The sequence below is a fragment of the Chionomys nivalis genome, chromosome 2 (genome assembly GCF_950005125.1).
Source record: "Chionomys nivalis chromosome 2, mChiNiv1.1, whole genome shotgun sequence".
Classification (NCBI taxonomy): Eukaryota; Metazoa; Chordata; class Mammalia; order Rodentia; family Cricetidae; genus Chionomys; species Chionomys nivalis.
In genome coordinates, this window is record NC_080087.1 from 68,078,703 (window position 1) to 68,150,110 (window position 71,408).

Genomic DNA, 71,408 nt, shown 5'->3' on the forward strand with positions numbered 1-71,408 from the left:
TTAGTACTGGAGGCTGGAGAGATGGCTCAGTAGTTAACAGTACTGGTTGCCCTCCAGACAACCTGTGTTCAATTCCCAGCACCTGCACGGCAGCTCATCACTGCCTGTAATTGCAGCTCCAGGAATTCCAACACCTTCACATAGGCACACATGAAGAAAAAAATACCAATGCACACAAAATAAAAATTAAAATGTATATGTCATTAGTACTTTAGAAAAACTAACTGGGGGCTGGAGAGATGGCTCAGAGTTTAAGAGCACTGTCTGCTCTTTCAGAGGTCCTGAGTTCAAGTCCCAGCAACCACATGGTGGCTCACAACCATCTATGAGATCTGGTGCCCTCTTCTGGCAGGCAGGCATACATGCAGGCAGAACATTTTATACATAATAAATAAATAAATTTTTAAAATTCTGCTTTAAAAATAATTAACTGAGGGGCTGGAGAGATGGCTCAGTGGTTAAGAGCACTGACTGCTCTTCCAGAGGTCCTGAGTTCAATTCCCAGCAACCACATGGTGGCTCACAGCCATCTATAATGAGACCTGGCGCCCCCTTCTGACTTGCGGGCATACATGGAAGGAATGCTGTACACATAATAAATAAATAAATATTAAAAAAATAATAATAATTAACTGAGCTAGGAATATAGGTCAGACATTTGTCTCAAACTCAGAAAGTTCTAGTATCAGTGTCCAGTATTGAGAAGGAAAAGTTGGCAAATGTGTTCTATTGCTGAGGAAAGACACCATGACCAAGGTAACACATAGAAGAAAACATTTAATTAGGGGCTTGCTTACAGTTTCAGAGGGTTGGTGCATCATCATTATGGCAGGGAACGTGATGACAGGCAAGCAGGCATGGTGCTGGAGTAGCAGCTGAGCTGTGTTATATCCTGTTCCACAGACAGCAGGCAGAGGCTGAGGCTGAGACCGGCATGGACTTTTGAACCCTCAAGGCCAATCCATGAAGACACACTTCCTCCAAGGGCACACTGTCTAATACTTCCCTAACTATGGCATTCCCTGGCATCTAAGCATGCAAATGTTCCAAGTCAGTGTTGTCGCTGTCATCCAATCACCACCCTGGTGATTCCAGAGCCCCAGAAGTAGAGGGGGAAAGAGCAAGAGTTCAAGTTAGCCAAGCAGTGGTTGCAAGTGAGTTCCAGGGCTACACAGAGCTACACAGAGAAAACCTGTCTGGTGGGTGGGACGGTTCAACATCACTCAGGAGGCAGAAGCAGGTAGATCTCTGACGGATCTACACAGTGAGTTCCAGGACACTGAGGGCTAGGCAGAGAGACTGTAATCTAGGCTACGTAAAAACCTTGTACCAAAAAAAGAAGACAAAAAATCCTGTGGTGGTGGCGCACGCCTTTAATCCCAGAACTGGGGAGGCAGAAGCAAGTGGGATCTCTGTGAGTTAGCGGCCAGCCTAGTCTACAGAGCAAGTTCCAGGACAGCCAAGACTATTATATAGAGAAACCCTGTCTCAGAATTAAAAAAAAAAAAAAAAAAGGCAAAAATGTATGTAGTATTGTTCTGGAGAGATGACTCAGCAGTTCAGAGCACTGACTGCTCTTCCAACAAAGACCTGAGTTCAATTCCCAGCAGCAGCATGGTGGCTCACAACCATCTGTAATAAGATCTGGTTCCCAGATCTGGTTCTGGCCTGCAGGCAGAACACTATATAATAAATAAATATATCTTTAAAAAATTATGTAGTATTAAACAGTGTTTTGAAATTTGTATAGATTCTGGAGTGACTAAATCAAGTTGACCTACAATCCATCCCTCCCCTTACTCATGATCATATTTGTGAGGACAATAAACTCTTCACTCAGCAGTTTTCAAGTAGGCTAGATTCGGCTTTTCATGAGCATCTCCACTTTCCGTAATAGATTTCCGAATGAACTCCTCCTCTCTAATGGAGCTGCGCAGGTCCTCCCCACTCTCCCAGGCCTCAGTGACCACAGTTCTACTGTCCGTTGTCAGAACTTCATTACAGTCCACCTGCTATTGCTAGAAGGTAATATTTGCATTTCTGGGACTTGTTTGCCTATTTTAATCTTCTTGTTATTTTAGGTTTTTTTTTAATGTGTATGGATGTTTGCCTCCTGTATGTCTGTGCATCTTGTTTGTCCTTGATGCCCATGGAGAAGAACAGAAGAGGGTCTTGGATCTCCTGGAACTAGAGGTACAAACAGGTTTGTTTGGTGGTTGTTGTTTGTTTGTTTTGTTTCTTTTTCTTCTTTTTCTTTTATTTATTTATTTATTTATTTATTTATTTATTTATTTATTTATTATGTATACAGGCCAGAAGAGGGCACCAGATCTCATTACAGATGGTTGTGAGCCACCATGTGGTTGTTGGGAATTGAACTCAGGACCTTTGGAAGAGCAGATGCTCTTAACCACTGAGCCATCTCTCCAGCCCTGTTTCTTTTTCTTTAATCGTGGGGGCAGGATAATATGTTTGCATGAGTACAGGGTCCTGCAAAATCCAGAAGAGAGCATCAGCTTTACTTCCCACCCCGAACCTCTCCACTGCATTTCCAGGAGGTGGTAAGCAGAATGGGTGCTGGCAATGCACCTCTGGCTGCTCTACAAGAGCCAGGGGCACTTTTTGATTTTTATGAGTGTGAGTGTTTGGTCAGAATGTATGTATTTGCACCGATTGCATGTCTGGTGCCTGAGGAGGTCAGAAGTCATTGCTGGATCCCCTTGAACTAGAGTTGTGGATGGTTGTGAGCTGCGTGTGGGTGCTAGGAATTGAACCCAGGTCCCCTATAATAGCAGCAAGTGCTCTTAACCACTGAGCTCCGATAGATTATATTTAACCTTTAGTCCTAGTACTTGGAGGGCAGAGATAGATGGATCCCTGTCAGGCCAGCATGGTCTACATACCGAATTCCAGACCAGTCAGCACAACATAGTCAGACTTTGTCTTTAAGAAAAGAAAAAAAAAAGAAAGATCTGTGCTTGTTAAAATATACATAAAGAATAAGGCCTCAAAATTGTTTCTTTTTCTCAGTAAATACTAATTATACATAATAATGTTTTTTTGCTGATGTTTTCCTACCTATATATAATGTATTTTGGTCATTTTCACTGTGCTGAATAGTTAGTTGTATGTTAACTTGACACAGGCTAATGTCATCTGAGAGGAGAGAGCCTTGATTAAGAAAATGCCTCTAAGCCGGGCTGTGGTGGTGCATTCCTTTAATCCCAGCACTCTGGGAAGCTGAAGGTATATGGAACTCTGTGAATTTGAATCTGTTCTTGGGAGAACCAAGGCTACAAAGATAAACCCTGTCTCAAAAAAAAAAAAAAAAAAAAAAAGATCAGATCAGATGATGATGCCTCTCTAACCTTGCAGTGGTGGCACACGCCTTTAATCCCAGTACTCTGGAGATAGAAGCAAGCAAATCTCTGTGCAAGTTCCTGAACAGTCAAGGTTAGTTTCACAAAGAAACCCTGTCTCCAAGAAAAAAAGAAAAACAAAAACTTCCTCTCCCTAGATTAAGACTATAGGCAAGAGTCCCTGGCTCATTGGGGCATCCAGGAGTTCCTGTGTAGGTGCCGAGAAGTTTCATCGGGACGGGTGAGTGTGTGCTATCCTGGGGCGGACTGTCCAGGTAGAGAGCACAAACACCCCTCCCCCAGCTCCTGCTGCAGGGCTTGCTCTCCTACACACCCGCCCCCACCCCCACCCCCAAACCTGCCTTGTCTGCAAGGTCCTTAGCTGTGGAACAGTTTCCTGCCATTTCACTAAGGCTACCAACCCAGAGCAGTGAGTCCCTGACCAGAGGGCAGGCCTCAAGGTCCCCGCCAGGGAAAGCGGGCCCCTGCTGCTGGGGCTGCAGTCTCTGCTGTGATCTGCTGGACCTGCTCTGCCTGCGCCCTACTTCCCTTAGTCCCTGGCTCATTGGGGCATCCAGGAGTTCCTGTGTAGGTGCCGAGAAGTTTCATCAGGACGGGTGAGTGTGTGCTATCCTGGGGCGGACTGTCCAGGTAGAGAGCACAAACACCCCTCCCCCAGCTCCTGCGGCAGGGCTTGCTCTCCTACACACCCGCCCCCACCCCCACCCCCAAACCTGCCTTGTCTGCAAGGTCCTTAGCTGTGGAACAGTTTCCTGCCATTTCACTAAGGCTACCAACCCAGAGCAGTGAGTCCCTGACCAGAGGGCAGGCCTCAAGGTCCCCGCCAGGGAAAGCTGGCCCTTGCTGCTGGGGCTGCAGTCTCTGCTGTGATCTGCTGGACCTGCTCTGCCTGCGCCCTACTTCCATTAGTCCCTGGCTCATTGGGGCATCCAGGAGTTCCTGTGTAGGTGCCAAGAAGTTTCATCGGGACGGGTGAGTGTGTACTATCCTGGGGCGGACGGTCCCGGTAGAGAGCACAAACGCCCCTACACTAAGGCTACCCAACCAGAGCAGCGGGCAGGCCTCAGCAACCCCCGAAAGGGAGCGCAGGCACCTCCAGCTTGTACTGCAGTGTCGCCTGTATTCCACTGGACCCCGCCCGACCCCTTGCATTCGGCCTTCTTTACGCGGGTCATTGGAATACCACGCATCCATGTTTTGGTGTTGAGGAGTTCACCTGGAAGGGAACGGTTCCTGCCCCTACACTGAGGAGATACACCTAGAGAGTTAGTCACAGCAAAGACTGGTCCAAGACATCAGGCCTCTCCTGGCTCCATTTGAAGGAAAAGATGGGCAGGCGCCAATGCAAGAATTCCCCCAACAACTTGAAAGGCAACGTGACATCACCAGGATCCAGGAATCCCGAAATGAGAAGTCTAAACCCTAATACAGAAGAATTAGAAGAATTCGACTCAAAAGTGAATTTTATGAAAATAATAGAGGACCTTAAACAGGAGGTGAAAAACTGCCACAACCAATTAGAGATTACAAACAAAAAGGTAGAGGAAATGAATAAATCTCTCAAAGATACCCAAGAAAACCAAGAGAAACAAGAAAAAGTAATCAAACAGGTAAGGGAAACAGTTCAAGACTTGAAGAACGAAGTGGAAGTAATAAAGAAAACACAAACCGAGGGAAGGATGGAGATGGAAAATTTGAATAAACGAACAGGAACTACAGAGACAAGTACCACCAACAGATTACAAGAGATAGAAGAAAGAATCTCAGACACTGAAGATACCATAGAGAAAATAAACACCCTCATCAAAGAAAACACCATAACCAACAAATTCTCATCACAAAACATTCAGGAAATCTGGGACACAATTAAAAAGACCAAACCTAAGAATAATAGGGATAGAAGAAGGAGAAGAAGTACAGCTCAATGGTCCAGAAAATATATTTAATAAAATTATAGAAGAAAACTTTCCCAACCTTAAGAAAGATATTCCTTTGAAGGTCCAAGAAGCATACAGAACACCAAATCGACTGGATCAAAAAAAAACATCTCCTCGTCATATAATAATCAAAACACAAAACATACAGAATAAAGAAAGAATATTAAGAGCTGCAAAGGAAAAAGGTCAAGTTACCTATAAAGGTAAACCTATCAGACTTACACCTGATTTCTCTATGGAAACCATGAAAGCCAGAAGGTCCTGGATAGATATACTGCAGAAACTACGAGACCATGGATGCAAGCCCAGACTACTATACCCAGCCAAGCTTTCGTTCACTATAAATGGAGAAAACAAGTTTTCCAGGATAAAAACAAATTTAAACAATACGTAGCCACAAATCCAGCCCTTCAGAAAGTAATTGAAGGAAAATCACAAACCAAGGAGTCCAACAATGCCCACAATAACTCAGACATCTAAAGACCCTTCACCAGCACAACTTGAAGAAGGGAAACACACAAACTCTACTACCAAAGAAAAGAAAGAAAGAAAGAAAGAAAGAAAGAAAGAAAGAAAGAAAGAAAGAAAGAAAGGAAAAATGACCGGAGTTAACAACCACTGGTCATTAATATCACTTAATATCAATGGACTCAACTCACCTATAAAGAGGCACAGGCTAAGAGATTGGATACGAAAACAGGATCCAACATTCTGCTGCTTACAAGAAACACACCTCAACCACAAAGACAGACATCTACTCAGAGTAAAGGGCTGGGAAAAGGTTTATCAAGCAAACGGACCTAAGAAACAAGCAGGTGTGGCCATACTAATTTCTAAGAAAGTTGACTTCAAACTAAAATCAATCAAAAGAGATGGAGATGGACATTTTTTACTCATAACAGGAACAATTCACCAGGATGAAATCTCAATCCTGAATATATATGCCCCTAATATAAAAGCACCCACTTATGTAAAAGAAACGTTACTAAAACTCAAGGCAGTCATCAAACCACACACACTAATAGTAGGAGATTTCAACACTCCTCTCTCACCAATGGACAGGTCAATCAAACAGAAACCTAACAGAGAAATAAGAGGATTAAGGGAGGTAATGAACCAAATGGACTTAACAGACATCTATAGAACATTCCACCCAAATAGGAAAGAATATACCTTCTTCTCTGCAGCTCATGGAACCTTCTCGAAAATAGACCACATACTCGGTAACAAAGCAAACTTACACAGTTACAAAAAAATATTGGTAACCACCTGTGTCTTATCAGATCACCATGGATTAAAGTTAGAATTCAACAACAATGCTATCCCCGGAAAGCCTATGAACTCATGGAAACTGGACAGTCAACTACTGAACCTCACCTGGATCAAGGAAGAAATAAAGAAAGAAATTAAAGTCTTTCTTGAATTCAATGAAAACGAAGACTCAACATTCTCAAACCTATGGGACACTATGAAAGCAGTGCTAAGAGGAAAATTCATAGCATTAAGTGCCCACTTAAAGAAAACGGAGAAAGCACACATTGGAGACTTAATAGCCCACCTGAAAGCTTTAGAAAAAAAAGAAGCAGACTCACCTAGGAGAAGTAGAAGACTGGAAATAATCAAATTGAGGGCTGAAATCAACAAAATAGAAACACAGAAAACAATCCAAAGAATCAATGAAACAAAAAGCTGGTTCATGGAGAAAATCAATAAGATTGATAAACCCCTATCCAAACTAATCAAACGGCGGAGAGAGAATACGCAAATTAACAAAATCAGAAATGAAAAGGGAGACATAACCACAGACTCAGAGGAAATTCAGAGAATCATTAGATCTTACTACAAAAATCTGTATGCCACAAAATTGGAAAATGTTATAGAAATGGACACTTTTTTAGATAAGTACCATATACCAAAGTTAAACCAGGACCAGGTGAACAATCTAAATAGACCTGTTAGTCGGGAAGAATTAGAAGTTGTTATAAAAAACCTCCCCACCAAAAAAAGCCCAGGTCCAGATGGCTTCAATGCAGAATTCTACCAGAACTTCAAAGAAGACCTAATACCTATACTCCTTAATGTATTTCACAATATTGAAACAGAGAAGTCATTGCCAAATTCCTTTTATGAAGCTGAAGTTACTCTGATACCAAAACCACACAAAGACACAACCAAGAAAGAGAACTACAGGCCAATCTCACTCATGAACATCGACGCAAAAATACTCAATAAAATACTGGCAAACCGAATCCAAGAACACATCAGAAAAATTATCCATTATGATCAAGTAGGCTTCATCCCAGAGATGCAGGGCTGGTTCAACATACGAAAATCTATCAATGTAATCCATCATATAAATAAACTGAAAGAAAAAAACCATATGATCATTTCATTAGATGCTGAAAAAGCATTTGACAAAATTCAACATCCCTTTATGATAAAGGTCTTAGAGAGATTAGGAATACAAGGGTCGTTCCTAACTATAATAAAAGCTATTTATAGCAAGCCGTCAGCTAACATCAAATTAAATGGAGAGAAACTCAAAGCTATTCCACTAAAATCAGGAACACGACAAGGTTGTCCACTCTCTCCATACCTCTTTAATATAGTGCTTGAAATTCTAGCAATAGCAATAAGACAACATAAGGGGATCAAAGGGATTCAAATCGGAAAGGAAGAAGTTAAACTTTCATTATTTGCAGACGATATGATAGTGTACATAAGCGACCCCAAAAACTCCAGCAAAGAACTCCTTCAGCTGATAAACACCTTTAGTAGCGTTGCAGGATACAAGATCAATTCCAAAAAATCAGTTGCCCTCCTATACACAAAGGATAAGGAAGCAGAGATGGAAATCAGAGAAGCATCACCCTTCACGATAGCCACAAATAGCATAAAATATCTTGGGGTAACCCTAACCAAGGAAGTAAAAGATCTATTTGACAAGAACTTTAAGTCAATGAAGAAAGAAATTGAGGAGGATACCAGAAAATGGAAGGATCTCCCTTGCTCTTGGATAGGGAGGATCAACATAGTAAAAATGGCAATTCTACCAAGGGCAATTTATAGATTCAATGCAATCCCCATCAAAATCCCATCAAAATTCTTCACAGATCTTGAGAGGACAATAATCAACTTTATATGGAGAAACAAAAAACCCAGGATAGCCAAAACAATCTTATATAATAAAGGATCGTCTGGAGGCATTACCATCCCTGACCTCAAACTCTATTACAGAGCCTCAGTATTGAAAACAGTTTGGTATTGGCATAAAAACAGAGAAGTCGACCAATGGAACCGAGTAGAAGACCCTGATTTTAACCCACAAACTTATGAACACCTAATTTTTGATAAAGGAGCTAAAAGTATTCAATGGAAAAAAGAGAGCATCTTCAACAAATGGTGCTGGCAGAACTGGTTGTCAACGTGTAGAAGAATGAAAATAGATCCATATCTATCACCATGCACAAAACTCAAGTCCAAATGGATTAAAGACCTCAATATTAGTCTGAACACACTGAACCTGATAGAAGAAAAAGTGGGAAGTACTCTACAACATATGGGTACAGGAGATCACTTCCTACGTTTATCCCCAGCAGCACAGACATTAAGGGCAACATTGAATAAATGGGACCTCCTGAAACTGAGTAGCTTCTGTAAAGCAAAGGACACTGTCACTAAGACAAAAAGGCAACCCACTGACTGGGAGAAGATCTTCACCAACCCTGCAACAGACAAAGGTCTGATCACCAAAATATATAAAGAACTCAAGAAACTAAACTTTAAAATGCTAATGAACCCAATAAAAAAATGGGGCACTGATCTGAACAGAGAATTCTCAACAGAAGAAATTCAAATGGCCAAAAGACACCTAAGGTCATGCTCAACCTCCTTAGCGATAAGGGAAATGCAAATTAAAACAACTTTGAGATACCATCTTACACCTGTCAGAATGGCTAAAATCAAGAACACCAATGATAGCCTTTGCTGGAGAGGTTGTGGAGAAAGAGGCACACTCATTCATTGCTGGTGGGAATGCAAACTTGTGCAACCACTTTGGAAATCAGTGTGGCGATTTCTCAGGAAATTTGGGATCAACCTACCCCAAGATCCAGTAATACCACTATTGGGAATATACCCAAGAGATGCCACATCAAATGACAAAAGTATCTGTTCAACTATGTTCATAGCAGCATTGTTTGTAATAGCCAAAACCTGGAAACAACCTAGATGCCCTTCAATGGAGGAATGGATGAAGAAAGTGTGGAATATATACATATTAGAGTACTACTCAGCAGTAAAAAACAATGACTTCTCGAATTTTGCGTGCAAATGGATGGAAATAGAAAACACTATCCTGAGTGAGGTATCCCAGACTCAAAAAGAGGAACATGGGATGTACTCACTCATAATCGGTTTCTAGCCATAAAATAAAAGACATTAAGCATATAATGTGTGATCCTATAGAAGCTAAATAAGAAAGTGAACCCAAAGAAAATCATATAGTCATCCGCATGGAGAGGGGGAAGTAGACAAGATTCCAGGGCAAAAACTGGGAACTTGCGGGTGAGGTGGCATGGGGCAAAGGGGAAATGGGATGAGAAATATGAGAAGGGGAGGATGGGAGGAGCTCGGAGGATTGGGATGGTTGGGATATAGGAAGGATGGATACGGGAGCAGCGAAGTATATATCCTATCTAAGGGAGCCATCTTAGGGTTGGCAAGAGACTTGACTCTTGAGGGGTTCGCAGGTGTCCAGGAATATGTCCCCAGCTGGTACCTTGGGCAACTAAGGAGAGGGAACCTGAAATGACCCTATCCTATACTGATGAATATCTTGCATATCACCTTAGAACCTTCATCTGGCGATGGATCGAGGTAGAGACAGAGTCTCAATTTGGAGCAACGGTCTGAGCTCTTAAGGTCCAAATGAGGAGCAGAAGGAGGGAGAACATGAGCAAAAAATCAGGACCACGAGGGATGCACCCACCCACTGTGACAGTGGAACTGATTTATTGGGAGCCCACCAAGGCCAGCTGGTCTGGGACTGAATAAGCATGGGTTGATTCCGGACTCTCTGAGCATGGCGGTCAATGAAGACTGATGAGAAGCCAAGGACAATGGCACTAGGTTTCGATCCTAATACATGAACTGGCTTTGTGGGAGCTTAGCCTGTTTGGACGCTCACCTTTCTGGACGTAGATAGAAGGACCTTGGTCTTCCCGCAGGGCAGGGAATTTGGACTGCTCTTCAGTATCGAGAGGGAGGGGGAATGGAGTGGGGGGAGGAGAAGAGGAGTGGGGATAGGGGGAGGGAAGTGGGGGGAGGGCAATATTTGGGAGGAGGGGAGGGAAATGGGAAATGGGGAGCAGGTGGAAATTTTAATTAAAAAAGAATAAAAAAAAAAAAAAGACTATAGGCAAGACTGTAGACCATTTTTTTAAAATAATGATTGATGGGGGAGGAGCCAGACCATTGTGGGTGGTGCCATCTCTGGGCTCCCAAAAGGGAATGCAAAGTAAACCCTGTTGAGCTCGCCAGTAAGCACCACCCTTCTATGGCCTCTGAATCAGCTCTTCCAAGCCTCCAGGTTCCTGCCCTTTTTGTGTTCCTGTCCTGACTTCCTTCTAGGATGAGCAGCAATATGGAAGTGTAAGATAAAGAAACCCTATACTCCCCAAGTCTTGGTGTTTCATCACAGCAATGATAATATTACCGTGCGTGTGTCCGGCAGTGTGAGCGTGCCACGCGCGTGAGTGTATGTACATATGTGGGTATGTGCCTGCGTGTGCCTGTGGTGTGCTTGCATGTGCGCGAACGCGTTTACATTATAAGCTCACACTTGGATCCGAGTATGTGTTCCCGTATTCTGTGCTTACCCCAGTCGGAACTCCACGCACACGTGCGCTGTACTGACCGGGCTGAGGTAAGTAGGGATGGCGTAGTTTCCTGTGTAGGGTCCCAAGGTGACTGCCCGCCCCCAAGAGTGACGCACACATGTGAGGCGTCACTGACATTTTGCTGGGCGCCGATACGGCCAGCTGTTGCCTTGACAACGCGGCAGGAAACTGCACAGGGGCCACGGGGCTGTATACCCTGCAGTGAGGGACTGCAACAGCGAGGTGCTGTCCGGGTTTCTGCAGTCTTCTGTGCGAACACTTGCAGCATTTCTACCTTGAATGTGGAGTGGAACAGAAACGCGGTCTGCACCATTGCCGAAGTATACCGAGCCCACCGTGCGTGTTCCCCTGACTGCTCCATAAGGAAGAAAGGACTGGCATTGGAGGTTGTAAGGGGGGGGGGGGGGGGGCGAGGGCGCGCAGCGGTGGGAGGGTGGAGTAAAATATACGTTCAGGCTTCCTAAATGACAGAAATAGATGACCCCTTTGTAGGCATACAAAGATTCCTCATACTACAGGTAGGAATACTAAAAGCGGGTCCTCGAGTATCTGGGAAATTCAGAGCCAAAACACACAGTTTTACTGATAGTCTAAAAGTAGTTGAGCATCGGGTGTGTGTTCTGTTTTAACCTGTTCTCCACAGAGCCCCTGTAGGATAACCAAAGAGACTGTGTCTTCGCGAAGAAGGACTTTGAGGCATCTTAAAAAGAAAGGTGAGTTTCTCTCTCTTTATTTTTTGTTTTGTTTTGTTTTGTTTTGTTTTTCGTGACAGGGTTTCTCTGTGGTTTTGGAACTAGCTCTTGTAGACCAGGCTGGTCTCGAACTCACAAAGATCCGCCTGCCTCTGCCTCCCAGGTGTTGGGATTAAAGGTGTGCGCCACCACCACCCGGCTGGAGTTTCTCTTTTTGATTAGAGAATGTTGCCTTATAGATATGAATTGGTCAGTTGAGGTGCTGATACCCATACTTTAAAAGAAAAATGGTGATGGTTTTTCTTTATTTTAAAGATAATGCAGATATCATGGAAACGAACAGGTGAGGTCAAAGGTGCTAACATCACTACACCATGTGCAAAGTATGCAGTCTTGTGACCCACCCACATTGTATCCATTTGGGGCAGGAGCCAATGACCTGCTTTAGTGTATCACTTAAACAATACTATAATATCAATTAAAAAGTATTTGAGATGAGAGAGAATTTTTGACCTGTAACTGGTTGCTCCTACTTTTTTGTGTGTGTGAGACCTTTTGAAAATTGAGTCATTATAAGGATAGAATGTGTTAACATGCTTATAACCCCAAGCATTAAATAATCAGTTAGTAAATACTGATTATCACATGAATAATGGTAAGTGTGGGTGTTTATAAACCATGACAAGCAGCATACATATGAAGGTAAGAGTGATGGGTGCTAAGCAGCTCACAGAGAGAAACAGCTTCTGATGATCAGGAAAAATGACCATGAGCACAGCAGCACAGGGCTGTAAGTCCGTCACAGTGGCTCCTGGCCTCCACAGTGAAATTCTCTTTCAAAAAATAAAAATAAATTCTATGTGATGCTGTAGATCTATGATCCCAGCACTTGGGAAGTGGAGGCAGGAGAATCAAGAGTTCAAAGCCAGTCTGGGAGAACTGTCTCTTTTGGAAAAAATAAAAAAGAAGAAGAAAAGAAAGAAAGAAAGAATTCAATCTCCCAATTTGAACACATGTGTGTTTTGTTTCTAGAGCAGTGCATCCTCCTAAACACTTTTGTCAATTCACAAACGACTCCAAAGCTTAGTTAGTGAATGGAATCCAGAGCTAGGGATGTGGGTCCATCACAAAGAACCCTGGATGCAGCCTCTTGGCTGATTTGTTTTTTATTATTAAAAATTTCTGCCTCCTCCCCGCCTCCGCCTCCCATTTCCCTCCCCCTCCCCAGCTCTCCTCCCCCTTCCACTCCAGCCCGAAGAGCAGTCAGGGTTCCCTGCCCTGTGGGAAGTCCAAGGTCCTCCCCCCTCCATCCAGGTCTAGGAAGGTGGGCACCCAAACAGCCTAGGCTCCCACAAAGCCAGTACATGCAGTAGGATCAAAATTCAGTGCCCTTGTTCTTGGCTTTTCAGCAGCCCTCATTGTCTGCCATGTTCAAAGAGTCCGGTTTATCCCATGCTTTTTTAGACCCAGTCCAGCTGGCCTTGGTGAGTTCCCAATAGATCAGCCCCATTGTCTCAGTGTGTGGGTGAACTCCTCGCGGTCCTGACTTCCTTGCTCATGTTCTCCCTCCTTCTGCTCCTCATTTGGACCACGGAAGCTCAGTCCGGTGCTCCATTGTGGGTCTCTGTCTCTATCTCCTTCCATCGCTAGATGAAGGTTCTGTGATGATATGCAAGATATTCATCAGTATGGCTATAAGATAGGACCATTTCAGGCTCCCTCTCTTCAACTGCCCAAGGAACTAGCTGGGGACATCTCCCTGGACACCTGCGAACCCCTCTAGGGTCAAGTCTCTTACCAACTCTAAAATTGGCTCCCTTAATTAAGATATATACTTCCCTGCTCCCATATCTACCCTTCCTTTATCCCAACCATCCCATTCCCCCAAGTTCTTCCCATCCTCCCCTTCTCACTCTTCTCTCCCCATCTCCCCTTTCCCCCATCACACCCCACACCCAGTTCCCAGTTTTTGCCCGGCAATCTTTTTTTTTTTAATTTAATTTTATTTTATTGAAAAAAAAATTTTCCGCCTCCTCCCCGCCTCCCATTTCCCTCCCCATCGTCCCACCCCTCTCTCCCTCCCCCCTCTCCTCTTCTCCTCCCTCTCCAGTCCCAGGAGCAGTCAGAGTTCCCTGCCCTGTGGAAAGTCCAAGGTCCTCCCCCCTCCATCCAGGTCTAGGAAGGTGAACATCCAAACTGTCTAGGCTCCCACAAAGCCAGAACCTGAAGTAGGATCAAAACCCCGTGTCATTGTCCTTGGCCTCTCATCAGCTCTCATTGTCCGCCATGTTCAGAGAGTCCGGTTTTATCCCATGCTTTTTCAGTCACAGTCCAGCTGGCCTTGGTGAGCTCCCAATAGATCGGCCCCACTGTCTCAGTGGGTGGGTGCACCCCTCGTGGTCCTGACTTCGTTGTTCATGTTCTCCCTCCTTCTGCTCCTCATTAGGACCTTGGGAGCTCAGTTGCCCGGCAATCTTGTCTACTTACTATATCCAGGAGGATAACTGTAAGTTTTTCTTTGGGTTTACCTTCTTATTTAGTTTCTCTAGGACCACGAATATAGGCTCAATGTCCTTTATTTATGGCTAGAAAACAATTATGAGTGAGTACATCCCATGTTCATCTTTTTGGGTCTGGCTTACCTCACTCAGGATAGTGTTTTCTATTTCCATCCATTTGCATGCAAAATTCAAGATGTCATTGTTTTTTACCGCTGAGTAGTACTCTAATATGTATATATTCCATACTTTCTTCATTCATTCTTCCATTGAGGGGCATCTAGGTTGTTTCTAGGTTCTGGCTATTACAAACAATGCTGCTATGAACATAGTTGAACAAATGCTTTTGTAATATGATAAGGCATCTCTTGGGTATATTCCCAAGAGTGGTATTGCTAGGTCCTGGGGTAGGTTGATCCCGAATTTCATGAGAAATCGCCACACTGATTTCCAAAGTGGTTGCACAAGTTTGCATTCCCACCAGCAATGGATGAGGGTACCCCTTACTCCACATCCTCTCCAGCAAAGGCTATCATTGGTGTTTTTGATTTTAGCCATTCTGACAGGTGTAAGATGGGATCTCAGAGTTGTTTTGATTTGCATTTCCCTGATTGCTAAGGAAGTTGAGCATGACCTTAAGTGTCTTTTGGTCATTTGAAATTCTTCTGTTGAGAATTCTCTGTTCAGTTTAGTGCCCCATTTTTTAATTGGGTTAATTAGCGTTTTAAAGTCTAGTTTCTTGAGTTCTTTATATATTTTGGAGATCAGACCTTTGTCTGTTGCGGGGTTGGTGAAGATCTTCTCCCAGTCAGTAGGTTGTCTTTTTGTCTTAGTGACAGTGTCCTTTGCTTTACAGAAACTTCTCAGTTTCAGGAGATCCCATTTATTCAATGATGCCCTTAATGTCTGTGCTGCTGGGGTTGTACGTAGGAAGTGTTCTCCTGTGCCCATGTGTTGTAGAGTACTTCCCACTTTCTCTTCTGTCAGGTTCAGTGTGTTCAGACTGATATTGAGGTCTTTAATCCATTTGGACTTGAGTTTTGTGCATGATGATAGATATGGATCTATTTTCATTCTTCTACAGATTGACTTCCAGTTCTGCCAGCACCATTTGTTGAAGATGCTTTCTTTCTTCCATTGTATACTTTTAGCTCCTTTATCGAAAATCAGGTGTTCATAGGTTTGTGGGTTAAAATCCGGGTCTTCTATTCAATTCCATTGGTCGACTTCTCTGTTTATATGCCAATACCAAGCTGTTTTCAATACTGTAGCTCTGTAATAGAGTTTGAAGTCAGGGATGGTAATGCCCCAGACAGTCCTTTATTTGTATAAGATTGTTTTGGCTATCGTGGGTTTTTGTTTTTCCATATAAAGTTGATTATTGTCCTCTCAAGGTCTGTGAAGAATTTTGATGGGATTTTGATGGGGATTACATTGAATCTATAGATTGCTTTTGGGAGAATTGCCATTTTTACTATGTTGATCCTCCCAATCTAAGAGCAGAGAGATCCTTCCATTTTGGTGTCCTCTTCAATTTCTTTCTTTAAAGACTTAAATTCTTGTCAAATAGATCTTTCACTTCCTTGGTCAGAGTTACCCCAAGATATTTTATGCTATTTGTGGCTATCATGAAAGGTGATGCTTCTCTGATTTCCCTCTCTGCTTCCTTATCCTTAGTGTATAGGAGGGCAACTGATTTTTTGGAGTTGATCTTATATCCTGCCACGCTACTAAAGGTGTTTATCAGCTGTAGGAGTTCTTTGGTAGAGTTTTTGGCGTCGCTTATGTATACTATCATATCATCTGCAAATAATGAAAGTTTAACTTCTTCTTTTCCAATATGAATCCCCTTGATCCCCTTATGTTATCTTATTGCTATTGCTAGAACTTCAAGCACTATATTGAAGAGGTATGGAGAGAGTGGACAGCCTTGTCGTGTTCCTGATTTTAGTGGGATGGCTTTGAGTTTCTCTCCATTTAATTTAATGTTAGCTGTCGGCTTGCTGTAAATAGCTTTTATTATATTTAGGTATGACCCTTGTATCCCTAATCTCTCCAAGACCTTTATCATAAAGGGGTGTTGAATTTTGTCAAATGCTTTTTCAGTATCTAATGAAATGATCATATGTTTTTTTCTTTCTACATTGATAGATTTGCATATGTTGCACCAGCCCCGCATCTCTGGGATGAAGCCTACTTGATCATAATGGATCATAATGGATAATTTTCCTAATGTGTTCTTGGATTCGGTTTGCCAGTATTTTATTGATAATTTTTGCATTGAATTTCATAAGTGAGATTGGCCTGTAATTCTCTTTCTTGGTTGAGTCTTTGTGAGGTCTTGGTATCAGGGTAACTGTAGCTTCATAAAAGGAATTTACCAATGGCTCTTCTGTTTCTATATTGTGAAATACATTAAGGAGTATAGGTATTAGCTCTTCTTGGAAGTTTTGGTAGAATTCTGCATTGAAACCATTTGGTCCTGGGCTTTTTTTGGAGGGGAGGTTTTTGATAACAGCTTCTAATTCTTCGCAACTAACAGGTCTATTTAGATTGTTCACCTGGTCTTGGTTTAACTTTGGTATATGGTACTTATCTAAAACAATTTCCATTTCTTTTACATTTTCCAGTTTTGTGGCATACAGGCTTTTGTAGTAAGATCTAATGATTCTCTGAATTTCCTCTGTGTCTGTGGTTATGTCTCCCTTTTCATTTCTGATCTTATTTATTTGCATGTTCTCTCTCTGCTGTTTGATTAGTTTGGATAGGGGTTTGTCGATTTTGTTGATTTTCTCCAAGAACCAGCTTTTTGTTTCATTGATTCTTTGGATTGTTTTCTGTGTTTCTATTTTGTTGATTTCAGCCCTCAGTTTGATTATTTCCAGTCTTCTACTCCTCCTGGGTGAGTCTGCTTCTATTTTTTTTATTTATTTATTAAAGATTTCTGCCTCCTCCCCGCCACTGCCTCCCATTTTCCTCCCCCTCCTCCAATCAGGTCCCCCTCCCTCATCAGCCCAAAGAGCAATCAGAGTTCCCTGCCCTGTGGGAAGTCCAAGGACCTCCCACTTCCTTCCAGGTCTAGTAAGGTGAGCATCCAAACTGCCTAGGCTCCCACAAAGCCAGTACGTGCAGTAGGATCAAAACCCAGTGCCATTGTTCTTGACTTCTCAGCTGTCCTCATTGTCCGCTATGTTCAGCGAGTCCGGTTTTATCCCATGCTTTTTCAGACCCAGTCCAACTGGCCTTGGTGAGTTCCAGACCTGACATCCTCGTTGTCTCAGTGTGTGGGTGCACCCCTCTAGGTCCTGAGTTCCTTGCTCGTGCTCTCTCTCCTTCTGCTCCTGATTTGGACCTTGGGATTTCAGTCAGGTGCTCCGATGTGGGTCTCTGTCTCTGTCTTCTTTCATCGCCTGATGAAGGTTAATATCCAGGAGGATGACTATATGTTTTTCTTTGGGTTCTTATTTAGCTTCTCTAGGATTACGAATTATAGGCTCAATGCCCTTTTTATTTATGGCTAGAAACCAAGTATGAGTGAGTACATCCCATGTTCCTCTTTTTGGGTCTGCCTTACCTCACTCAGGATAGTGTTTTCTATTTCTATCCATTTGCATGCAAAATTCAAGAAGTCATTGTTTTTACTGCTGAGTAGTACTCTAATATGTATATATTCCATACTTTCTTCATCAATTCTTCCATTGAAGGGCATCTAGGTTGTTTCCAGGTTCTGGCTATTACAAACAATGCTGCTATGAACATAGTTGAGCATATACTTTTGTTGTATGATAGGGCATCTCTTGGGTATATTCCCAAGAGTGGTATTGCTGGGTCCTGGGGTAGGTTGGTCCCAAATTTCCTAAGAAATCGCCACACTGCTTTCCAAAGTGGTTGCACAAGTTTGCATTCCCACCAGCAATGGATGAGTGTACCCCTTAGAGTCTGCTTTTTTTTTTCTAGAGCTTTCAGGTGTGCTGTTAAGGTCCGTTGTGGCTGTGTGATCCAAGCCCTTCAACAAGTTGGTGTTTACAGACTTCTCAGCCCCCGCCTATAGCAAAGCATTCTTATCAGGTAAGAGGGAGTCTGTTTCTTCAAACCCGGGGGGAAAGGGGAGTAGAGGCCAGATGTTTGTAGAGAAGGCCAGATTCTTTACAGCATCCCAGATTTCTCCCAGACATACTCCAAGCAGAGAACTGTTAGAATCTCTCTTTGAGACACCCCCTCCCCAAAAAAGTAAAATGCCTTTTTCTCATGTTCTTGATTTTTATCCATAATCTTCTTAATCTCTCTCAGATGTGTATAGAGTGGGATGTGACAATAAAAGCTATAAGTCATTTGAGAACCCAGCTGCCACTGGTTTTAATTATTCACTTTTTCCTCTAGCCCTCACCTCTCACACTTTGTGTTTATTGTGGAAGAAACCCCAAGATGACAGATAAAGCTTTGAGTCCTGGAACCATAGACCGTGTAAGTGTATATTTCCTTCCTTCTTAAAAGGTATTAGTCAGGGGTGGGAACCTTGCTATGAATTACCTAGAGCTAGGCAAGTCTTACCTACTTAGCTATTTCCCAATTTTCCCTATGCCAGGGAAGGATAGTCCCATATAAGGTCTTTACTCAATCGCTGAGTTATTTTTGAGAGTCTCCTGTGTGCTCAGTTTCTTTTTGGTCCAGAATAACATTACAATGAAGGAACAAAATCCCATGTATAAAATATTGTCCTTTCTGTGGCCTGATTAGTTGGACATACTGGTCCCACTGGACCATACGAGAAAGCATCGTTCATCTCTGCGGACTGGTCTTATGTTCTGGGTAGGTAAGAAGGAATATGTCCAATGATCTTCATCCTCATATATGCTGACATACAAGCTTTGTGAGGCTTATCAATCTGGCACTATACTGAATAGGGTTCTAACCACATGCTTGCCGTGGAAACCAGAACACACATTTTGGTTTTGGATGGTCCTGTCAGACTGCCATATGATGCTTAGTCGTTTGGTACCAGTGTCCTCTGCATCAGGAACAGGAGAAAGGAAGAACTGACAGTTGTGTCAGTCAGCCAAGTATATGACGCCAATAGGCTTAAGTCTCCCTAGCCTGTCTATATAAGAAAAGATGTTTTTATACTTCAGTCATTACAAAGGGAGACTGCTCAGTGACTTGAGCATTCCAAACACTCGAATATGCAAAGCCTAAATTAAAAGAACTTGAGGCCATCCTGTTCTACATAGCAAGTTCCAGGACAACCAGGACTATATAGAGAGACACTCGTCTCCTCTCCTCCCAAAAAAAAAAAAAAAAAAAAAAATAGTGGTATAGTGGTGCACATCTTTATAATCCCAGGAGGCAGAGACAGGTGGATCTCTGAGTTTGAGGCCAACCTGTTCTACAGAGTGAGTTCCAGGATAGCCAGGGCTATACAGAGAAACCCTGTCTCAAAAAACAAAATTAATTAAATAATATAAATTAATTAATTTTAAGAAAATAAAATCTTAAAAAGGAAAAATTTTTCTTTCCTAAGAACAAAGAGAGAGGGTCTAGAGAAATGACTCAGTGGTTAAGAGCACTGGCTGCTCTTCTAGAGGACTCAGCTTCAATATCCAGCACCCACATGGCAGCTCACAGCCATCTGTAACTCCAGTTCCAGAGGATTCCACAGTCTCTTCTGGCCTTTGTAAGTACCAGGCATATATGTGAGGCACAGACTCATGCAGGCAAAATACTTATATACATAAAATTGTTTGTTTTTGAAGAGAACAGAGACTTGAGCTCAGTGATGTGCATGATGCCCGGGTTTCAACCCCCTGTACTCCCAGAGAGAGAAGGTGAGCCGGGCGTGTAGTTTGGTGATGAGGTGCTTTATTAACACTCACAAGGCCCTGGGTTTGAACTCCAGCATGGAGTGGGGAGGGAGAGAACAGCATCTGGGAGAGAGCAGGGTTGTTCATCATTAAGATGCTTGCTGCCCAGCCTGGTGACCTGAGTTTGATCCCCAGAACCGACTCCCACAAGTTCTCTGACCGTACACAGTCGCACATGTACATGCACACAAACAAATAACTTTTAAAGAGAACTAATCTGGATGTAGTCGTGCACATCTCTAATCTCAGCACATGGAGGGAGTCTGTGGCAGGAGGATTATGAATCTCTTGGTTTGTCTGGGCTACATAACAAGACCCTGTCTCAAAAACCTAAAAGATATGGCTAGAAATGGCCCAGCAGGTAAAGACACTTGCCACCAAGGTCTGACAACCTGAGTTTGACACTCAAAACCACAATAAACAGACAACCTGTCGTTTTGACCACCACATTGTATAGCATGCATGTGTCCACATTCACAATCAGAATCAAGATGAACTTATTTTTTTAAAAAAATAATAGGATAAAGATGCCATAATATCCTCCACCCCACCCCCATTGGTAATTTACCAAGCAGGCACTAACACGCTGTGCTTGTGAACAAAAGGGAAGATTGTTTCATCTTCTCCCTGGCAGATCATTGTCTGCAAAGCCATAAGCTGTGTAGTAACACAGCAGAGCTCAGTCTGGAATGTGGCGTTCATGCTGTCCATACCTTCAGCTAACACAGTGCCAGCCAATGCCCCCTTCATCCGGAAGGTCTCTCCTGCCACCTCATCAGGTATATGTGGGTTTCTGTTTTCAGAATTTGGTGACCTTCTCTGATGTGGCTATAGGCTTCTCTCAGGAGGAGTGGGCCTGTCTGGACTCTGTGCAGAAGAAGCTGTACTGGGATGTAATGCTGGAAAACTACAGTAACCTGGTCTCCCTAGGTAAGCTGTGTACTTCCCCGGAGCATCCATATTCGCCTATGATTTTCAGGATCATTTTCCAAGAGACTGGCTGAATTTCTTCTTCCTGTTGCAAAAGAAGGCTTTGAGCTTTGTCAGTGTGAGAGTAAACTCCCCAGGCCGTCTGCCAATCCAACAGCCATTGTCCCCTTTGGTTATCCCCCCTTGTGATTTTCTCTCTTCCCTCATGATCGAGGGTGGTGAATTGGAATTCTGGATCTCTATAACCGTCTTGAAAGAAGGCTGCCTTGTCTTTATTTTTATTTATTATTTATTTATTTATTTGTTTGTTTATTTATTGGATTTTTCGAGACAGGGTTTCTCCATAGCTTTTGGTTCCTGTCCTGGAACTAGCTCTTGTAGACCAGGCTGGCCTCGAACTCACAGAGATCCTCCTACCTCTGCCTCCCGAGTGCTGGGATTAAAGGCGTGCGCCACCACCGCCCGGCTCACCTTGTCTTTAGATGTTGTGTTTTCACCCAAACTGCTTTTGGTACACTTTTGTACTTTGAGGACCCACCTTTAGGGGAAACGTTTCCATCTAGAGCTCTTAAGTCCTCCTTTGTGTTTAATAGAAAGTAAATTAGACATGGAGTTTGTGTAAAATTGAAATGAGTAAATTCCCATTGCCAGCATATTGTACCTGAAGTGAGATCGGAAGTTACAGTCCGTGAACCTTGTGATTGATATTGGATGCATGTGCCTGTAGTCCCATTATGAGTTTGACTGCGAATTTGAGGCTAACACCATAAGGACCACGTCATAAAATAAAATAATTTGAAGAAAGGCAAATGTTGGGCCTACTATGTGTCATGCACTCTTAAAAGAAAGGCAAATGTTGGGCCTACTATGTGTCATGCACTCTTAAAAGAAAGGCAAATGTTGGGCCTACTATGTGTCATGCACTCTTAAAAGAAAGGCAAATGTTGGGCCTACTATGTGTCATGCACTCTTAAAAGCACAGTGTGTCCACGTTGTGCATTTCATTCTCACAAGCTTGTGAGTGAGTCATGATTATGTCATTGCAGGAGACAATTATACTCAAGTCACAGAGAAGACAGAAACTGAACTTGTCAGGCATGATAGCACACTCCTGCAGTGTTAGCATGTAGGAGTTTGAGACCAGCCCAGGCCACATAAGAACCCGTCTCAGAAAGAAACAGGGCTAAGGATACAGCTCAACTGACTGGCCTCTTGCCTAGCAAGGATGAGAATCCTAGCCATGCCCTGCACTGCAAAAAAACAAGGTATCACGATGGACATCCATCCCACCAGCCCTCAAGGGGTAGAGGCCAGAGACCATTCATGCTCAGCTACATGACAACTTCAAGGTCAGCCTCTGCTACAGGCTACATGAAACCCTATATCAAAACAACAACAACAACAAAAAAAAAAAATCAGGAATTAAAAAGTTCTAATTCTGCCTTCCTAACTGGATTCAGGAGCTCACACATATAATCCCAGCATTGGGAAACTGAGGCAGGGAGATTACTAGTAGTTCTTGGGCTGCAGAATATATACACAATTCAGCCAGGCCGTGGTGGTGCTCGCCTTTAATGCCAGCATTCAGGAGGCAGAGGGAGGCAGATCTTTGTGAGTTCAAAGACAGCCTACCTAGTTTATAAGAGCTAGTTCCAGGACAGCTAGGGCTGTTACACAGAGAAACCCTGTCAAAAAAAGAAAAGAATACATACATACATATATATATACACACACACACACACACACACACACACACACACACACACACCTCAAAGTTATCTCACTACCCCTCCTCCCCAGATCTGAGGTCTGAAATTGTACCTCGACTGACATGCCCAAGGCTCAGGGTTCCATCCCCAGAAACAGAAGAGTAATTCTGGCAATAATTCAAGCATGCTGGCAGCCGTCCTGCTCCACTTACCCTGAAGGTTTTGTGATCGAGTGTTTTCCTCATCATCTGATTTCCTGCTTGTTCCTTAAAGCTGTCTCTTTTATGAAGCCTTTATCAGTATCATTTAGAGTTTCCTATAACTACAACCTAATAGTTCCTGATTTAAAAAAAAAACTGAGGTAGACACACCTGTGATCACATTCCTAGGGCGACTGGGCCAAAACCCTTGCAACTTGAAGTCTGGCTAATTAGCAAGACACTAGAAAGTTTTTTGAGCTTGTAAATTTTTTTCTTCAGGGCGCTGGCAAGACAATTCAGTGGGTAGAAACACTCGCTGCCAAGCCTGGCAACTTGAATTCGATCCCAAGATCACATGGTAAACGGGCAGAACCAACTGCCACAGGCTGTCCTGTGACCTCCACTCATGGACTGTAGCACATGTGTGTGTCACACACACACACATACGAAAAGCATTATTTTTATTTCATCTCTGTACTATATAAAGCATTCATCCTGGGGGCTGGAGAGATGGCTCAAATTAAGAGCACTGACTGCTCTTCCAGGTGTCCTGAGTTCATTTCCCAGCAATCAATGGTGGGTCCCAAGCATCTATAGTGAGATCTGCTGCCCTCTTCTGGCATGCAGGCATACATGTAGGTAGAGCACTATATATAATAAATAAATGATATATTTTTACAAATTCATCTTTTCTTTGTAGTGAGAATATTATCTTGAAATATGTGAAAGCTGGGCACGGTGGCATATTCCTCCTCCTATCTAAGCACTTAAGAGGCAGAGGCAGAAATCAAGAGTCAGTCTTAACCACCTCCCAAGTTCAAAGCCAGCCTGGGCAACTTGAGTCATTTAAAAACAAACAGTGCTGTAAATCTCTGTTCCTTACAGTGTCTGTACTAGAGCTTAATCTTCCTATTTATCTGCTGCATTGTTATCAACCAAACAACTTCCCTGACTCCCTGCTTCTTAGCCTCCCAGCTTTGGGGAACTTGTATTCTACCTGCTACTTTGTTTTTCTTTTACTCAGGTTCCACTGGCTAGCCTGAAACTCTCCATGTATCCCAGGCTGGCCTCAAACTTATGGCAACCCTCGTGTCTCGGCCTTCTAAGTGTTTCAATTACAGGTGAAGCCACTATACCCAGATTTTACCCTCAACTTCATCAAGATTTTTTGTTTGTTTTGGTTTTTTGACACTGGTTTTCTCTGTAGCTTTGGAGCCTGACCTGGAACTAGCTCTTGTAGACTGATGGAGGACAGTCATCTGTCTATGTGTTACTTTCATTGGATAAATAAAGAAACTGCCTTGGCCCTTTAATAGGATAGAAAATTAGGTAGGCAGAGTAGACAGAACAGAATGCTGGGAGGAAGTGAGGCAGTCGCCATGACTCTCCTCTCTGAGAGATGCAGATTAAGATCCTTCCTGGTGAGACGCCACATCGTGGTGCTACACAGATTATTAGAAATGGGTTAATCAAGATGTGAGAGTTAGCCAGTAAGAGGTTGAAACTAATGGGCCAAGCAGTGTTTAAAAGAATACAGTAAGAATACAGTTTCCGTGTAATTATTTCAGGTGTAAAGCTAACCATGCGGGTGGCCAGGCGCTGGGGACGCTGCCCGCCGCTCCTACTACAGTAGACCAGGCTAGCCTTGAACTCACAGAGGTCCGCCTGTCTCTGCCTCCTGAGAGCTGGGATTGAAGGTGTGCACCACCACCGCCCAACTTTACATTTCCTATTATAAGAACACAGAGTGTTTGTTATTCTGTTCCTAACTTATTCCACTTAACATAATGTCCTGCAGGCTTATGCATGTCATCCTGAATGTGTATTCTGCCCCGCAGCAGCCTTATATTGGCTTTCCTGGATTTTCCAAGTACATCATCTCACCATCTACAGCATGCATTGTGTCACTTGCTTTTAAGACACTTCAGCCCTCTTACAGAGAATTCCCAGAGCAGCGGTCATTGTCCTTTCCCATTTGCCTTTAGCATGAGCGCCCATTGTATTCCCTCCCTAACCGCTCTGGTCCCAAACTATCAATTCTGCTGGGGAACTTTTGAATTGTGGTGAGTTTTGCTTCTGATTCTTCCCTTTAAAAGAAACAAATGAGGGCTGCAGAAATGGCTCAACAGTTGAGAGCACTAGCTCTTCTTACAAAAGACCCTGGTTTGGTACCCAGCACTCACAAGGTGGCTCACAACCATCTGTAAGTCCAGTTCTAAGGCATCAATACCTCCTTCTGACCTCCAGTGACAGGAGGCATAATTGTAATGAACATAAAGAAATGCAGTCAAAACATTCATGCACATAAAATAAATATTTTTTTTCTTAATGTTATTTTTCTTCCAGATACGCAATCATCCTATAGAACCAACCATTTAACTGGTCGAAGAAGCATTTATGGATTGAGCTTTTACAAAAGTAATCCAAGTGACAGAAGTCTATCTCCCCACCCAAATGGGATTGGTGAAGGTGAATATGAACAACTGCAGGGCTCTGGAGAGGGAAATGTCAATAATGTAACAGACAGTACTAGAAAAGCACCCACTGAGAGAGATAGCACACCAACACCATATGTGTGGCCTCAAACGGAGAGGTCCTTCTTATGTCAGGGCTCTTGGAAAGCCTTCAGTCATGGGTATCTGCTTAGTCAGCATCAGAGAATTCACACTGGCGAGAAGCCCTGTGAGTGCAAGAAAGCCTTCCGCTGCTGCAATCCACTTGCTCAGCACCAGAAAACTCACACCGGGGAGAAGCCTTATGATTGTAACAGCTTCGGAAAGGCCTCTTGCTGGGGTTCAAGCCTCGTTGTTCATAGAATTCACACTGGGGAGAAACCATACTTACTTAAAGACTGTGGGGAAACCTTTAGGTGTGGCGACAAACTCACTCGGCATCAGCAGTTTCATACTGGGGAGAAACGCTATGAGTGTAAAGACTGTGGGGAGACTTTCAGGCACCTCTATAAATTTATGCAGCACAAAAGAATTCACTGTAGGGATAAGCCCTATGAGTGGAAGGACTGTGGGAAGGCCTTTATTTGTGATTCCAGCCTCATTCAGCCTGAGAGAATCCACACAGGTGAGAAAGCCTTTGAATGCCAAGAGTGTGGGAAGTCCTTCACTAGAATCAATTACCTCACTCGGCACCAGAAGCTTCACACTAGCGAGAAACCACATGAGTGTAAGGAATGTAGGAGGGCCTTTTGCTGGCTTTCAAGCCTTGTTAACCATGAAAGAATTCATTCAGGTGAGAAACCCTATAAATGTACAGAATGTGGGAAGGCCTTTATGTATGGATCAGGCCTTCTTAAACATGAGCGAATTCACACTGGTGAAACCCCTTATAAATGTAAGGAATGTGGGAAGAACTTTATATATCAATCGAGCCTTCTTAAACATGAGCGAATTCACACTGGTGAAACCCCTTATAAATGTAAGGAATGTGGGAAGAACTTTATATATGGATCAAGACTTCTTAAACATGAGCGAATTCACACTGGTGAAACCCCTTTTAAATGTAAGGAATGTGGGAAGAACTTTGTATATGGATCAGGCCTTCTTAAACATGAGAGAATTCACACAGGAGAGAAACCCCACGAACGTAAGGAATGTGTGAAGTCATGCCCATCAGCTTAGACTGCACGAGAAAACTCACATGGCAAAATCGTGTTAGGAGTGTAGAAAGATTCACAGTAATATAAAAAGAACATTAGAAGACTCATGCACATTGAGAACATTGACTACAAAGAGCACACCAAGGCCTCTGTCCTACATTCATTCTTTCCTTGGTGATTAATCTATCTTAAGAAAGCCTACCATGGTCATTTGCCTGCTTGATATCAGAAGGCATACTAGAAGTAAATTGGGGGAGTGTAAAAGTCACTTTTCTTAGTGATCATGTCCTTCCATATTAGTGTTCTTACTGGATGAGTTGGTCTTTCCTTAGCGATCACCTCCTTTCCTCTTGGTGTTCTTACTGGATAAGTTTGTTGCGTAAATTCGTAGACGCCCAATACCATTCCACCTTTCATTGCATTTAGGTTCACTCGAGGGGAGCAACTCTGCTCATGTGACACTTGTGACAAAGCCTTTAGTCTAGGCATATGCCATACCAGCTAGCATCACCATTCCAGCTCTTTGCTCTCTGTGAGACACTCACAAGCTGCTCCTCACCCCCGACAAATCCATCTTACACTGCAGGAGATCAGTTGAAAATGCACTTGAGACACCTTATCAACCAAACACCACAGCTTAACCCAGCTTGCCTCCAGTGTGCTCGGAGCATGCCTTTACCCAACACTGGGCAATCATCTAACACAAAGTCTATTCGCTAATAAAATACAGAGTCTCACACAATTTCTTGACTAATGGTCAGGCATGCTAGCACATGCCTGTAATCTCAAGAGACTGAGATAGGAAGATTGAGAGCTCAAGGCTAGCCTGAGCAACATATCAGATTTCAGACTAGTCTACATAGCATCACCACGCCTCAAAAAGTTTTTTTGAATATTGTGTTAAAAGTGAAAATCGGTGTATCAAGGATGCTTTCACACCATCGTGACACTGAAAGATCTGTGGTTATATTACGTACACTTTCACACCATCTTGAAGTTCAAAAAATCAGTTCTTGTGGTTCAGTTCACTTCTATAGAGTTGAAACTTGAGTAGTTATATTGAATATGTTTTCACACCGTTCTAGAGCAGAAAAATCAAGTGTTAGCTTGGAGGTTTTCACACTGTCATAAAATGGAAAAAGCAGTTGTGCTCAGTATGCGTCTGTGCTACTAGACCGCTGAAAAACCTGGTCATATTGAGTGTGCTTTCCCAGAACTGACAGCCTCGGTGACTAGACTGCGCACACTTCTGTCAAACTGAAAAATCAGTAGTTATATTGAACATGCTTGCACACCGTCACAAAGCTGAAAAATCCATAGTTGTATGGACACACATTCGCAATATTGTGATTTGAAAAGGCTATGAGCCAGACAGTGGTGGCACATGCCTTTAATCCCAGCACTGGGGAGGCAGAGGCAGGCGGGTCTCTGTCAGTTCAAGGCCAGCCTGGGCTACAAGAGCTAGGTCCAGGACAGGCTCCAAAAGCTACAGAGAAACCCTGTCTCCACAAAACCAAAAACAAAAAAACAAAAAAAAAAGGCTATGGTTGTCTGGACTGCTTTTGTGCCATCAGAAAGTTGAAAACCTCTGTATAGCAAGACTGCCTGTAAAATGTCTATTCTGTTGCATGTCTTGCCCATAGAGATAATCCCACTATGGAAACTAAATGTAAACTCCTTAAGACTGTCTTAGGAGACTGTCAGTTCCATAAATACTGCCTACCACTGTTCTTGTGGTCATCACCATTAGTATTGTTATCACGAGCCATTCCAGGTAGACCCCTGTGGGTTCCCTTGGAATGTGACAGAGATGGTATTAGAATGACTGTTTCCATCTTGGATTAAGCAGTGATTTCTTAGTGCATGGACCACACTGAAGGGAAAAGATCATTAGACTTCGTCAGACTACAGTCTGTTGATGAAGAAAAAAAGAAAAGTGAGGAACAGAGTGAGGTGTGCACCAATCTGCAGACTTCCCGAGGCATCAGGAATCCCACAGTCAACAGAGACTCAAGAGGCAACACATGTCAGAGATCACCAGGTGGCCAATAAGTTGATGGAAATGTGTCCCACCTCATTCCTCAGCAAGGAAACACAAAGGAAAACCACTATGGCATGTCAGGAGAGTCACAGGAATTCCTAACATTAAAATGAGGAAGTAGATCAAAAATCTCACCACACAAGTGAGGTGATGGATGTTTCTTCGGTTCAGTCATTCTCCATTGTATATATGTATTAAAACATCACAGTGTTCTCTACAAAGATAATATACAAAGTAAATACTAAGTGTAACACAATTATTTATTCATTAAAAATAACTAAAATTTTAAAAAGTAACTTTGGACTGGACTTGTGTAGTCAGATGAACTGTTTGTGAATTAATGGAGCCAGTGAACATTGCAGATGGAGGCAGGGGGCTGAAAGCACTTGTCTTGGTGAGGGAACCATGACACGTTTCCTAGAATCCTAGGTGGAATGTGGGGAACAGAGATGGGAACTAAGCCTTCTTATGAGAGGGCTAGAATGAGGGGATGATAAACTCGGGGAGGAGCCTGGAACTAAGGGGGGCCTGGGTTTGATATGAGTAGAACTAGAATTAGAGTTTCTGGAACCCAGAAAGGAATAATGCTTTGCTGATGCCCATGGGAAGGCCGTCCTTTCAGACTGGAGACAGAGGAGTAGTGGGGATGGGGGAGCAACTTAGAATGGGATGTAAAATAAAAAAAAAATTAATGAAAAAAGAAAAAGAAGGAATAAATAGAGCTCAAAACCAAGTGCCAATATATTAAAAATAATAAAATCTGGAAAAGGTTCAAATGCTCAAAGCTCCTTGGAGATGCTAGATGCAGGAGGAGAACTTCAGTTGGGTGACAGTGGTGTGCCTGACGCCCAGGACTGTCTTATGGAACTTGGTCAAGATAAAGAATCTAGGGCTAAAGAAAGAGATATGTTTGTTTTACCCAGTGTTATATCTCATCTAAGGTTTCTCATTATTGTGTTGTATATGTATTGATAATATGTTAATAATTTTGAGTCCTCTCCGGGCAGTGGTGAAACACCCCTTTAATCCCAGCACTAGGGAGGCAGCCTGGCAGGCAGAACTCTGTGAGTTCGAGGACAGCCAGAGCTACACAAAGAAACCCTGTCTCAAAAACAAAACAAAACAAAAAAGATTTTTGGAGTTTTCTAGGCATGTTCACAGTGCCAGACTCAGGTTTCAGAAGCAGCCTTCCTCCTGCACTAGGAGGCTTCATGTGCAAATATCCTTGTAGATGCCCTGCTCCTCATTGCCCACTTCTGAATACACCATGCCAATATCAGAAGGGACCCAGAACTCCCTCCCCAGTCCCAATGGAGCTGGGTGGGCTGTCCCTTCCTCACTATTGCTTTGTAAACTGGAGACAAAAGGGATAAGAAAGGAAGGCCAGGTGGTGGTGGCACACGCCTTTAATACCTTTACTCTGGAGGAAGAAGCAAGCAGATCTCTGAGTTCGATGCCAGCCTGGTCTATGAAGCAAGTTTCAGAATATCCAAAGCTGTTACACAGAGAAACCCTGTCAAAAGAAAGAGAGACAGAAAAGGAAGGGAGGGAAGGAGGGAGGGAGGAGAGAGAGAGAGAGAGAGAGAGAGAGAGAGAGAGAGAGAGAGAGAGAGAGAGAGAGAACAAAGAAAGAAACTGAGCAGCATGGTACACACCTGTAATACCAACACTTGGGGAAGTGGAAACAGGAGGATGAGGAGGTATGCCAGTAAACAAACACACATGCACAACAGAGTTAGTGCAAGAGGTTTATTGGGGGTGGGGGAAGGGTGAAAAAGCAAAAGCCCATGTTGGAGTGGGGACATGAGAGAGGCAGAGAGACAGAGAGGAAAGGGAAGAGAAGAGGAAGAAAAGAGGCATGAGAGGAAAAAGGAGGCAAGAGAGGAAGCTGTGCCTGGCGGGCACTTTTAAGCTGTACACATGTTGCTGGTTTGTCACTTCAGGAGGTGAGTTCTGTTTGGACACAGGAGAGGTTGAACGCGGGTGCTGATGCAGTGTCTGGGACCCATGTGAATCGTCACCGGATCCCTCTGTAAGCTCAGGTGTATGAATATGTGGTGGCTGCACCTGTTGTTTTACTCTGCTTTGTATGTGTACACGCGTGTGTGAATGTGTGTGTGTATGTTTCTGTCAGTCTTGTTTTCCTGTATTAACCTGATATATGAGACCCTCCTCCTACCTGGCTTAAGACCTGTTCCCCCCTTCTGTTGGGGACCAGAATCCTTTTGACTCTGCTAGGTCATGAGAAGAAAACAACAGAAACCCTCCACCTGTCCCACTACAGGAGCAGGAGAGCTCACTTGTTTTGTTGTTGTTGTACTCCTGCGCGCAGGGTTGGTCCCTGTGGGGGGTGGGGAGAGATGGGGCCTCACATCCAGGACCCCCAGCTTTCTAAGCAAACTGCACACAAGGAGGGGGAAATAGTTCATCCAGGTGAGCATTCTCTCTGTTCCCTGCCTGCCCTGAACAGGCCCAGGGAAGGAGGAAAGTTCCCCTGAGCTAAGTCGAAGGCAAAAGAGAACATTCTACTCCTTTCTCTTTCATGATTTATATCTTCGATTGAAAAAGTAAGTTGGGGGAAAACACTGTCTCTGGTCTCGTCAGGGGGCTCTCAGACAGACAATTACAGCCTAGACAGAATGGATTTTCCTTTCTTTCCAACACTAATTAAGGAGACTTTAAACAACTTTCACTAGGTTCTTTTTTATTTTTATTTTTTTTTCTTTTTTGGTTTTTCGAGACAGGGTTTCTCTGTGGTTTTGGAGCCTGTCCTGGAACTAGCTCTTGTAGACCAGGCTGGTCTCGAACTCACAGAGATCCGCCTGTCTCTGCCTCCCAAGTGCTGGGATTAAAAGGCGTGCGCCACCACTGCCCGGCAAGGTTCTTTTTTAAAGGATTAAAGACAACTACTAAAAAAAATTCCCTTTGTCACCCAGTTGGCCCTAAATATTTAAAAAAGTAATAAAATTTTTTTAAAAATTTAAGGTTTAAGTATGTTCCAGATGCAAAAGGTAATTTAAAGGATGTTTAACTGATTGAAACAAGACCTTTTACATAAATTAAAAGCCTTAGCAGGGTGGTGGTGGCACACACTTTTAATCCCAGCACTTGGAAGGCAGAGGCAGGTGGAACTCTGTGAGTTCAAGGCCAGCCTGATCTACAAGAGCTAGTTCCAGGACAGGCTCCAAAGCTACAGAAAAACCCTGTATTGAAAAGCCATAAATAAATAAATAAATAAATAAATAAATAAATAAATAAAGCCTCCGTCACCTTCTCTAATGATAAGACAAATTTACAGAAACCCAATAAAATTTTGGTGTTTCACACTCTATCAGAAGACCCCAACCTTCGGGTCTGGCCTAACACCAAGCTCCAATAGTTGTTCAATTAACCAGTTCAGCTACCTCCATCCAAATTAAGAATACCCAATGACCCTGGAACCAAAAGGACTATTGCAATCCATATTGCTGGCTTGAAGTGACAGGCATCCTGGTCCCTGTCAGTACCCTGGAATACACCTCTCCTGCCTACAAAGAAGACTGGAACCTCTGATTCTCATGAGGCTGAGTCATCCAGAGAAACAAGTGTTCACTGTCTTGGACCTGAAGCATGCATTCCTTGTTTCTGCCTGCAGCACCCCACATAGGAAGACATCTACCCCCTATGAGATACTGTCTAGAAGACTTACCCCACTGTCTCCGATGCTCAGAGGGCAGCAGTTGGCAGAACTCTCTAGCCATTCCTCACTCAAGTCACAACAGGCACGCTGCTTCTCCATACAGGCTATTCATTGACTATCTGAGAGATCCAGCCAACCTCAGTCCACCAGCAGCTTCCTTTTGTTTGAGTCTAGTGATACTCTCTGGGTCAAGCAAGGAACCAAAAGGATGCTAGAACTAACTTGAAAAAGACCCTCCAAGGTGATTCTCTCCACTCCTATGGCAATGAAGGTAGTTGGCATTACACCATGGATCCACCACACCTAGGTCAAGAAAGTAGAAACCACAGGTGCCAAATGGCCCGTCTCTGGACTGTGGACCAACTGAAATTAAGGTTCCATTGGGCCCCCAGACCTTCTACTCCCTGTCCCCTCTACCTCCTGCTTGTAATGGTAAAAACAAAATGCTGCAGGTCCCTGAGTGGCAGCAGTGGGTCCCGAGACCTCAGCTGGCCACAAAAGCAGCCAGTCCCAGGCAGGGAGCCGCATGGCGGGTGAGAGACCAAGATGGATAGGCACACCATGCAGAGTGAGGTTAGATGTTTATTTAGTGGGTTATGAAAGAGAAGGGGAGAGGGAGGGAGAAGGGAGACAAGGAAAGAAAGGAAGGGAAGAGGACAGGAGCCAAGTCAGCAGCTACCTCTTTGGGAGAGACAGGAAGGGCTCAGGCTGGAAGTAGAAGGAAGATTCACCCACCTAGGCAGTGCACGGGGAGGGACTAGGCAGGACTTGTCTCTTAAAGGGACAGGACAGGCCATTACTCTGCTGAGTCTTGTTTTGCACTACAGGTAATACAGGGCCGTGGTCTAAACCCCACCACCCTCAGGCTTGGACTAGAAACTAAGGTGTGACTACAGACCAACCCATATTCCACCCTGACTTTTACTTACTGAAGCCTACTTTAAGTACAGAAAAAAGGAAAGATGTAAAAATTTATCTTTTGAGGTTAAAAAATATAGTTTACCATTCTATGTATGCCCCATGGCTTGGTTCCCAAGTGGCCAGAAACAAAAGAGTTTCCATTACAAAAATGAAAGTTATACCCACAGAGAGTGGGGAGGAAGAATTATAGGAGCCAGAGGGGTCGAGGACAACACAAAAACGTAAACCACAGAATCAGCAGTCACAGAGCCTGCATGGGTCTGTGCTTGGTCCTCTGCACACGTGTTATGGTTGTGTAGCTTGGTGCTCTCGTGGGACTAACAGTGGGAGTGGAGCTCACCGCTGGCTCTATTGCCTGCTCTTGAGACCTTTCACTCCCGCTCGGTTGCTTGCACAGCCCTGATGAGGATATGCACCTGGTCTTATTGTAATTTATGCTGTGGTCAGGCCCTGGGAGGTCTGCTCATTTCTAAAGGAAAATGGAGTGGATCTGGGGAGGAGAGGAGGGGAGAGGAGCTGGGAGAAGAGGGAAGGGAAACTGTGATCAGAAAGACAATTATCACATATACTCACTCATAGGTGGTTTTTAAACATAAAGCAAAGAAAACCAGCCTACAAACCACAATCCCAGAGAAGCTAAACAACAACGAGGACACTAAGAGAGACACATAGATCTAATCTACATGGGAAGTAGAAAGTATAAAAAGACAAGATCTCCTGAGTAAATTGGGAACATGGGGACTTTGGGGGAGTGGAGAGGCAGGGAGGGGAGCAGAGAAAAATGTAGAGCTCAATAAATATCAATAAAATATAACGTATTCTATAATAAAAAAAAAGAAAAAAGAAATATTCCACACCATACAAAAAAAGACAAAAGCATAACACTGGAAACATGAGAACCTATTTTGGAAAAGAAATAAATTACAGAATGAAATGCCTTGTATCCACATTTCAGTACCTCCCTGAATTAGCCACTTTTTTCAATGCTGTGGCAATTATACATTGGCAAAGGCAGCTTAGGAAACAAAACTGGCTTACAGTCTGAGGGACTACAGTCCACTAGCCTGAGGCGCTGGACATAATGCATCCAGTCAACAAGTAGAGAAACAATGCTAATGTCCAGTTATCTTCCTCCTTATTGGCTACAGGACTCTAGGCCGTGGAATGGCTGTTGCCCATAATCAGGGTGGGTCATTTTTTTAATTGATTTTATTGAGCTATACATTTTTCTCTGCCCCCCTCCCGCCCCGCTTCCTCTCCCCTCCCCTTCAGCCCTTTCCATGGTCTCCATGCTCCCAATTTAAAAAGAAAAAAAAAAAGTTGTTTTTTTAAAAAAAAAAAGAAGAAGAATTAGCATTTTATAGCATTTTATAACTAAGGTTTCCTGAAAACTTTCTTTTAAAGATTCTGGCCTGCTGGGCAGTAATGGCACACGTCTTTATCCCCAGCACAGGAGAGGCAGAGGCAAGTAGATCTCTGTGAGTTCAAAGCCAGCATGGTCTATAAAGCCAGTTCCAGGACAGCCAGGGCTATTATACAGAGAAACCCCTGCTTTGAAAAACAAAAATTCTGAGCCAGGCAGTGGTGGCATATGCCTTTAATCCCAGCACTCCAGAGGTAGAGGCAGGCGGATCTCTGCAAATTGGAGGCCAGCCTGATCTTCAAGAACTAGTTCCAGGACAGGCTTCAAAGCTACAGAGAAACCCTGTCTTGAAGAAAAAAAAAATTCTGGCCTTTAGAAAAACAGGGAAAACCTGGAGAATCAAACTCTATGCCATAGGAAGGGACCCTGGGTATAGCGTTAACCATTCGCAGCCAAAAATCAGCCAGGATTGCTGGTTATACTTAAATACCCATTCTCCATACTATATAGAGATAGAACTAACCAGATTGTCATTCCATTGACTGACAAAATTGACTGTGACTAGGAGTGGGGGCAGCCCAAATTAATGTTAGAGGACTTCCAAGGGCTAAAACTTGTCTAATATCCAAATCCTTTAACCTAGACACTTTCCCCTATTCTGATGCCTGATATTATACCTTATGGGTAATTTATCTAGATAGCAGCAATATAGCCTTTGAAACTACGTGGTGGGCATATACTAATGGTTTGACTACCTGTGCCTCTTTTTTGTTTGTTGTTTTTTTTTGTTTTGAGACAGGGTTTCTCTATATAACAGCCCTGGCTTTCCTGGAACTAGCTCTTTAGACCAGGATGGTCTTGAACTCACAGATATCCATACCTGCCTCTACCTACTGAGTGCTGGGATTAAAGGCTTGAGCTACCACCACCCAGCTCTGTGCCTCTTCTGATGCTTTCCAAACTAAGTAGACCATGAGAAGTTTTTGTGCCCCACAAACCGATCCACTGACGCAATAATCCAAATCAGAACAAATCAAACCTAATTAGAAAAGGCACAGGTTTAATGGATGCCAAAGCTCCCAGGTGGCCTTCCAAGGGCCCCCCCCCCCCCGCCCCTGCCAGAGATGAGACCAGGAAGAAAGACCAGAAAACCATGTCCATGTGTTTGTTCTCTAGGGAGAAGTTTAAATACCCTGTGGGAGTGGTCTTGAGCATCCCTGGGGAGGGGTCATCGTTTGGTGGGCTTTATCGCAAGTGGAGTCTGGACTGAGGCAGCTCCCAGGGGAGGGGCTTGGGATGAAACCTCCACCCAGACATTCCGGACTCTGATATATGGGTGCCAGGGGCTGGGGTGGGGCCAAACGACGGGTGGATCAGGACCAAGAGGTATTAAGAGTTTCCATTTCTAAATTGCAACAGTTCAATTTCCTTGCAGACATGGTCCTACAAAATTAGAGAGCCTTCGACTTCTCATGAGATAAGGAAAACTATGTATAGCTGTGGGGAAAATCTATTGTTTCTATGCTAATTGATCAGAGTAATTAAAAAAAAAAGAAAGAAAGAAATCTTGCCATGGTTGGGAAAAAATCGGTACCAATCTGTTCTCTTGGTCCCCCTGACTAGCTATTCTGCTATTAGCACTGACCCGGCTGTTAATTCCGATTGGATTAACAGCAGGAGCCCTACTATTTTTTCTTTTTTCTGGGGACGGGAACAGGTGTTGGAGACAGGGTTTCTCTGTATAGTCCTGGTGGTTGTTCTGGAACTGATTCTGTAGGCCAGGTTGACTTCTGCTTCTCTAGTGCTGGGATTAAAGGTATGCACCACCACCCGCCTATTGGGAACCCACAACTTAAACTAAAACAGAATGCGTTCATGATTTGGCTCATCCACTAAGACCAGTCAGGAAGGTAACAGGCCTCAGACTAGCACAACTGACTCCATAATGGAAATACCATTCATGCTGTAAAACTCAGCATAGACAGCACCACCTGCCAAAAATAAAAACAAAGACCTAATCCAAAATCCATAGATCTGGCAAAGTCTCTAAATGTCCTAATCTAGCCGGGCAGTGGTGGCACACACCTTTCATCCCAGCACTCAGGAGGCAGAGGCAGGCAGATCTCTGTGAATTCAAGGCCAGTCTGGTCTACAGAATAAGCTCCAGGACAGACTCCAAAGCTACATCGAGAAACACTGTCTCGAAAAACAAAAACGATAAAAAATAAAAATAAAAAAATAAATGCACTAATCTTGCTTTTGTGCTTCTACAGTTCCTCTTCTAGCTAACAGTACTTGTTAACTAAATGAAGTAGGTTAGTCTAGAATATATTTTGTGCTTAAAAAGCTCATCATGAGAAAAGCTTAATGCTACACTGCGATGCCAAGCACCCAGTGTAGTTGCTGGCCATGTCTTAAACCCATTGGCTTAAACCCATGTCTGAGCAGTCTGCTCTGCTGAATACCCCACAACAACATAAGTAAATAATAATAAGTAACATTCATAAGATCAATTTCAAGGCTGACCTGCGCCATATAAGACTGACCTCATCAAAAAAAAAAAAGCAGTTTATTATTCAGCTTGATTTAGTTACCCATCCTATAATATATAAGTATATGATGTTCAAAAATATATAATTTAATTTTTATTATCAGTTAAATAACTAGAGGGGATAGGGATGTGGCTCAGCGATAGAACACTTGCCTAGCATATGCAAAACCATGGATCCCATTTCAGGGAATAAGGGGAAAAAAGTTAAGAAATTTGCTCACAAATAACAATGCTTTCAAAATAAATCCCATCTACAGCCCAAATATTCAAGCCTTTCCTTAAGCTGAAGACACCGGCAAGTCTCTCCACAGATGCACAAGGCTCTAAATTCAGTGACCAGTACTGTCTCCCCACCACACACACACCCACAGGGTCTTTCTGCAGTTACTTTAATTCAACACTGGAAGTATGTTCCTGGACAGCCTGAGAGTTTGAGGCTGTTGCTGTTGGCTGTTGGTCATCCCTCCCATCCAGGCTGTGCCGGATCCCATATCCAAAGTAGATGGCAAATCCTAAAAGGGAATAGAGAACCAGGATCTATCTCTGGTGCATGAGCTAACTATTGGAGCCCTTTCCCTACGGTGGGATGCCATGCTCAGTCTTAATGCAGTGGGGAGAGGCTTGGTCCTGCCAAACTTTGATGATTTTCTTGGGAGCACTTACCTGTTGGGAGTGGATGGGGGTGGGCTGGGGAGAAAAGGGGGAGGTGGGAGGAGGGGTCAGGGGAGAACTGTGGTTGGAATGTAAAATGAAATTCAAAAAAATTAAAATAACAACAACAACAAAAAGAAACAGAGACAGTAAGGTGGAAATGGTCACTCCTCTACCTGGGTGCCCATCAGGGATTCTCCATGTGGCCCCAGACAGTTTCAAAGAGAGGCAATGAAAAGAGTGTTGAAGCCAGTTAGTTGCCCAAGAATCTCTTCCCCAGAAAGCTACTCACTCACCAATCACCATCCAGATTCCAAAGTGAGTCCAGGTCCCGGCAGTCATTTGCATCATCAAGTAGACATTCACAAAGATACTCGACACAGGGAGCAGGGGCAGTGCTGGAACCTGTGGTCACAGCCTGTGAGTACTGGTGTGTACACACCCCCAGGGTAGAAGACCCAGCTGCTGTCCAGGCTCTGCAGTCAGTGCCTGCTCATACTGGAGACCCCATGGGATGTGCCAGGAGGGACAGATACTGAGCACAGAAATACTAGGATGGGCCAGGTGGTTGGTGGCTCAAGCCTTTATCCCAGCACTCGGGGAGACAGAAACAGGCAGATCTCTGTGAGTTCAAGGCCAACCTGGTCTACAGAGTGAGGTCCAGGACAGTCAGAGTTATTACACAGAGAAACCCTTAAACCCTTTCTCAAAGAGAGAGAGAGAGAGAGAGAGAGAGAGAGAGAGAGAGAGAGAGAGAGAGAGAGAGACTGAGCTAGGAGTTGTGAGCAAATCACTTCTTTGTTTAGTTGGTTCATTTTCAAGACAGGATTCTCTGTGTGGCCCTTGCTGTCCTCCAGCTTGCTTTATAGACCAGGCTAGCCTCAGACTACATGCCCCTGTCTCCCAAGTAATGGGATTAAAGGCATGTGCCACCACCCCTGTCAGCAGATGTCTTTTTTGGACATAGGGTCTCAAGTATCCCTGGCTGACCCTGAACTCTAGGAGCCTGAGCTTCTGATCCTCCAGGTCCTGGTTCCCCTGTGCTAGGATTATAGTAATACACCACCACTCCTGGTTTTTGCAGGGCTGGGATTAAGCCCAAGGCTTCATGCACTCCAAACTATTGTTCCACCAGCTGATGACATTCCTACCTGCCTTTTACAGTACTGGGGATTATATCCAGATCCTCATGCCTATTAAGCAAGTACTCTACACATCTCCCAGACTTGGGGGCTAAGGGCACTCTGGGATTTGTTGGGTTTGGGGGGGGCGGTATTTTTACTTAGTTTTGTTTTTTGGAGGGTTGTTTTGCTTTGTTTGATTGGTTCTTTGAGACAGGGCTTCATGTAGCTAAGCCTGGTCAGTCTTTTTCTTTTTTTGAGACAGAATTTCTATGTATTCCTGACTGTCCTGGAACTTGCTTTGTAGACCAGGCTGCCCTTGAACTCACAGAGAGCCACCTGCCTCTGCCTCCCAAGTGCTGGGATTCAAGACGAGTGCCACCATGCCTGGCATGGTCGGTCTCAAACTCACTTGAACTCCTGATCTTCCTCCCTCTGGTTTTCTGGGATTAACGGTATAAACATGTGCCAACATATCTGTGTTAGTTTTTATTTTGAGACGGAATTTCACTAAATTGCCTGATCTGGCCTAGAAGTAGCTGCAGCCTCGGCCTCCTGAGTATCTGGGATCATACACGCACAGTGACAGCTGACTCTGTCCATTGGTGTATTGGGAGGGGGTTGTTTATTTGATTGATTGTTTGTGAGACATGCTATCACTGTGTTGCCCTTGCTGGCCTGACCAAGCTAGCCTTAAACGCAGAGATTCCAGCTGAGCAGTGATGGTGCATGCCTTTAATCCCAGCAGTCGGGGAGGCAGAGGTGGTAGATCTCTGTGATTTTTAAGGCTGGTCTACTGAGTGAGTTCCAGGACAGCCAGGACTAGGATGACACAAAGAAACCCTGTCTCTCCCCCACCCAAAAAAAAAAAGCCTCAGAGACTTCCCCTGCTTCTGCCTCCTAAGTGCTGGGTGGGATTAAAGACAAGGACCACCATGCCGACTATTCGTTGGTTATTATCAGTTCCCCACCACTTCCTTCCCGAGATGTAAAACATGCTTAGACCTGAAGTCAGGCATGACCACTCTCTTAGGGTGGCTTTCCTGAGGAAAGCGTCACCTACCTTGAAGTGGAGAGGAGTGGTACTCTGAGGCTGTCTCCAGATGACAATGGCCACCCCGACAATGAGAAGCAGCAGTGACACAGCCACAGCTATCAGAACCAGGTCTCCAGAGAAGAGCTGTCCAGGCCACTGGGCCAGGACTAAGCAAAGGAACATCAGGAGGAGAACTGAAAGTCACAGCGGGGAGAAGGATGTCAGGACCCTGGGCCACACACATCCCACCAAATCTGCGCTGTGTCTTCCCCTCTGCTAGTGATGTCCTCCCCACGCTGTCAGCTTCCTCCCAAATGCCCAAGGGGAAAGTCTCAGTCCTCACCAAGCAGGAAGGCACATCCATACACAATCTGGCCAGATCTCAGTGTCGGATTCTTATCTGTGGGGTTACAGAGGCTCCTTGCAATTCCTGGAGTTCCTGCTGCAGAAATAGGCTCCAAAGATGAAGAAAGTTCAAGAACGGGCTCCATCTCAACAGCTCCACTCTCCGATTCCTCCGTCTGACAAGAGCTTAAGTTCTGGTCTGGCTGGTACCTGAATGAGTGAGGTAGCATGGGAACATTACCAGCTGCCCCCATGTAGCCATCCGACAGCCAGGATTAGCACCTGACCGTCTTCATGGCCCCATCCCCCTCAGGCCAGGTGTGGTGGAGGCTTACCTGAGGACCAGAACAGAGAAGGACACCAAGGAGTAGGAAAGCAGGGTTCCTATGGTTGTGAGGTCCACCAGGTCACTGAGCTCAACAAGGAAAGCCATAAGTGCTATAATAATAAGAAGAAATCTGTGTAGAAACTCTGAGGAACTGGCTAGTGGATATAGCCAAGCTGATGTAACTGATGAGACTGGTTATCTACCTGTGATGATCCCACAAAGGACAGTGGCTAGGACAGGGGTATGTGTTCGAGGATGAACACGGGCGAGTCTCCGGAAAAGGAGCCCATCCTCTGCCATGGAATAGACCACCCGAGGCACAGGGAAAATGGCACCCATGAGGCTATAAGGGAAAAGGAAACTCAATAGTTACAATAAGTAAGCCCAACTCTTTTAGACATTTTGCCTCCCTCTCCTCTCTCCAACTCAGAGGCTGAGAATCCATCAGCAGATGAGAGAAACCTGTGATACCAACCTGGATGAAAGGGCACATAATGTTCCCACAGCCACCGCATATCGAGCAGGACCCCATCCCACGTGGATAAACGCCTGGGGCAAGGGACTGTCAGTGTGAATCTGGTAGTAGGGCATCATGAGGGTAAGTGCCGCCGAAACACCAAAATACATCAGAAAGCAAACAAAGAGTGTGGCCACGATGCCCCGTGGGATGGAGCGCTGGGGACAGCGAACCTCTTTCCCTGCAGGGATGAAACAGACCTGGATTCAGAAGCATTCCCAGGTCACCTCACAAACCCTCTCCCCTCGTACACTCCCCAAAGCAGACTAACCCTCTACCAGCCCTGTGTCCAAGGGTAAATCCAAACCATGTCTATGCTTTCGATAGGCCAGAGGGACTACCATACCTGTAGTCGCAATACAATCAAAACCAATGAAGGCAAAGAAGCATGTTGCTGCACCTTGGAGAATTCCACCGAAACCAAAAGGCATGAAGCCTCCAGAGCCCAGAGGACCCAAGCTGTGGCAAGAGAAGAAAGGATGAAAACATTGCAGAGAAACAGAGCACGCTATGTCAAGCCTAGAATCCCAGAAGCAGGAACTGGAGGCTGAAGGGTCATGAGTTCACAGTCAACTCTGACCACATACCTCAGAGTCAGCCTGGGCTACATAGCAAGAGCTTGTCTCAAAAAATAAAAACAGTGAAGGTTCGGAGAACGGGTTGCTAAGATGTAGCTGAGTTGGTAGAGTGCTTCCTTAGCGTACTGGAGTTCTGGGTTTGATCACAACACCACATAGTGCAAGTGTAATCCTGGCGTGGTGTGGGGGGGAGCAAAAGAAGGAGACGTCTATGATCATCCTTGGCTGTACAGTGAGTTAGATGCCAGTCTGGAATCTATGATACCCTGCCTCAAAAAAACACTCAAACACAGATGAGTCAGCAGTTCATAGCACTGGCAGTTCTCCCAGAGGTCCTGGGTTAAATTCTTAGCACCCATATAGTAGGTCACAACCATTGTTATTAACTCCAGTTATAAGGGATTCAAGGCCCTCTTCTGGCTTCCATGGGCACCAGGCATGCACCCATACACAAATAAATATCAAACATTGCTGCCAGGATGTGGTGGTGCACGCCTTTAATCCCAGCACTCAGGAGGCAGAGACAGGTGAATCTCTGTGAGTTTGAGGCCAGCCTGGTCTACAGAGTATGTTCCAAGACAGGTTACAAAGCTACAGAGAAACTTCTTTTAAAAAAAAAAAAAAAAAAAAAAGCCAGGCATAGCAGTATCCACGTTTGATTCCAGCACTTGGGAGGGAGAGAACAGTGGATCTCTTTGAGTTCAAAGCCAACCTGCTCCACGTAGGGAGATCCAGGACAGCTAGAGCTACATATTGAGAAAAACTGTAAAAACAAAAAAGAAAAAATCTTAAAAGAAAATGACTTAAGAGTTATAAACAATTTCCACTGTGTGCCTCTGTTGGCACACAGTTCTGGGCTGCTAAGCACCTCCTCTAGGTCCACTAGCCAGGCTCTCTTACTCCCCACACATTCCTGCCTCAGCTCACTGTGTCCTTCAGGGGCCCTGACCTGTCAGTGCTGTTGGCCCCTGACATGGCCAGTTTGTAGTCATCCTCTGTGAGCTGCCAGTTGTGGAGACTGCCCTTCATGAACCCAGACAGGGAGACGAAGCACAGCACCAAAAGGTTCACGCCTGTGAACACTCTGGTGACCAGGACAGACTCTCGAGCTCCCAGGGCCAGGATTCCTGCAGGAAGATGGAATGGAAAGGAGGCAGTAAAAAGAAATACTAAAATGGCAGCAGGGGCACACACTTGTAGTACCAACACACAAGTGGTGGAGTTAAGAGTTTAACCAACCCGGCTACTCAAGAAGGAAGACCATAGGTCAAAATCAAAATCTCAGGCTAGAGAGGTTTCATCAGTTAAGAGTACTGGCTGCTCTTGTATGTGGTGGCTTACCAATCCACCCATAACTCCATTGTCCGAGATTTGAAGCCTCCTTCACTTGCACCATGGCACCAGGTAGATACCAGAGACATACAGATACAGGCAAAACACAAACACATTAAATGAGGTCTTACAAGCTGGTGGTGGCGCACGCCTTTAATCCCAGCACTCAAAAGGCAGAGACAGGCGAATCTCTGTGAGTTCAGGGCCAGCTTGGTCTACAAAGTGAGTCCCAGGACAGGCTCAAAAGCTACAGAGAGACCCTCTAGTTTTTGACTTTTATTTTTTTAAGTTTATTTGTTTTTATGTGCCTTGGTGTTTTGCCTGCATGTATATCTGTGTGAGGATGCCAGATCCCCTGGAACTAGAGTCACAGACAGTTGTGAGTGTGAGCTGTCATGTGGGCACTGCACTGGGAATTGAACCTGGGTCCTCTGGAAGGGTAGTCAGTGCTCTTAACTGTTGAGCCATATTTCCAGCCCTGTTCTTTTTTTTTTTTTTTTTTTTTTGTTTTTAATTTGATCTTCACACAGAAGAAAGACTTGCAAAATGGCTTATCAGGTAAAAAGGCTTGCCAAGATGACTGACAATCTGAGTTCTATCTCCAGGCCCTTACATGATAGAAAGAACCAGTGTCTGCAGTTTGTCCTGTGACACACACACACACACATAAATAAGTGTAATTACAAAAAAAAAAAATATGTGTAATTACAGAAGTAGAAGCCAATTTACATCAATGGGTCTCAGCAGAAGGTTGGGGCAGAGGGAGGGTGTACCCCATACATCCAGTGGTGAAAGCTAGGCATGCTGTTACCCAGCTTCCTACTCGAAACAGTCCCCAATATGGGGGAAGACCCTCTCTCCCTCTGCCCTCCTGTGCCTTGTATTTCACAGCTTCTGACAGCCACCACCCTCCCACACACATCCACAGACCTTCTACCGCCTATCCTTACTCACCAGTAAGGACTAGCACCAGTCCAAGCGCAAAAAAGTCTGGATACTTGGCCAGGAAGCTGGGCACTTGCAGAGGAAAGCTGGTCTGCAGGGCTTGGGAAATCCGGTTCCCTACGAGGCCATCAAAAACTGCACTCCAGGCCCGGGCCACGCTGGCTGCACCTGCAGGAAGAAGAAACGCCTTCATTTACAAGCACCACGTGAACCCTTAGGATACAGAAAGACAGGAAAAAAAATATCTAATCTCAATCACTGCTATGGGGAGGCAGGTGAAAAACACAAGATACACCTCCAAGCCAGAAGAGGGCACCAGATGTCATTACAGGTGGTTGTGAGCCATGTGGTTTCTGGGAATTGAACTCAGGACTTCTCCTTTAAACCATCTCTCCAGCACCAAGATAATCTCAAAAAGTTTGTTGGAGCCAGGTGATGGTAGCACATGCCTTTAATTCCAGCATTCAGAAGGTAGAGGCAGCAAATCTCTGCATATTAGAGTGGGATTACCAGTGTTTCTTGGAATAGACATTTAGCTCTGTGGCAGAGGACTTGTCTAGCATACACAAGGCCCTGGGTTTGAGCCCCAGCACTGCAAGAAAAACAAAATGGTGGTCTAGCCTTTAATCCCAGCATTCAGGAGGAAGAGACAGGCAGGCTAGTCTGTAGAGTGAGTTCCCTGACAGCCAGGACTACACACACACACACACACACACACACACACACACACAAAGAATTCCTGGCATATGCCTGGGATCCCAACTTTTAGGAAGTAGATTCTGGAGGATCAGAATTCGTCTTCAATTCAAGGCCAACATGGCCTACCTACATAAAATCTTGACCAAAAAAAAAAAAAAAAAAAGTCCAGGTGTGGAGCTACACACCTTTAATCCCAGCACTTGGGAGACAGAGGCAGGTGAATCTCAGTGAGTTCGAGGTCAGCCTGATCTACAAAGTGAGTTCCAGGAAAGTCAGGAACTGTTACACAGAAAAATCCTGTCTTGAAAATAACAAAATGAAAGCAGAACTCCCATAAGGCTCGGTGGGTCTCACACCGGCAATCCTAGCGCTGGGGAGACAAGGTTAGGAGCGAGCATCTGCACAAAGTTCAGGACAGCCTGGTCTCCACAGTGAGACTGCCTCGGACAAAAGGAGACCTAGCCAGTCACTCTACAAACCTCATTTTTTCTGGGTTAATCTTTAAGAGGGCAACAAAAGGAGAGAATGGCATCTTGGGTCTTACACTACCCAAGTCCCAGGGGCTTGTGAATGAGGGTAAAAATTCGCTTTGCCCACCCCACTCCACCTCATCTCCATGCCCATTCTTTTTTTTAAAGATTTTTATTTATTATGTATATAGGTTTCTTCCTTCATGTATCCTGCAGTACAGAAGAGGACACCAGACCTTATTACAGATGGTTGTGAGCCACCATGTGGTTTCTGGGAATTGAACTCAGGACCTCTATTCCTCTGAGCCATCTCTCCAGCCACCCTCCATGCCCATTCTAAGGCCCTACCCTACTCACCAATGATGTAGGAGAGTATGAGATTCCAGCCAGTGACAAACGCCAACAGCTGGCCCACTGTGACATAGCTGTAGAGATACGCGGAACCTGAACACGGCACCCTGGCCCCAAACTCAGCATAACAGAGTCCAGACAGCACTGAAGATAGAGCAGCCACTAAGAAGCAAAGAATGATGGATGGTCCAGCTTTCTCTCTGGCTACTTCCCCGGCCAGGACGTACACGCCTGCTCCCAGGGTGCTGCCCACCCCCAAGAATATGAGGTCCAAAGTGGTCAGACATCGTGACAAGGGAGAATCAGACAGTTCATTTGCTGCCAAGGGCCGCCGGCGTACCAACTTCTGACCAAAGTGATGGACATTCTGCCAAAACATCCTAGGTGCCTGGATCCAAACTGCTGGAAAACAAGAAGAGACATCAAGAATGATCACCAGACAGGGTGTGGTGGCCCACCCCATTAATCCTAGCACTTTGATGTAGAGGCAGGTGGATTCCTGGCAGTTCAAAACCACAGAGGTCTACCTAGTGAGGTCCAGAACAGCCAGAGCTACCTAGTGAGACCCTGTCTAAAGAAAAACAAGTAATAATAGCAATAAAGAGAAACACTTTTCTTGAAGCAATGTGTCTTCAAACATAAATTAAAATTCCACCAACACTCTTCTTCAAAATCAACCCATCCTGCTTTCGAGTCAAACCACAAAAAATAACTATAATTTAGCCAGGCATGCTGCCCTTTAATCCCAGGACTTGAAAGGCAGAGGCAGGCAGAACTGAGTTCAAGGTCAACCTGATCTACAAAGTGAGTTCCTGGACAGTCAGAGGTATTATACAGAGAAATCCTGTCTCAAATAAATAAATAAATAAATAAATAAATAAATAAATAAATAAATAAATAAATAAAATAGCTGTTAACTTTCTGGTAGTTGTGTATGTACCTGTCTCCCACTCCCTCTAAATGCATTCAAAATCATCCTGAAAGGTTGAGGCCCCTCACTGTCCCAGTAAAGCAGTCCCAGCCTGTTGAGATCAAGTCTGTTTACCTCTTGCTGTCCTGGAACTCTCTGGAGAGCAGACTGGCCTCAAACTCAAAGATCCGCTGGGATTAAAGGCATTTGCCACCACCCCTGGCTAAATTACAGCTATTGTTTTATGCGTGTGATTTGACTGCCTCATTTTTCTTATACAGAAGACCTGGGTTCTGTTCTCAGCATTCACATCAAATGACTCACAACCACCTGAAGCTCCAGTTCCAAAGGCCTCCGACACTCCTGGCCCTCAAGGGGACCTGCACGCACGTGCTCATGAGCAGACACCTAACTAAAAGGAGGATCTTTTTTTTTTTTTTTTTTTTTTTTTGGTTTTTCGAGACAGGTTTTCTCTGTGGCTTTGGAGCCTGTCCTGGAACTAGCTCTTATAGACCAGGCTGGTCTTGAACTCACAGAGATTCACCTGCCTCTGCCTCCCAAGTGCTGGGATTAAAGGCGTGCGCCACCACCACCCGGCAAGGAGGATCTTTAAAAGGGAATCATTTCTGTCTCACCTGGGATACAGGCGCACCTTGAACCTGATGTGGAGATAAACTGTTCAGGAGACAGGATTTCAGTCCTTGAGGTACCAAAAGTGCTGAAATCCAGAATGATGGCTCACACCTTCAGTCCCATCATTTAGCTGAGAGCTGGAGGACCAGGAGTTTGTGACCAATTTTGTTATTGTTGTTTGTTATTATTTTGGTTTTGTTGTTTTGTGGGTTTGTTTGTTTCAAGACAGGGTTTTTCTGTCTGATGTTGGCCGTCCTGGAACTCAGATCCCTCTGCCTCTCCCTCCCAAGCACTGGGATGAAAGGCATATACCACCACTGCTGGGCTTGTCTCCAGTTTTCGCCAGTTTTAACGCAGAGCTATGACCAACTCAATCCACTTCTCCAAGTGGCACCAAAGCCAGCCTCACTGTATCACTGGCTATGACAAACTACTCACCATGCCTAGTCCCACCTCAGTGTCCCAGAGGAAGCATTTCCAGGACCTTCTGCAGTTACCCAAATCCATAGATGCTGTTCTCCCAGAGAAAAATGACTGTTTGCACGGAGCCTACCCAATTCCCTTAGACGCTGCTGAAACTAATTGAGCCCTGGCCTTCAGCTGCTCTTCTCTGTCTAGAGCCTTCTAACTGAAGTTACTAGAAGCTGTGCCTAGCTTAGAGGATCAGAGGATGGGATTTTCACCCGTTGGCCATTGACTGCAGTGTATTTAAGCCTCCATGGTGCTATTAAAGAGGGGCTTTTGGTACCAGTGTTGGAAGGTGTGTGTCGGTCTGTCTCTGCATGTGTATTCTCAACCTCCAGCCCTTTGCCCGAAGCTCGCAAACTGGGATCTAGCGCATAGAGCACAGACCCAGGCTGCGGTGCAGGGCAAGATGCTTTTGTTACAGCTATTGTTTTTGACAGTCCTGGGGACCAAAGCCCGAGTCTCACAAATGCAAGGTACAGACTCTACTGTTGAGCCTCATGCCCAGCCTCTTTTTTTAACCCTCACAGATCCATACCTTATAAGATCTCAAAGAAAGAAAGAAAGAAAGAGAGAGAGAGAGAGGGAGGGAGGGAGGGAGGGAGGGAGGGAGGGAGGGAGGGAGAGAGAGAGAGAGAGAGAGAGAGAGAGAGAGAGAGAGAGAAAGAAAGAAAGAAAGAAAGAAAGAAAGAAAGAAAGAAAGAAAGAAAGAAATTCTAAGAGATAACTCAATGGTTAGAGTACTGGCTACTCTTCTTGAAAACCTGGGTTCAATTCCCAGGACCCACATGGCAATTCACAACTGTCTGTAACTCCAGTTCCAGGGGCTCTGACACCCTCACACAGATATACATGCAGGCAAAACACCAACTAACATAAAGTATATAACTTTCTTTTTAAATCTCTATATATACTTAAATTCATTATTATTAGAACATAAGGATTTGGGGAGCTGACTCAATGGCTAAAAATGCTTGCCTCAGTCCTAATGACAAGAATTTAAACCTTCAAACCCATGTAAATGCCTGGTGGATTCTAGCCTCCAAAGGAGACAAAGGATCCGCAAAGTAAGTTGGCTAGAAGACTAGCCATATCTGTCAGTTCTGGGTTTGAACCAAGAGACCCTGTCTCCATGAGTAAGGTAGAAGAGTAATGGAAGATGATTCTGGACCTCAACCTCCACATACACACAACCTATCCACACTCCCACACACATGCAGACATGCATACACACACACACATACAAATGGAAAAAGAAAAATAATATATTTTTAGAACTGTCCATGTCAAAACACAGCTCTCACCTCAAACCGGGTAAAAAGAGTTTATTCTGGAGCCAAATGTGAGGAACTATGAACACAGGTTACCGCTAGCCCCATGTTCCACGGTAAAAGCAGCTTCACTCCATTTTTACAGCTATAGAACAAAGGAACTTATAAGTCAAGGTGCTTATCAAACCCATTGTTGGAAACATTTAGTGGGTAGCTTCAGCAAAGAGAAATCTCAACCATAGGCCACAGGTGCTATCTGGTGACTCAGACCAATGGTTGGTGGAGAAGAGACTTTTGCTAAATTGGTGCATTCCAAAGGGTTTTTATCTCTTAAGTCAAAGAATGTCAGGTCCAAGAAAAGAAAGTTATTTAGAAAATGACCACTTAGGAGACTCAAGATAAGTAATAGCCCAAGATAAACTCTAAATTAGACTCTGGACCTACACCACGCCAAGCCCTCCAGGAACATTAAGGTTCTATCTAATCAGTCAGTGTAGAATGTTCAATTTGAAGATGGCATTTCTTTCCTGGCACTTCTGCTCACAGTATTAAAGCCAGGAATAGCGTCCACACACATTCAGCCCTAACCTTTGACAATATAGAGTAAACACTCAATATTTTTTTCTTCCCTACTGTAATCACAGCACAATTCACTCCTCTGACCCCAAAAGTATGTTGAATAACCCTGTGTCTTAGTTGGGGTTACTGTTGCTGTGATGAACCACCATAACCAAAAAACAAGTTGGGAACGAAACAGTTTATTTGGTTTACACACAATACTCTTCATCATCAAAGAAAGAACAAGAACTCCAGCCCAAGAACCTGGAGGCAGGACCTGGTGTAGACACTATGGAGGGGTGCTATTTACTAGCTTGCTTTCCCATGGCTTATGTTTTTTTGTTTTGTGTGTATGTGTGTGTTGTGGTTTTTTGAAACAGGGTTCCTCTGTGAAACAGTCCTGGCTGTCCTAGAACTCACTTTGTAGACCAGGCTAGCCTTGAATTCACTGAGATCTACCTGCCTCTGCCTCTCAAGTGCTGGGATTAAAGGCCACCAGTGCCCAGCAATTTAGCCCGCTTATATTTGTTTGTTTTGTTTTGTTTTTGTTTTTGGAGATAGGGTTTCTCTGGAACTCACTCTGTAGACCAGGCTGGCCCCAAACTCACAGAGATCCATACACTTCTGCTTTCCGAGTGCTGGAGTTAAAGGTGTGTGGCACCACCTCCTAGCTTAGAGGCATTTTCTTAATTGAGGCTCCGCCTCTAAGATGATTTTAACTTGTGTCAAGTCAACATAAAACTGTCCATCATACCTTGTTACCCCAAAATGGCAGGTGCCAGCTAAATACGCATGTATCAAGTCCAATTCTGACACTATCTGGAGTTAACAGTGAATCCATAAAATGAGGGTTCCAACTCCAAAAACTGGCCCACTTTAGACTTACCTGCAATCCCAAGCCTCAGGAACTTCTGATTTATCAGCTACACATTGGGGTCCTAGAGCCCCACTTCCCAAATTTTATTAAAGAGCTAAATTGTATCACAGAACTCAAGGAAATACTATTTGTTTTGTTTGATTTCTCAGGACAGGTTTTCTCTATGTAACAGCCCTAGCTGTCCTGGAACTATCTCTTGTAAACCAGGCTGACTTCAAATTCACAGAGATCCATCTCCCTCTGCCATCAGAGCTGAGATTAAAGGCATGTGCCACTGCTGCCCAGCTATGGAAAAATCTATTCTTACATCAATTACTTCTGGGTTTGTTTTGGATTTGGTTTTTAGAGACAGAGTCTCACTGTGTAGCCCTGGCTGTCCTGAAACTCACTATGTATACCAGGCTGGCCTCAAACTCACAGAGACCCTTGTGCCTCTCCCTCCCAAGCACTGGGATTAAAAGTGTGCACCACTATGCCATGCCCAGCTTGATTATTTCAGTCATATAACTTACAAGACAGAATCTCATGTCTCTGAGATTAGGTTCAAACTCACTAGGTAAAAATGGCTTAAACACGTGATCCTCCTGCCTTCCCTTTCCTATTAGTAATACGTATAGGTTTAGGATGTCTCACCAGGTTTAAGTAGTATTAGAAATGAAACCTAGGGTTTCCATGGTAACCACGCACTCTGTCCACTGAGATAAATCCCTAGAACTGAGACTGGTTTGTTATAAAGGACATTTTGAGCCTGGTGTGGAGGCTTTGGGGTGAAATCCCAGAACTCAGGAGACTGACATAAAGGAGTTTGAAGTCAGCCTGGGCTACAGACTGAGACCCTGCCTTGAGAAAACTGATAAGTTAAAATAAATAAAAAGCATTTAGCCAGGTGTAGTGCTTCAAGTCTGTAATCCCAAATCCCAGCACTCAGGAGACTGAGGGGGGAAAAAATCCCAAGATGGGCCTGCAGAATGAGTTTCCCACTTGAGACCCTGCCTTAATAAAACCAAAAGAAATAAAAATAAGTAAGTGAATGGATTCGGTTTGTTTGTCTGTTTTCTAAGACAGGGTTTTTCTGTGTAACCGTCCTGGCTGTTCTGGAACTTGCTTTGCAGACCACGCTAGTCTTGAAATCACATTAAACCTCCTGCCTCTGTCTCTGCCTCCTGAGTGCTGGAATTAAAGGAATGAACTACCACACTGGGTTACACCGTGTCTCGAAAGGAAGGGAGGGAGGGAGGGAGGGAGGGAGGGAGGGAGGGAGGGAGGAAGGAAGGAAGGAAGGAAGGAAGGAAGGAAGGAAGGAAGGAAGGAAGGAAGGAAGGAAAAATAGGCTAGGGAGATGGCTCAGTGGTTAAAAGCGTTTGCTATTTTTCTGAAAGACCTGATTCAATTCAGCTGGGATTAAGGGTGTGTACCACCACTGCCCAGTTGAATTAAATTTCTTTTTTTTTTTTTTTTTTTTTTTTTTTGGTTTTTCGAGACAGGGTTTCTCTGTGGTTTTGGAGCCTGTCCTGGAACTAGCTCTTGTAGACCAGGCTGGTCTCGAACTCACAGAGATCCGCCTGCCTCTGCCTCCCAAGTGCTGGGATTAAAGGCATGCGCCACCACCACCCGTGAATTAAATTTCTTTAAAGGATACAGAGAAAGCAAATGAAGGGTAAGATGACACCTGGGAGGGTCCTTGAACTCAGTGGGGAAAGAACTGGGGCTGCCATTCCCCCAGTACCTGATGAAGTATCTCTTTACCTCACTGACTGCCTCCAAGACACTGCTTTCAAAAGCCCTTTTAACCCTGCGCTCCTGGATCCTAGGGGAGAAAAGCTGAGAGCTGCAAGCATAACCAGAATGGCTTGTTTGTTTGGATTCCTAAGTGCCTCTCAGTCAACATTCTTTCCTCCCAAACTTGGGTCAGACCTTCTGTAACTCAACTTGGGAAAGAGAATCTCCAGTTTTGCACCCCCCCCCCCCCCGGGGATGGGGGGATGAAATAAAACCAGAAACTGCCAACAAAAGCCAAAAAAAAAAAAAAAGGGGGTCGAGGCACATTTAATCCCAGCACTGGAAGCATAGGCAGGGGGACTCCATGGGGGGGGGGGGGCGTATGTAGTGCATACTGGGATGCCAACAGGAGAATTGCCACAAGTTGGAGGCCAGGTTGACCTACACAATGAGTTCTAAGCTAGCAAGGCAGCCTGGTTTACAAAGAGAGAGTTCCAGGCCAGACAGGGCTACATAGTGAGACCCTGTTTAAAAAAGAAAAGAAAAGAAAAGAGGGAAGGAAGGAAGGAAGGAAGGAAGGAAGGAAGGAAGGAAGGAAGGAAGGAAGGAAGGAAGGAAGGAAGAAAGAAAGAAAGAAAGAAAGAAAGAAAGAAAGAAAGAAAGAAAGAAAGAAAGAAAGAAAACACAAAAAGCCCCATATGGACACACATCAATAGTAAAGACACTTGTCACCATGCCTGACAATGTGAGTTCAAATCTCAGCCCTGCAGGTTGTACACCACAGGACTCACGTGCCCACATTTATACACACTCATACACAATAAAAGCTCCCCCGCCCCGTATCATACAATTCTCAAACTCCTTGCCACGCACATTTCCACCCACAACAAAGCTGTGTGGAACACTCTTCCAAGAAAGTCCTCACAGACTTACCAGACTTACCAGAGCCACTGACTGAAAACCCGGAGTTTTGGGTCTCTTTCTGAGGCTGATTTCAGGACCTGTGTGGAGCAGAAGCTGAAGGATCTTTGAGGCAGCAGGTGGGAGTTATGGCATTCAAATAGCTGCTGGAAAGTGCCTGGTAGGTAGGGTGGGGATAGGCAGGGAGGGGCAGGGATCATCCCTCCCAAAGCAAGCACAGTCTTTTTCCTAGTTCTGGAGATGTCGTTTGTTTTTGAGGGAGGGTCTCACTTTGTAGAAGAGGCTGGCTTCGAACTCATAGGAGTCCCCCTGCCTATGCTTCCAGTGCTGGGATTAAATGTGCCTCAACCCTTTTAAAATTACGTTTAAAATAATAATAATAATACAGATATGGAGGGATGGCTCAGTGATGGTCGCTACTCTCCCAAAGAACAGAGGCTCTGTTTCCAGCATTCTTACCTGGCCACTTGAAAAGGCCTGTCACTCCAGGGGATCTGACACCTCAGGCTTCTTTGGGCACCTGTACTTGTGGGCACATACCCATCCACTTACATATTCATGTAATTTAAAATATAATTTTATATAATTCATATATTTTATATCATTCATATAATTTAAAATAATAAATCTTTTTTTAAAAAAACTACAAACCACCACAGAGAAACCCTGTCTCGAAAAACCAAAAAAAAAAAAAAAACTACAAACCAGGCATGGTGGTATATACCTTTAATCCCAGCACTTAAGGTGCAGAGGCAGGCCAATCTTTGTGAGTTCAAGAGCACCCTGGTCTACCGCCAGGGCTACACAGAGAAACCCTGTCTCAGAAAAACAAAAAACAAAAATACATGTCTTCAAGTCATCAATTTGGAAGCTGAGGCTGGTAGATTTCTGTGAGTTTGAGACTAGCCTGGCCTATAGGTCCAGACCTGCCAGGGGTACATAGTAAGACCTCTCTCCTCCTCTTCCTATCTCTCTCTCTCTCTCTCTCTCTCTCTCTCTCTGGGGTTTTTGTTGGTGGTGGTGGTTTGTTTTTGTTTTTGAGACAATGTCTCACTATGTAGCTCTGACTTTCCTGGCACTCACTCTGTAAACCAGGCTGACCTCACAGAGATCCACCTGCCTCTGCTGGGATTAAAGGAATGCACCACTACACTGGGTGAGACATAATAATAATAATAATAATAATAATAATAATAATAGTAATAATAATAACAAATGAATAAATAGGCCGGAGAGATGGCTCAGTGGTTAAGAGCGCTTGCCGTTCTTCTGGAAGAACTGATCCAATTTTCCCAGCACCAACATGAGGCAGCTCCCAACCACCTATAACTCCAGCTCTAGGGGATCTGATATTTCTACCCTCTGAGGCCACTTGCACTTACATGCACATACGTACACATAGAGAGAATTTCAAATAATAAAAATAAATCATAAAATAAACAAATACAGGCTGGAGAAATGGGTAAGTGGTTAAGAGCACAGGCCTCTCTTCCAGGGGACCCAAGTTCCTATTCCCAGGATCAACATCAGGCAACTCACAACCATCTGTAACTTGAGTGTTAGGGGATAGTACACCTTCTTCTAACCTTCTTGGGCACTGCATGCACATGTTGCACAGACATCTATGCATGCAAAACATCCACACTCACAAAATAAAAATGACAACACAGCCGGGTGATGGTGGCACATGCCTTTAATCCCAGAGGCAGGTGGAACTCCGTGAGTTCGAGGCCAGACTGGTCTACAAGAACTAGTTCCAGGACAGGCTCCAAAGTTACACAGAGAAACCTTGTCTTGAAAAACCAAAAAAGTAAAAAATTAAAAACTAAATAAATCAGCAACATAAGAACAATGAGATAACTCATAAGGTAATGGGGCCTGTTGTCAAGCCTGCGGGTGAGAGTTCTCTACATAGGTTCTACATGGAAGAAGGAGAAAGCCAACTCCTACAAGCTGGCCTTTGACCAACATATGCATGCCTGCACCCACACATGCATGCATGCATAATGAATAAAACTGTTAACTTTTTAAAAAATGAGGGGGTGCTGGAGAGATGACTCAGTGGTTAAGAGCATTGGTAGCTCTTCCAGAGGTCATGAGTTCAATCCCCAGCAATTACATGGTGACTTACAGCCATCTACAATGGGATTTGATGCCCACTTCTGGCATGCAGGTAGACCTCCAGATAGAGCACCATATACATAAAATAATATTTTAGCTGGGCAGTGGTGGCTCACACCTTTAATCCCAGCACTCGAGAATTCAAGGCACTGTGAGTTCAAGGCCAGCCTGGTCTATATAGTGAGTTCCACGACAGCTGGACCTTGCCTCAAAATTAAAAAAAGAGAAGAAGAAGAAGAAGAAGAGGGGGAGGGGGAGAGGGAGGAAGAAGAAGAACGAGGAGGAGGAGGAGGAGAAGGAGCGAGAGGGGGAGAGGGAGGGGGAGGAGGAGGGGAGGAGGAGGAGGAATAGGAGGAGGAGGAGGAGAAGGAGGAGAAGGAGGAGAAGAAGAAGAAGAGGAGGAGGAGGAGGAGGAGGAAGAGGAAGAGGAAGAGGAAGAAGAAGAAGAAGAAGAAGAAGAAGAAGAAGAAGAAGAAGAAGAAGAAGAAGAAGAAGAAGAAGAAGAAGAAGAAGAAGAAGATCTGGCGTCCTCTTCTGGCCTGCAGACATACATGCAGACAGAACACTGTATACATAATAAATACTAAAAAAAAAAAAAAAAAAGAATAAGCAAATAAAGTGCTGTACAATGGTCTAACACTAGGCTATACCACACCTGACTGAGCTTGAGGGTCTTGAAATTCATTCAACACCAGAAAAAAAAAAATTAAGTCTCCCCAGTTTTTGTTTCTGCTTGGCTTTTTGTTGTTGTTTGTTTGGGGGTTTTGATCATGGTTTTTGTTTGTTTATTCATTTTTTTTACAGTTATCCTTGGGGATAGTTCATGCATCCAACAGCACATATGTAAGTCAAAATTTGCAGGAATCTGTTCTCTCCTTCTACTTTTTGTGTTCCAGATAGCACACTAAGTCCTTGGGTTTGTTAGCAAGCCACTCTACCCCAGGAACCATCTCTCCCCAGACCTTGATTTTGTGTGGTTTGTGTTGTTGTTGTTGTTGTTGTTTGGTTTTACAAGATAGTGTTTCTCTGTGTAGCCCTGACAGTCCTGGATCTTGCTTTGTAGATCAGGCTGGCCTCAAACTCATAGAGATCTGCCCAGTTCTGCCCAAGTGCTGAAACTAACCACTTGGCTCTGATTTTGCTTTTGTTTTTTTTTTTGTTTGTTTGTTTTTTGTTTTTTTTTTCTGGGTTTTAGTGTTTTTATGCATATGAGTGATCCAGTACGAGTAGATATCTTTGTACTACATGAAGACTGTGTCAGATCCTCAAGAACTTGAGTTAACAGATGGTTGTAGGAACTGAGTCAAGCTTCTCCATCAGAGCAGTGAGAGCTCTTGAGGAGTAAACCACTGTCCAGCCCTCCAGTCCTGTCTTTCCCTTCCTTCCTCCCTCCCTCCCTCCCTCTCCCTTTCTTTCCCCCCCCTTTTTTTTTTTTTTTTTTTTTTTTTTGCTTTGCTTTGCTTTGTTCTGTTCTTTTTGTTGTTTTGTTTTTTGAACTGATATTTATTGAGCTCTACATCTTTCTCTGGTCCCCTCCCTCCCTGCCTCTCCCCTACCCCCTTCAGGCCTCCCTCAAGGTCCCCATGCTCCCAATCTTGCCTTTTTATACTTTCTACTTTCCATGTAGATTAGATCTATGTAAGTCTCTCTTAGTGTCCTCATTGTTGTTTAAGTTCTCTGGGATATTGGTTTGTAGGCTGGCTTTCTTTGCTTTATGTTTAAAAACCACCTATGAGTGACTACATGTGATAATTGTCTTTCTGTGTCTGGGTTACCTCACTCAAAATGATGTTTTCTAGCTCCATCCATTTTCCTGCAAAATCCAAGCTGTCGTTATTTTTTTCTGCTGTGTAGTACTCCATTGTGTAAATGTACCACAGTTTTCTTATCCATTCTTCAGTCGAGGGGCATTTAGGTTGTTTCCAGGATATGGCTATGACAAACAAAGCTGCTACAAACATAGTTGAGCACATGTCTTTCTGGCATGATTGAGCATCCTTTGGATATATACCCAAAAAACAACCTTGAGGAAGGTTGTTTCTGAATGTTCTGAGAAATCACCACACTGACATACAAAGGGGTTGTACCAGCTTGCATTCCCACCAGCAATGCAGAAGTGTTCTCTTTTCCCCACAACCTCTCCAGCATAAGTTGTCATCAGTGTTTTTGATCTTGGCCATTCTTACAGGTGTAAGATGGAATCTCAGAGTTGTTTTGATTTGCATTTCTCTGATGACTAAGGATATTGACCATTTCCTTAAGTGTCTTTCAGCCATTTTAGATTCCTCTGTTAAGAGTTCTCTGTTTAGGTTTGTACTCCATATTTTATTGGATTATGTGTTCTTTTGGTGTCTAATTTCTTGAGTTCTTTGTATATTTTGGAGATCAGACCTCTGATGTGGGGTTAGTGAAAATCTTTTTCCTTTCTGTAGGCTGTCATTTTGTCTTGTTGACCATGTCCTTTGCTTTACAGAAGCTTTTCAATTTCAGGAGGTCCCATTTATTAATTGTTTCTCTCAGTGTCTGTGCTGCTGGGGTTATATTTAGGAAGTGTTTCCCTGTGCCAGTGCGTTCAAGTGTACTTCTCACTTTCTTGTATATAAGGTTCAGTGTGGCTGGCTTTATGTTGAGGTCTTTGATCCATTTGGACTTGAGTTTTGTACATGGTGATAGATATGGGTCTATTTTCATTTTTCTACATGTTGATATCCAGTTATGCCAGCACCACTTGTTAAATATGCTTTCTTTTTTCCATTTAATATTTTTTGCTTCTTTATCAAGTATCAGGTGTTCAAAGATGTGTGGATTGATATCCAGGTCTTCTATTCAGTTCCATTGGTCCTCCTGTCTGTTCTTATGCCAATACCAGGTTGTTTTCAGTACTGTAGCTCTGTAGCAGAGTTTGAAGTCAGGGATTGTGATGCCTCCATAAGTTCTTTTATTGTACAGGATTGTTTTGGCTATTCCGGGTTTTTTGCTTTTCCAAATGAAGTTGAGTACCATTCTTTCGAGGTCTTTGAAGAATTTTTCTGGGATTTTGAATCTGTAGATTACTTTTGGTAAGATTGCTATTTTTACTATATTAATTCTGCCTACCCAAGAGCATGGGAGGCCTTTCCACTCTCTGGTGTCTTCTTCCTTTCTTCAAAGATTTAAAGTTCTTGTCATACAAGTCTTCCACTTGTTTTGATAGTTACTCCGAGATATTTCATGTTACTTGTGGCTATTGTGAAGGGTGTTGATTCTCTGATTTCTTCCCCAGCCCTTTTATCATCTGTGTACAGGAGAGCTACTGATTTTTTTGAGTTAATCTTGTATCCTGATATATTGCTGAAAGTGTTTATGAGTTGTAGAAGTTCCTTGGTAGAATTTTTGGGATCACTTATGTAAACTATCATATCATCAGCAAACAGTGAGAGTTTGACTTCTTCTTTTCCAGTTTGTATCCCCTTATCTCCCTTGGTGTCTTATTGCTGTAGCTAAGACCTCAAGAACTATATTGAATAGATATTGAGAGAGTGGACAAGCTTGTCTTGTTCCTGATTTCAGTGGAATTGCTGAGAGTTTCTCTCCATTTAGTTTGATGTTGGCTGTTGGCTTGCTGTATATTGCCTTAATTATGTTTATGTATGTTCCTCGTATCCCTGTTCTCTTCAAGACCTTTATCATGAAGGGATGTTGTATTTGGAAAAATGCTTTTTCGGCATCTAATGAGATGATCATGTGGTTTTTATTTTTCAGCTTGTTTATATGATGGATTACGTTGACAGATTTTCATATGTTGAACCATCCCTGCATCTGTAGGATGAAGCCGACTTGGTCATGGTGGATGCTGGTTTTCATGTGTTCTTGGATTTGCTACTTTATTGAGTATTTTTGAATCAATGCTCATGAGTGAGATTGGTCTCTAATTCTCTTTCTTAGTATTGTCTTTCTGTGTGGGTAGCAGAGTAATTGTAGCATCATCAAAAAACTTTGGCAATATTCCGTTTCTATTGTGTGGAATAATTTGAGGAGTATTGGTATTAGTTCCTCTTTTTTAACTCACAATTTAATTATCAATTACTTTATTCATTTATTTGTTATTAAATTACAATCTCTTTTAAAGATTTATTTATTATGTATACAACATTCTGCTTCCATGTATGCCCGCACACCAGAGGAGGGCGCCAGATCTCATTACAGATGGTTGTGAGCCACCATGTAGTTGCTGGGAATTGAACTCAGGACTTCTGGAAGAGCAGGCACTGAGTCATCTCTCCAGCCCAGTATTGGTTCCTCTTTGAATGTCTTGTAGAATTCTGAGCTGAAACCATCTGGTCCTGGGCTTTTTTTGGTTGGGAGACAGTTATATGTCTGTTTAATTTGCTTATCTGATCTTGATTTAATTTTGGTAAGTGATATTTATTCAGAAAGTTGTCCCTTTCCTTTAAGTTTTCCAATTTTGTGTAGTACAGATTTTCAAAATATGACCTAATGATCCTCTGTATTTCCTCCATGTCTGTTGTTATGTCCCCCTTTTCATTTCTGATTTCATTTAATTTGTATTTTCTCTCTCTGCCTTTTGGTTAGTTTGGATAAAGGTTTGTCTATTTTGTTGATTTTAAGAACCAACTTCTTGTCTCATTGATTCTTTGTATTGTTTTCTTTGTTTCTATTTTGTTGATTTCAGCTCCCAATTTGATTATTTCCTGCCGTCTAGTTGTCTTAGGTGAGTTTGCTTCTTTTTGTTCTAAAGTTTTCAAATGTTCTGTTAATTCACTAGTGTGGGATTTTTTTTCCAGCTTCTTTATGTAGGCATTTAGTGCTATGAACTTGCCTCTTAACACTGCTTTCATTGTGTCCCATAAATTTAGGTATGCTGTGTGGTCATTTTCATTAAATTTTAGGCATTCTGTTCTGTTTTTAAGACAAAGTTTCTCTGTGTAGCCTTGACTATCCATGAACTCACTCTGTAGACCAGGTTGGCCTCAAACTCACAGAGATCCACCTGCCTCTACCTCCTGAGTGCTGGGATTAAAGCTGTGTACCACCACCACCAGGCTTTCTTTCATTTCTTTCTTAAGACAGGGTTTCCTAGCCGGGTGGTGGTGGAACACACCTTTAATCCAGTACTTGAGAGGTGAAGAGTTTGTGGACAGCCTGTCTACAAAGTGAGCTCTAGGTAGGACAGCCAAGGTTGTTACACAGAGAAACCCTATCTCGAAAAGGAAAAGAAAAGAAAAAGAAAAATGACAGTGTTTCCTGATGGCCTCAAACACAATATGCAGATTAAGACAACCCTGAACTCCTGCCCCCATTTCCCAATACCAGGATTTGCAGGCACATATCACCCCGCTGATATAAAACTAACAGTTTCTGAGCTGGGAAGCAGTGGTGCACACCTTTAATCCCAGCATTTGGGAGACAGAGGCAGGTGGATCGCTGAGTTCAAGGCAGGTTGCTCTACAGACTGAGTTCCAGGACAGCCAGGGCTACACAAAGAAACCCTGTCAGGAAAAACAAAAAGAAATTAAGCTTCTCTTGCTAAACGAAGCTTCTTTTGGGGGGTAAGAGTTACATTTATCAGTCTAGGCAAGAACTCAGGACGTCTGTCCTTCAGTTTGGTTCCCCAGGACCTTCAGGATAGCAGGAAAGACCCAACTCCCAGGGCTGGAGGGAAGGCTCACAGATTAACAGCACTTATTTGCAGAGGACTGGGGTTCGATTCCCAATACCCACATGGTTCACAATCATTCCATTCGTAACTCCAGTTCCAGGGGATCCAACGCTCTCTTCCGCCCTCTATGAGCACCAAGCACTCTCAGAGCACATACATGCACAAATGAAATAAAACTGACAAACCTAAAAAACAACTGAAAAGGACCAACTCTTACAAGTTATCCTCTAAACTCTGAAGCACAATTAATAAAAGCACAGGGTCAGAAATTGGGGTTCAACCTAAAGATCCGAAAAGCAAAAGAGCCAACCACTGGTTCTTACCTCGACTGAAATGGCGATCCGGTTTCCAGGAATCTCAAAAGGAGACTGTTTCTGAGAGCTGTTTCGCCACGTCTTATATTCCTCTCTAGGGCTGGGATCAAAGGCAGATACCACTGAGATTAAAGGAATGCACCACCTGATTTCTATGGCAGCTAGTGTGGCTACTGGGATTAAAGGTGTGTGTCACCATAACCTGGTCTGTGAGGCTGACCAGTGGGACTGTTTCACTCTCAGATCTTCAGGCGGTCTTTATTTATTAAAATACATTTCAAATGCCACTATAAAACTCCTCATAGACATCACTGCACATACCCTAAACACACACACACACACACATAAAAACATATACATGCCCACACACACCCACACAAATAAATAAACAACAACAAAAAAACCCAAATAAATGTAATTTGTAAAAATAAAAGTTGCTGTTAGGATTTCAACAAGGAAGGGCAGTAGCTGATACATTCTGAACAAGGGTCTCTCCTTAAAAAAAAAAAAAAAAAAAAGATTTCGGGCGGTGGTGGCGCACGCCTTTAATCCCCAGCCCTCGGGAGGCAGAGGCAGGCGGATCTCTGTGTCGAGGCCAGCCTGGTCTACAAGAGGTAGTCTAGGACAGGCTCCCAAGCTACAGAGAAACCCTGTCTTGGAAAAAAAAAATTCATTTTACATGTTTGAGTGTTTTACCTGCATGGATGTCTGTGCATCACATGTATGCAGGGTGCCCACAGAAGTCAAAAGTGGGCTTTAAATCCCCTGAAATTAGAGTTACAGAAGGTTGTGAGATACCATGTTGGTGGTACTGGGAACTGAACCGGGGTCCTCTGGCTACCAACAGGTCTCTCAACAAGTCTTTAACTTTATTGCCAGTACAATTTCCCCTCTTTTATCTTTTTGATTTTACTATTATATTTTTAATTTATTTATGTATGCATTCTTTCTAAAGTATCAGTGCTCTATCTGCGTGCTTACCTCCATACCAGAAGAGGGTATCAGATTCCATTATAGATGGTTGTAGGTCATCATATGGTTGCTTGGAATTGAACTCAGGTCCTCTAGAAGAAGAGCCAGTAATCTTAAGCGCTGAGCCATCTCTCCAGTGCTGTGGGAACTCCTTGATCCAATGGTGTTTAAGATACTGGCTCACTCTGGGTGTAGCCACATGTACTATGAAATAGATATAGAAACCTGTGCGGTTTCTCTTGAATGCTGGATTCGGTTCCTGTTCCCCGCTGTGCAGAGGACTGTTGATCTGTGAGTCTACCTCTAAATAAAGAACCCTTTATTATACCCCATTCTGAGCTAGTGTGGGATTATTTTATCAGGATCCTTTACTTCTGGTCCCTAGCATGGGTGGAGCTGGGTGGAGCACAAACCACATGGGGTGGAGCAGTTATCCCTGCTCGAGGTGACTCGCCAGCCTACATGTGCGCTTTTCCTCTACTTCCTGCCCTGCCAGGGGCCTGCGCGCGGGCTGCTGCAGCCTCTCCAGCTGGTGCCCGGGCCCCACAGCTAACCCGCCCGTGCATGCTTTTCTTTCATCGCGATTCGTGCTGTGTACTGCCTGCTGGCCAGCTGCATCCACACCCTGTTTACGACTCCCGCCTGCCAGCAAGTTTTGGGTTCATTGATAAGCTGGCCAACTCAATTATCCATATACAAATGCGTTGCTCTTAACTCATTAACCAAATTTAGTAACTAAGTCCCAGTTAATTCAGGAACTGGAATCTGCCTTGCCACTGCCAGTCACGTACCTGCAACTGCGACACCTGCTGGCCAATAAAGATTATTGCACATACAACAGTATCCTGAAGACCCAAAACGAGGTATGTTCATTTGATTAATAAATAAATCAATAAATTTGAAAGTTATATAATTACAGACAATATCACAACCCAAGAATTTCATAACCTTTTTGATTACACTATGGATGCTATTCTGCAAGGCTTATGTGATTTTTCTTATACATCCCTTTTTCTGGTATTGGTACTTAATTTTGTCCTTCATATTATATCCTTAAAAAGATACTTTGAGGGCTGGAGAGATAGCTCAGAGGTTAAGAGCATTGACTGCTCTTCCAGAGGTCCTGAGTTCAATTCCCAGCAACCACATGGTGGCTCACAGCCATCTGTAATGAGATCCGGTACCCTCTTCTGGCATGGAAGCATACATGGAAGGAATGTTGTATACATAATAAATAAATAAATAAATAAATAAATAAATAAATAAATATTAAAAAAAGAAGAAGAATGGGCTCGTTTTTTTTACTTATTTATTTATTTTTATTCTTTTTTAATTAAAATTTCCACCTGCTCCCCATTTCCCATTTCCCTCCCCTCCTCCCAAATATTGCCCTCCCCCCACTTCCCTCCCCCTATCCCCACTCCTCTTCTCCTCCCCCCACTCCATTCCCCCTCCCTCTCAATACTGAAGAGCAGTCCAAATTCCCTGCCCTGCGGGAAGACCAAGGTCCTTCTATCTACGTCCAGAAAGGTGAGCGTCCAAACAGGCTAAGCTCCCACAAAGCCAGTTCATGTATTAGGATCGAAACCTAGTGCCATTGTCCTTGGCTTCTCATCAGTCTTCATTGACCGCCATGCTCAGAGAGTCCGGAATCAACCCATGCTTATTCAGTCCCAGACCAGCTGGCCTTGGTGGGCTCCCAATAACTCAGTTCCACTGTCACAGTGGGTGGGTGCATCCCTCGTGGTCCTGATTTTTTGCTCATGTTCTCCCTCCTTCTGCTCCTCATTTGGACCTTAAGAGCTCAGACCGTTGCTCCAAATTGAGACTCTGTCTCTACCTCGATCCGTCGCCAGATGAAGGTTCTAAGGTGATATGCAAGATATTCATCAGTATAGGATAGGGTCATTTCAGGTTCCCTCTCCTTAGTTGCCCAAGGTACCAGCTGGGGACATATTCCTGGACACCTGCGAACCCCTCAAGAGTCAAGTCTCTTGCCAACCCTAAGATGGCTCCCTTAGATAGGATATATACTTCGCTGCTCCTGTATCCATCCTTCCTATATCCCAACCATCCCAATCCTCCGAGCTCCTCCCATCCTCCCCTTCTCATATTTCTCATCCCATTTCCCCTTTGCCCCATGCCACCTCACCCGCAAGTTCCCAGTTTTTGCCCTGGAATCTTGTCTACTTCCCCCTCTCCATGCGGATGACTATATGATTTTCTTTGGGTTCACTTTCTTATTTAGCTTCTATAGGATCACACATTATATGCTTAATGTCTTTTATTTTATGGCTAGAAACCGATTATGAGTGAGTACATCCCATGTTCCTCTTTTTGAGTCTGGGATACCTCACTCAGGATAGTGTTTTCTATTTCCATCCATTTGCACGCAAAATTCGAGAAGTCATTGTTTTTTACTGCTGAGTAGTACTCTAATATGTATATATTCCACACTTTCTTCATCCATTCCTCCATTGAAGGGCATCTAGGTTGTTTCCAGGTTTTGGCTATTACAAACAATGCTGCTATGAACATAGTTGAACAGATACTTTTGTCATTTGATGTGGCATCTCTTGGGTATATTCCCAATAGTGGTATTACTGGATCTTGGGGTAGGTTGATCCCAAATTTCCTGAGAAATCGCCACACTGATTTCCAAAGTGGTTGCACAAGTTTGCATTCCCACCAGCAATGAATGAGTGTGCCTCTTTCTCCACAACCTCTCCAGCAAAGGCTATCATTGGTGTTCTTGATTTTAGCCATTCTGACAGGTGTAAGATGGTATCTCAAAGTTGTTTTAATTTGCATTTCCCTTATCGCTAAGGAGGTTGAGCATGACCTTAGGTGTCTTTTGGCCATTTGAATTTCTTCTGTTGAGAATTCTCTGTTCAGATCAGTGCCCCATTTTTTTATTGGGTTCATTAGCATTTTAAAGTTTAGTTTCTTGAGTTCTTTATATATTTTGGTGATCAGACCTTTGTCTGTTGCAGGGTTGGTGAAGATCTTCTCCCAGTCAGTGGGTTGCCAAAAGATACTTTGATACCAGAATCAAGAATGAGGCACTTGGCCGGGCGATGGTGGCGCACGTCTTTAATCCCAGCACTCGGGAGGCAGAGGCAGGCGGATCTCTGTGAGTTCGAGACCAGCCTGGTCTACAAGAGCTAGTTCCAGGACAGGCTCCAAAACCACAGAGAAACCCTGTCTCGAAAAAACAAAAAAAAACAAAACAAAACAAAACAAAACAAAACAAAACAAAAAAAAAGAATGAGGCACTTGGGGGCTGGAGAGAAGGCTCAGAGGTTAAGAGCACTGCCTGCTCTTCCAAAGGTCCTGAGTTCAATTCCCAGCAACCACATGGTGGCTCACAACCATCTTTAATGAGGTCTGGTGCCCTCTTCTGGCCTGCAGGCATACACACAGACAGAATATTGTATACATAATAAATAAATAATTTTTTTTAAAAAAAGAATGAGACACTTTTAGAAATGATACAGTCTTTACAGACTAATAATGAACACTAGCTGACACAGGATTTATACCACTGAAAATCAAAAGCCAGCTGAAAAAATTAATAGCATTGAAAAGGATAACAGCAATTTTACAGACAAAATTCAATACATGTCAATGGGTTATGAAACCTTACAAAAGGGTGCTGAAAAATTATCTGAAAGAATTCATACAGTTGAAATTGACAATCAAAATCATAAAAACTTACCATAAAATTAGGATACGTTAGCAGACAGAATATCTTTCCAGGAAGGCACGCTGTACACCATCGAAATAATATTCAAGGATGAGAAGTTATCGCTAATAAAAAAAAATGTCATATCTTGGAATCATATGTGCAGAATGAGGACCAGAAGTCATGTGAGTCAATGAAATCATTAGAGATATTCACAGGTCAAAGATTCTGGCTTTATAAAAGACAGTGGTGAAAAGATTTGAAAGGACTGAGGAAATTATCAGAACTGATGAGCAGGGAGAGAAGATACAAAGGAAGAATTTAACATTGCCAGTACTTGTCAGAGTCAGAGATGACTTGCCAAGAGTTTTAACTACTTCAGAATCACCTCTGACAAACCACCCAGTACTAAATAACCAAATAGATTCAAAGAATGCAAACGAAACCCTTTATCATACTCCATTCTGAGCTAGTGTGAGATTACTTTATTGCGATCCTTTACAATCCAGCCTTTATTTTCATTGTTTTTTTGATAGGTTTTTACATAGCCCAGGCTGCTCAACACACCCTGTTTGTGGGGCTTCATGCATGCTAGGCCGTTTATCCATGAGTTTAGCCACATCTCAAGCCACCTTGTTCATTCTTGGATCTTGAAAAAAATGAACAAAAGAGCTCCAAGAGAAACTGGGTATGGTGACTTAGGCTCCCATCAGTTAGAGAGGCCAAGGCAGGAGGATGAAGAATTCAAGGCTAGTCTAGGATACTCTGAGATCATCTGAGAAAGGTGGGGCAGGCTTGGTTGTACACACCTTTAATTCCAGGACTAGGTAGGGAGTGTCAGGCAGATTTCTGTGAGTTTGAAGTCATCACGGTTTACGTAGTGAGTACCAAAACAAGACAGCCAGGGTGGCAATCCCAGCACTCAGGAGCTGTAGACAGAAGATCAGGAGTTCAAAACTGTCCAGAAAAATCAGACGTTCAAAGTTACCCTAAGCTACATCGAAAGTTTAAGGCAACCTTGGGAAGCATGAGACTAAATAAATAAATATAAAAACAAAAGGAAAAAGGAAAAGATTAGAGAGATTAAGATAGGGTGTGAGTCAGTGCACAACCGGATTTCAACTATACTACCTAAAAGTTCAGAAACAAGTATAATTACAATTTATTATGCTTTGTTTTCAAAACAGGGTTCCATGCTACCCTATAGCTCACTTTGTTACCCAGATTTGCCTCAAACTCAGCAATCCTTCTGCTTCCAATACCCAAGCACTGAAATGACTGTTGTGGACCACCTCACCCAGTTTAAATTAGAGGAACTCCCAGGCAGGGCAGTGGCACACACCTGTAATCCCATCACTTGGGAGGCAGAAGTAGGCAGATCTCTCTGAGTACGGTCTAAAGCGCTAGTTCCAGGACAGAGCTGTTACATAAAGAAAACCTGTTTAGCTGGGCGGTGGTGGCGCACGCCTTTAATCCCAGCACTTGGGAGGCAGAGGCAGGCGGATGTCTGTGAGTTCGAGGCCAGCCTGGTCTAGAAGTGCTAGTTCCAGGACAGGAACCAAAAACTACGGAGAAACCCTGTCTCGAAAATCCAAAAAAAAAAAAAAAAGAAAGAAAAAGAAAAAAAAGAAAGCCTGTTTCGAAAACTCAAAAATAAATAAATAAATTATAGGAACTCTCTAACAAAGGAAAAACATCTAAGGTAAAAAGGAGTGGCCCGGGTACTTCAGAATTAATCCTCTGGTATTTTGGGAGTGACTCAGTCTCCTTCTGGGTTTTAAGTCTTAACCAAGGATTCCCCCTGAACTCAGCTTCCCATGGTGAAGCACTTGGGGCTAAAGTCAAACTCTTCTAAAAACAAGGGCCTGGCACTGTAGAGATGGCTCAGAACCTAGGAGGGTATTGCTCTTCCAGATGACAAGGGTTCACTGCCCAGCACCCAAGTGGAGCAGCTCACAACTGCCTTCAACTCCAGATTGATGGATCTGATACCCGCTCTGGTATCTGTGAGCACACAGACACACACACACACACACAAACACACTTTGTTTTAATCAAAATTAGATGTGCTTGTTTAAGGTATATGAATATTCAGATACACCACCCACAGGATCCCCTGGGACTGAAGTAACAGATGGTTGCCAGTCACCACGTAGATGATGGGAACTGAACCCAGATCCTCAGCAAAAGCAATAGGTGCTCTTAACCTCTAAGACATGTCTCCAGCTTGTTTTTAAACTTGAATCAAAATAGAAATAAGGGACAAGGGGCTAGGGCACCACACACACAGAGGCACCAACACCACAGTTGGCTCGTCTGTATCCTTGAGTATTTGACCACACACAGATTGGTTGGTGGTGGTGATGGTGGTTATGGGTGGGAGAGCAATTCACCTGCCTCCGTATTCTGAATACTGGCACTAGTACTCAAGTAAGCATTTTTGAGAACATGTAGGTAAAACAATAATAAACTGGGGGCATGCTTTAGTGGTAAAACCAGTAGACTTAACTGTCAAAAGAGGAAAGGCAGAATAGAGGAAGGGCCGCACAAGCTTGTAATCCTGCACACCGAGGTTAAGTTTAGGCTTCGAGAGGATTTAGAAGGCAACTGTTTTGGTTTGGTTGTGGCATGTTGATGATGAGACCAGCTGAGGACTTTGCCCGTGCTAAGCATGGAGCAGCCTCAATAACAGCCCTGAAAGAATTTCGCTAACATAAAGGTTCCTTAAAAGCAGCACCTGCTGGTCACATCCTAACCACAAGAAACGGAGAAAGAAATGCAGCCGAGCCAAGACACAAAGGAGCCGCCTAGGGTGGGGAGGCTGTGTGTGTGGTGCACTGGAGACTGGACCGGGAACCTCTTGCTGGCAGATCATCTGCCTCCTGGCTCCAGACCAGGACCCCCACACTTACTTCTATCTGGAGACAGACCTCACCCTGTTTTTTCCATTTGAGGTAAAACTCACAAACTGAAAGGCAGCCATTTTCTTTTATTGAGACAGTAGCTGCCAAAATGATTGAATGACAGTGAAGAGCTGCCCTGATTAACCACTGTAAAGTGAGCCATGTGGGTGGAGGTTAAGAGCACTTTTTGCTTTAGCAGAGGACTGGGGTTCAGTTCCCAGCATCCACATGGTGGTTCATAATTTCTGTAACTTCACTCCAAAGGATCTAACACACTCCTCTGGTTTCTGGTGCACAAACATACATGCAAGTAAAATACCCATATACATAAAATAAAATTAATTCATTAGCAGTGAAGTAAATGTGCCGTTTGTAGATTCATAATATCACAAATTCACCCACTTTCTGTAGTCTCCAAATATTTTCCAGTTTTGTTTGTTTGTGGGGTTTTGGTCTGTTCATCTCAAGTCTGGTTTTTGTTTTAGGCATCACAAGCTAACCTCAAATTCATAAAAAAAAAAATCTTCCTTCCTCAGTTTCCGAAGAGCTGTGATTACAGCTCCCAAATATGTCATCACTCCAAGGATAACACCCATGTGTCTTCCTGCCCTCCCCACCATACATCAAGGGATGCCTGCACACATCAATGTGTCCACCCCCACAATGGACCACTAAAGTTCCATCTGCACCACTACCACGTCACAGTGGAATACTATTTCAGCCATGACATCCACAGCTTAAAGACAGATGGAAGCAAAAGAAAGCAGGACATGAAGGCATGTGAGTAGCTCTATTTTTTTTTTTCTGTGTATGGTAGGGTGTTGGTGTGGGCAGGAAGTTGATATGCTCACATGCTACTGCACAAGTACAGAGGCCAAGAGTCTGTTCTTTTCTTCCATCAAGTAGGTCCCAGGGATCGAACTCAGGTCATCATCCAACAAGTTTATCTACTGAGCATGAGTTTCCCTGGGCCACTAGAGAGCTTTTTTTTTTTTTTCAAAACATCATTTCTCTGTAGCTTTGGTTCCAATTCTGGAACTAGCTCTTGTAGACCAGGCTGGCCTTGAACTCACAGAGATCTGCCTGCCTCTGCCTCCCAAGTGATGGGGTTAAAGGCGTGCGCCACCACCTGGCTAGCTTCCTGATTTCAAGTGCCGTCCTATCTCTTGTCACATTCTAGCAGTCTCTTGTCATGAGTGTTTGTGTGTGTGGTGTGTGTGTGTGTGTGTGTGTGTTTTCCAGACAGGGTTCTCCGTCGTTAGCCTTGGCTGTCCTGAAACTGACTTTGTGTACCCAGCTAGCATGGAACTCAGAGATCCTCCTGACTCTGCCTCCTGAGTGCTGGGATTAAAGGTGTGTGCCACCATGACTGGCTTGCCTTAAATTTTCTAAATAAATGGAATTTGTGTGCCTTACATTGGAGGTGTACACCTTTAATCCCAGCATTTAAGAAGCAGAAGCAGGCAAACCTCTGTGTTCAAGGCCAGTATGGTCTACAGCACCGTGAGTTCAAGGATAGTCAGGGGTACACAGAGAAATCTGAAATCCTGTCTCAAACAAACAACTACAAAAAAAAGAGGAATTTGCATGCCAATTTGAGACATCCTCTGCTTTTAATCCCAGCATCTCAGCTATCTCAAGGCCAAGCATGGAGAACTTTAGGACTAACCTGGGCTTCATAAATAATCTTCCCACCCCAAATCTGAAAGTCAGGTGACATTGTGAGCCTTTAATCCTAGGGCTGAGAGTGTGAAGGCAGAAAGAAAGATCTCTATGAGTTTGAGGCCATCTGGATCTTCACAGGGAACTCCAGGCCAGCCAAGGCTATAATAATGAAAACCTGTCTCAAAAATTAGTCAGTTAATTAAATAAAATACAACTGTCTTCCTTGTCTTAGATTTTTCATTGGTTTTTCTTTCTTTCTTTTAAAGATAGGGTATTTTGTAGCCCAGCCTCATCTTGAACGCCATAAAGAATAGAGGATAACCTTGAACTCCTGATCCTCAGCTCCAAACTCTCAAAAGGTTGAGTTTACAAGTATCTACCACCACTTCCAGCCTCTTTTTTTTGTTATTGTCGAGGTTACCAGTATCCCAGACAGGTACTAAATTTGCACTGTGGCCTTAGGAGGACATTAACTCATTATCTTCCCAAATTTGCCTCCTGAAGACCTGAAGAACTGGGGTGAGAAGTGTGTATGAACCACCCCCTCAGACTTGGACTTGGGGTGTTAGTTTTTGACATTAACTTTAATTATATAAATCAATGTCTAGCTGATGTATGTTCACACAACAGGTCCTAACACTAGGCTAGATGAAGACCACACAAGGAGACGAAGTTCAGTTCTTACTAAGGGCTTGTGAAGACACTGTCAAAGTCAATTAAAATTGTTTTCTTGAGACTGGATCTCACTAGAGATCCCTGACTGTACTAGAACATGCTATGCTGACCAGGCTGGCCTCAAACTCAGAGAGATCTACCTGCCTCTAACTCTGGAGTGCTGGATTAATAGCACCCACCACCACGCCCAGCTTTAAAAATTTTTATTTTAATCTGGGTGGTGGTGGTACACACCCTTAATCCCAGCACTCAGGAGGCAGAGGCAGCCAAGTTTGAGGCCAGGTCTACAAGAGCTAGTTCCAGAACAGGCTCCAAAGCTACAGAGAAACCCCTGTCTCGAAAAAACAATTTTTTTTTTACAGAGACAGGAAACAAGGGGTCTCTGTGTAGCCCTGGACGTCCTGGAGCTCTGTAG

General features: G+C 43.8%; 2 protein-coding genes across 7 annotated transcripts; one reads left to right on the forward strand and one right to left on the reverse strand.

Annotated features, from left to right (window-relative positions):
• Positions 1–11,386: 11,386 nt before the first annotated feature.
• Positions 11,387–29,007, forward strand: Znf331 (zinc finger protein 331). 6 transcript variants are annotated; one of them, XM_057755743.1, is made up of 9 exons: positions 11,387–11,603; positions 11,861–11,930; positions 14,356–14,415; positions 18,365–18,475; positions 18,788–18,871; positions 19,926–20,078; positions 20,158–20,229; positions 21,069–21,195; positions 25,451–29,007. In XM_057755743.1, the coding sequence occupies exons 8-9, from the start codon at positions 21,162–21,164 to the stop codon at positions 26,737–26,739; spliced, it is 1,323 nt and encodes a 440-aa protein (XP_057611726.1). In that variant the 5' UTR covers positions 11,387–11,603; positions 11,861–11,930; positions 14,356–14,415; positions 18,365–18,475; positions 18,788–18,871; positions 19,926–20,078; positions 20,158–20,229; positions 21,069–21,161; the 3' UTR covers positions 26,740–29,007. The 6 variants fall into 6 exon arrangements, with proteins under 6 accessions (XP_057611726.1, XP_057611716.1, XP_057611682.1 ...); XM_057755733.1 differs by lacking the exon at positions 20,158–20,229; XM_057755699.1 differs by lacking the exons at positions 19,926–20,078; positions 20,158–20,229.
• An 8,649-nt stretch (positions 29,008–37,656) lies between these two features.
• On the reverse strand, positions 37,657–46,696 carry LOC130867992 (cationic amino acid transporter 3-like). The gene is made up of 12 exons (XM_057760225.1): positions 46,691–46,696; positions 45,652–46,047; positions 44,135–44,293; positions 42,798–42,975; positions 41,617–41,729; positions 41,229–41,451; positions 40,957–41,096; positions 40,761–40,863; positions 40,424–40,635; positions 40,108–40,274; positions 38,220–38,328; positions 37,657–37,784 (listed from the first exon to the last, which is right to left on the reverse strand). Exons 2-12 carry the CDS (start codon positions 46,022–46,024, stop codon positions 37,657–37,659), a joined length of 1,905 nt encoding a protein of 634 aa, XP_057616208.1. The 5' UTR covers positions 46,025–46,047; positions 46,691–46,696.
• Between the last annotated feature and the right edge of the window lie 24,712 nt (positions 46,697–71,408).

Excerpts from the sequence above, each read along its gene's own strand:
- Znf331 (XM_057755699.1), top strand. The coding sequence starts at position 18,833 with ATGACAGATAAAGCTTTGAGTCCTGGAACCATAGACCGT. Across the intron at positions 18,872-21,068 it reads GTCCTGGAACCATAGACCGT|AATTTGGTGACCTTCTCTGA; the intron begins GTAAGTGTATAT and ends TTCTGTTTTCAG. Across the intron at positions 21,196-25,450 it reads CAGTAACCTGGTCTCCCTAG|ATACGCAATCATCCTATAGA; the intron begins GTAAGCTGTGTA and ends TTTTTCTTCCAG.
- LOC130867992 (XM_057760225.1), bottom strand. The coding sequence starts at position 46,024 with ATGTTTTGGCAGAATGTCCATCACTTTGGTCAGAAGTTGGTACGCCGG. Across the intron at positions 40,636-40,760 it reads TTCTCTGTTCTGGTCCTCAG|GTACCAGCCAGACCAGAACT; the intron begins GTAAGCCTCCAC and ends TCACTCATTCAG. Across the intron at positions 38,329-40,107 it reads CCACTCCTCTCCACTTCAAG|GTTCCAGCACTGCCCCTGCT; the intron begins GTAGGTGACGCT and ends CTGTGACCACAG.